Source organism: Hydra vulgaris, chromosome 06, assembly GCF_038396675.1.
Source record: "Hydra vulgaris chromosome 06, alternate assembly HydraT2T_AEP".
Taxonomy (NCBI): Eukaryota; Metazoa; Cnidaria; class Hydrozoa; order Anthoathecata; family Hydridae; genus Hydra; species Hydra vulgaris.
The window spans coordinates 56,840,756-56,912,844 of NC_088925.1; the positions used below are offsets into that span (position 1 = coordinate 56,840,756).

At 28.0% G+C, this 72,089-nt stretch overlaps 2 protein-coding genes and 3 long non-coding RNA genes across 7 annotated transcripts; 1 reads left to right on the forward strand and 4 right to left on the reverse strand.

Moving 5' to 3' along the window:
* Positions 1-1,939: 1,939 nt before the first annotated feature.
* LOC136081529 (uncharacterized) lies at positions 1,940-2,506 on the reverse strand. Its single transcript, XM_065798854.1, has one exon. It carries the CDS (start codon positions 2,504-2,506, stop codon positions 1,940-1,942), a length of 567 nt encoding a protein of 188 aa, XP_065654926.1.
* Positions 2,507-22,445: 19,939 nt separating this feature from the next.
* On the forward strand, positions 22,446-23,997 carry LOC136082001 (uncharacterized). Its single transcript, XR_010639327.1, has 4 exons — positions 22,446-22,847; positions 22,952-23,328; positions 23,531-23,627; positions 23,823-23,997. It is a non-coding gene; the product is annotated as an uncharacterized LOC136082001 (long non-coding RNA).
* An 872-nt stretch (positions 23,998-24,869) lies between these two features.
* LOC136082002 (uncharacterized) lies at positions 24,870-27,383 on the reverse strand. Its single transcript, XR_010639328.1, has 3 exons — positions 25,659-27,383; positions 25,364-25,460; positions 24,870-25,168 (listed from the first exon to the last, which is right to left on the reverse strand). It is a non-coding gene; the product is annotated as an uncharacterized LOC136082002 (long non-coding RNA).
* A 169-nt stretch (positions 27,384-27,552) lies between these two features.
* Positions 27,553-31,766, reverse strand: LOC136082003 (uncharacterized). Of its 3 annotated transcripts, XR_010639329.1 has the most exons (6): positions 30,651-31,766; positions 30,325-30,365; positions 29,956-30,052; positions 29,301-29,373; positions 28,551-28,607; positions 27,553-27,746 (listed from the first exon to the last, which is right to left on the reverse strand). It is a non-coding gene; the product is annotated as an uncharacterized LOC136082003 (long non-coding RNA). The 3 variants fall into 3 exon arrangements; XR_010639331.1 differs by lacking the exon at positions 29,301-29,373; XR_010639332.1 differs by lacking the exon at positions 29,301-29,373 and having other exon boundaries at positions 28,551-28,713.
* Positions 31,767-46,525: 14,759 nt separating this feature from the next.
* On the reverse strand, positions 46,526-47,830 carry LOC136081530 (uncharacterized). The gene is made up of 3 exons (XM_065798855.1): positions 47,746-47,830; positions 47,485-47,657; positions 46,526-47,164 (listed from the first exon to the last, which is right to left on the reverse strand). Exons 1-3 carry the CDS (start codon positions 47,828-47,830, stop codon positions 46,526-46,528), a joined length of 897 nt encoding a protein of 298 aa, XP_065654927.1.
* Between the last annotated feature and the right edge of the window lie 24,259 nt (positions 47,831-72,089).

The window sequence follows — 72,089 nt, forward strand, 5'->3', positions numbered from 1 at the left end:
CTACAGATGTTGTTGGACAGATGTAGTAATCTTTTATGAAAAAATGAATTCATAAAGTATTTGCATTATTTTTTTTTATTACAGGAATTTTTAATAATATATAAATAACAAATTGCAAATAATTACTAATTTTTTTTGTAAAGCATAAAGTTTTATTTTACAAGCATAAAATATTTTAAAATTTACTTTTTGTTTTATTTTATTTCAATTTTTAAAATAGATCAAAAAACCCATGGCAGACGACACAAGTTTCAAAGTGGAGATGCACAATCGTCAATTTCTAAAAAAAGTCCTCTATATCTAGAATTTTCAAAAAAAAAATGTACTACCACCTAAATGGATAAAAGTTTTACGTCTTTGTATCGTGTTATAATGTCGAGAAATCCCATGCAAAGGTGAAAATGGCAATTTATTTTTCTACTAGGATTGTTTTGATTTAACAAAATTTGTTGGACACGTTTTGTGGTCAAAGAAATTTTCTTTAATTTTTAATTATCTTTAAATTAAGAATTAGTAATTTGCTCAGTCCATTTTTCTCTTGCTATTGTAAAACCTGAAAATTTTGAATATTGTCAATTTTAGATATATTTTTCAAGTTTTTATTATTTCAAATGCATCTGCAATAAAAAATAGATAAATTTTTAGTCATAAGCAATCTGTGGCTGTTCCTAAGTGCTCCAAAAATGCTTACTCGTCTAGTTTTTTTCCTCGAACATCAGCTCGTTGGAGTTCGCTTCCTTCATCTTGTTTTCCTGATTCATATAATTTGCAATCCTTTAAGTCGCCCGTCAATCGTTATCTTGCTCTACAATCTTCATCTTTTCTCTTTCAGTAACTTCCAACTTTAATTAGTGGCTGCTTGCAGCCTTGTTGGAAGCTAAAACGTTTAAAAAAAAATTTTTTGTATTTATTCTTTAATAAAGTAGTCATCTTTTACTTATTATTTGTAGTGTTCACTGCCATTTGTTATATGTAAAACTTTTATCTAATTTATTTACTTAGTCCAATTAATATAAATCTTTATTTATATTAATTTTCATTTATATAGGAACACGAGGTTTCAATCCAGCTAAGAAATTATTGTTTGTCCAACAAAAACAGGAACCAAAACTCTGTAACCAGTAACTTCAGCTATGTAACATTTTTCAGTGGAAGGATCTTCGCTGAAAACTCACAGAGAAAAATAATGAAATTAAAAGGGTTGATTAAATTTAAATGGAGTTCCAGCAAAGAGAACTGGAATTATAAGCAAGGAGACCCAGCAAACATTGGTTTAGTGGTCTATTAAGTAACCGATGAGCAAAACTACAGTGGTCCTCTAAAAATGTCTACATTGGTCTGTTAAAATCTCACTATAGAATGTTTGCTGGGGAGTTCCAGATTGAGATTAATGACATGATAATGAGAGATGGTAGCATGATAATGAGATGGTAGAGATGGTAACATGATAATGAGAGATGGTAGAAAAACTGAAAAGGCAAAAATAAAAGATGTAGATGAAGATCAAAGATTTAAAAGGAATATTACTATTACTGTACAGCAAGTTAAAGAGTTTCAATTCACGACTCCAGGCCCGGTTCTAACAGTTTTCTATGTGTAGGCGAGATGCAAATTTGCCGCCGCAAAAATTAAAAATGCAATAATTTCCAATTTGAAGGAAAATAGAAAAACACTGAAAATCAAACTTTAATATATTTTTATTTTATTACGAAAAATTACACAAAAACAAAGTAAATAAAAAAACTGAATTTATACAAAAATAAAAAACAAAACAAATTCCATTCATGAAAAAATAAAAAACAAATCGTAATTAAAAGTGAATTTTCCTAGCTTTTAATTCTGCGAAATCTTTAACCAAATCTTCTATGTCCAAATGATCAGCAATTTCTTTCTCGATGGAAATCGTAGCTAGACCAACTAAACGATCTTGACAAATTTTTTATCTGAAATAGGATTTTATTATTTTCAGCTTTGAAAAGCTTCTTTCAGCACTAGCAACTGTGACTGGTAACGTTAGTAGTATGCGCAGTACTATCGAAAGGTTTGGGAATACTTCGACAACATTAGATGTGTAAATACATTTTAATACACTTTTTGGATCGCTATTGGAAGTATCAAGTCGTCTCCCAATAGCTTTAATTTCATACCAAAGTTCGACCCCGTTGATATCAGATTGGCCATCAGACATAAGCGCTAACTGCAAGTCCTTACAGTGTTTCAATAACTCATCATCCGTAAAGTGTTTGCTGCCGATATTGTAAAGAAACCCAAATAACTCGTTATACTCCGATAATTGCGTAAATCTTTCATTTATTGCTTGAATTGCGATGTCCAATATTCGATTGAAAAAAGATACTCTGAAGTTTTGTTCTGGTGATACTATCGGTTCATCACGACCTTCGTATAGGAATTGTCTACTCTTTCTGCGTACGCGTACGGGATCATCCACATCAAATCCTTCAAAAATTTCTAGTTCAACTGCCAAATTTTTTGCATTTTCAACCATTGCGGCAAATGCTTCATCACAGCGTTAATCGCATAGGAAAGATTTGGTAGCGTTTAAATGCTCTAGAGCAAGCGACAAGTCTAAAGCCTGTGATTGGAGCATTTTGCTGACAATATTAATTTGGAATAAAATGTCATACCACAATACCAAGGAGCAAACAAATTTGAAATTTGAAATATTTCTGGCTATTCCCTTAGCCTCTGCGCGACTCTTGACTTGTGGTGAAGTAGTTAATGTATTGTCTTCTGCGATTTCAATTAGTGCATCGTAAACTCCACTAATCTGAAATCGAAGTGCCCGTACGGCATCGACCCTGCTTTTCCAACGAGTGGCACTTAACGGTTTTATAGTCAGATCGCTTAGGTGGTTTAATAATATACTCCAACGGTGAGTTGATGCTGAGAAAAAGTTATAAATGCCTTGAATTAAATCAAAGAATGCGACAGCCTCCATACAACAATTAGCTGCATCGTTCAATACCAAGTTGAGCGAGTGGGCACTACAAGGCTTAAAAAAAGCTCGAGGATTTAGTTGACGAATTCTGGCTTGCACACCATTATATTTTCCGCGCATGTTGGCTCCATTATCGTACCCTTGTCCCCTCATGTCATCAAGATTTACGCCTAATTCCTGCAACTTATCAATAACAACTTTTGTCATATTTGCTCCCGTTGTGTCTTGTAATTCAAGAAAAGTTACGAAGTGTTCAGAAACTACGACTTCAGCTGGTTTTTCCGAAGATGATTCAGTTGCGCTGACAAACCTAAAAACAACTGTCATCTGCTCCATGTGGCTTAAATCGGGGGTACAGTCTAAAATAAGTGAGTAGTACTTTGCTCGCTCAAGTTTTGCTAAGATGTGATTTTTGATTTTATTAGCAAGCAATTCAACGATTTCATTTTGAATAGTTTTTCCGAGATAGGTGGTGTGAATTTCACTTGTTGTTATTCATTGAATATGTTTACTAGGATCATAATTTCTTATATAGATCATAATAGGATCATAATTTCTTACATATAGGATTTTAATTTAAAAAAATTTTTTTTTTTTGGGAAAACACAAAATAAATTAAGAAAATGCCGCTCTAGAAAAGTGCCGCCGTCGGCTGTCGCCGACGTCGCCTACGCTTAAAACCGGGCCTGCAAGACTCTGCGAAGAAAGAAATATATGAATGAGTTGAACAATTGAATGATAAAAAAATACAGATGTAGCTGAGAAAGTCATAACAAAAAGATGACTATGGAAATGTTTGATGTATCAAAGAAGTCAACATACAAGAAAGCACAGACAGACTTTGGGATTGAAAAGCAAGTTTGAAGATGCTTTAGACACGTTTAAAAGTTCCAAATCATGCAAAGAATGATTCTGATATAATGTGTCCAAATCAAATTAGTTTTAGAATTAACACCTTACGGGCAAATTAAAGCTACTTCTGCTGTTAGTGTTTGTTATAGAGTTGGTGTTAGACCCCAGGCTGTTTTGATTCCTGCTATCTGCAATAAAGCTGGTATTTATCTGTATAATATTAATTTATCAAGGTCTACTCTACACAAAAAAAGACATAAAATTATTAAAAAACTTGGTAATTATTACTCACTAAAGTCAATAAGTATATTTGTTTTACATCTTTATTATTTTGAATATATAACTTAATTGCATAAGGTGAAACACAACAACAAGACCTTGTTAGAGTTTTAAAAATAAAGAAACTTGTAGTCTATTTTGATGGGAAATTTGTTGAACAGCTGATGATGAAAATGATCTGACAATTACCTATGAGAGATTTGTAATTAGTATAACAAGTCCAGATTCAAAATGTATAGATGATTTCTTGCTTAGCATTGTATAGGCAGAAAACTCAACTGGGTCAGAGCAGTCTTATTTTGTCCTCAATCTCTTAGAATACTATGATATTGTCGACAATATTGTGGGTGTTTGCTGTGACACAACTGCATCCAAACTAGAAAATTTGCTGGAGCAGTTACAATTCTATCAACTACCCTTAATACTTGTCTCATCTGAGCATGCATTGTCACCATATTATTGAAGTACATATTAAATATTTGATGACTGAACTAACTGGTGCTAAGATTAAGTCACCAAGAAGAGAAATTTTTATGTGCTTACAGAAGACCAGGTCAAAGATCTTTAATAAGATTGATACTTCATCAGATAATCTGGTTAGGTTGAACTGGATTTCTTTAGAGGTTGGATCACTTAAACACAATATAGTCAGGGCAGCATTAAAGTTTTGGGAGACTGCACTAAATAAAAATGTTTTCAAGAGAGGAGACTATAAAAATCTTTGTCCACTTTATGTTTACTACCTTGGTTGACATGTTCCTACGGTAAAATTTCACCTGCAGGAGCTTGCCACTAAGCAAGGTTTATGACAAACGCACTTTATTTGCTTAGATTAGAAATGACAAAGGACATCTTAAGTATCATGAACAAAAGTGAAAAGAGGATGGTTCAGAAAGCTTCTTTATTAGTATAATGCGGTAGTGGTGTAGTGGTAAAGCGCTTGCTTCATAAGCGAGAGGTTCTGAGTTCGATCCCCACCACGTCCCTGGTGGTACCGCGCTCAACTTGTTTCTCCGCGCAGCGGCCTTGTTCGTCAAGGTTCGTGTTTCGGAGTTATAGAGTTGGGAGAGGGTTATAAACCACTATTAAGTAGCCTTCTCATCATATTTAAGTCAGGAAGATACTGTATAAACTCTTAGAGTTTCTAATTACCAAGGGGTTCATAATGGGCAAGCCTTATATGCCTGTAATCACACCGTCCCAGCAAGCAAGCTTGTGTTGGCCCAATGTACCAAATAACATTGGCAAAATAATCGGATTGGGCCAATGCTTAATAAATGCAGGAGTGTTAAGTTTTATTTTTAAATAAAATATGCCGACGCAAATGTACGAAACGGTTTTTTAATCCCACGCGATTTTGTCTAACGAACTTTTAGGTAAATAAGTTTTAAATAAAGTTTTTAATAGTTATTTGAAAATTTCTAGCAAGATTTCTTTTTTCAAATATAACAACAGTTAGACTTATTGCATTTTATTTAAATTACATTTATTTCATAATAGTATACAAAATTAAATATATATTAAAAAAAAATTATTTTTTTTTGAAGTTTACTATGGCAAAATTAATTTTTTCACGCAAAAAACGCCAATATTTAGCAATATTTCCGCTATATTTCAAGGGGGGGGGGGGGGGGGGGGGGGGGTACTGCTGCCAATATTTTTTTCCTAGAATAGCCCCTTATATATATAAAGCCTGAAATAAAAATATGTATTTAACATTCAAAAAATTATTTTAATGATTAGAGGAGGGAGTCATTTATTGTCAATGAAATAATAGTGGATCAGGGTTGTTTTCATTAGCATTTATACTGCTTTTACTATAAGTTTGTTATTGTTATCTAAAAAAATTTTCTAAAATTTTTTTAAAATTTTTATCTAAAGTTTTTGAAAATTTTCGATTTCATAATTTGAAACAATTATGAATGAAATTCCAATACACATTAAGTAATAAATTTTTTTTTTAATTTTATATTTTTTTGCAAAAATCACTAAAATATGTAATTTTTTTTTACATTTTTTATATGTTAAAAGTTCTATAAAATGGTATTTTAATAAAAATATTTTAACCTAAATAATTTTTAAAAGTATAACTTTATTTTTAAAATTCATTATAAAATTTTAAATTTTGTATAAATTAAATTAAATTTTCAGGAATAGTGTCAAAAGATTTATAAGTAATTCTAAGCAGGCTTGCTTCAATAGAAACGAAGCAGATCATGCATTCATAGATTTTGAATGCAATACTTAATGCAGTAATTCAGCATAAAAATTATGATTTGAAGGCAAAACCTTTCTCTTGCTTTTGTTTTTTGTCTTTGTTTGAAGGCAAAAACTTTTCTCTCGATCGCATACAAGAATTAATCGATTTTAAAAGAAATTAACACTTTCAAATTATTAGTGTGTCATTTGCATAATTTTTATATTGTATTTTTATACTTTTTTTTGATGTTATCTTTATTGAATGTTGTGATGTTCTTAAAAATTAACTTAAATTAGATAAAATTTGAAAAATATATAATTTAATTAGCAATAAAACAGCATTTTGAAATATTATATGTTTTTGGCTTTTAAATAGTTCAGTTTCTATATCTATATTGTTCTGAAACTAGCAATAACTAGAAATAAGCAATTAACATTAAGGTTAATTATATTAAATGTATCAAATAATTGTTAATCAAGGTTAATCTTGTTCAAATTGGAAGAATGAACATTTTAGACAACACACAGGTTATTGAAATGTCTTAAGTCATACACAATCATAATTCAACTTAACTTGGTATTTAACAACTGTGGGTATTATTTTGTTCATAAAAAAAATATAATATAGTTTATAAGAAAATGACATCGAGCTGTTGTTGTAATTTGTTTGGATTTTGGTCGTGACGCGAGTTAACTAAATTCCAACGATGTTTCAACGTTGGCATAACAGTGTTATTCTAACATTGTCTACCAAATGTTAGAACAACTTTGGAAAAATGTTATTATCTAACGTCTTAAATGTTAACATTAAAACAACGTTGGTTGTTTAACATTAAACCAACATTAGTCTGATTAACGTTAGAACAACTTTGCTTTATTTACATTTTTACTTTTGTCATCAAAGCAACGTTCGCATGCCAATGTAAACACAACTAAAAACAAAAAAAATTTGTATTTGTAAATAAAAGTATTTTTGTTTATTCAAAGATTAGTTTTTTATTTTTTGTAACTTGTTATAAAAAGCAAAAAAAAACAAGATAATAGAATTTGTATTGTTATCACTTTTGTATTTTTCTTAAACATTAAAAAGTGCTTTTAGTGAATTTATTAAGCTTTGTTAATTATAATAAAGATATTTTTTTTTAAATTTTTCGTTTTCATAGAATACATAGTTATATAATAAATAGTTATATAATTTAGTTAAACATAAGTTTTTAATTTTTTCGAAGTAAACTGATATAAATATATAAACAATTTAGAAGTAGCTTTTGTTGGTTAAATTCTGAAAAAAAATTTTTTTTTTTTTAGGTAACCTATCATGAATTGCTATTACATCTAATAGGTGTCATTTAAAGTGGCTTGAGCAAAACAAGATCTCCTTTGACACCATCTCTTGAGGTTGAGTCAAAGGGAAAGTTTTGAGATTGCCAAAGAAAGGAACTGAAAAAAAAGTTGAGTGATTTTTAAATTAAATTTACTATTAAAAACTTTATGATATGCTATTCTTATAATATTATAACTGATACTGACTATTTGTTTACATATTAGGTTATTTTTATTTATTTATTTTTTATTGATATTTACCTCCCCATGGCTGAGAGAGTCTCTACAGTTGAGGATGCTTAATTGTTGTTGCAACTAGGGGTGTGGAGTTGTAAAAAAAAGTACAAACTCCAACTGCAATTGTTGAAACTTTCAGAGTACGACTCCAACTCCGAATCCAAAGCGAAATTTGTGAAAAATTCTTTGAATTTTTAAAAGAATATTACGCAATAATATAAAAAATCTTTTTTTTGCCAAATATATAAAAAATTCTCTGAAGGTTAAATGTTTTGTACATGTACGTGCAATACCCAAAAGTTTTACTATTGGAGTCGGAGTCACGATTTTATTTACTCTAAAACCTAAAATTAAATCCGATTTTAGGAAAAGAAAACCATTTCCTACAGAAACAACAATAAAGTTATTTATTCCAAACATAAACTTTAATTTTAAAATAATATGTTAAGAATATCATTTAAAATATTAGGTCGGTGCTAAAGTAAATTTGCATAATTTCAAAGTCAAATATGATGCACATGTGTAGTGCAAATGCAAACAGTATATATATTAGTTGAAAGAGCAATCTTTTTTGCACATTTTAAATTATAAATTCTAATTTTTTAATAACATTGTATATATATAATTCTTTTATAGAAAATGTCCATAGAAAAAATACATTTTAGACATTGCATGTTGTACGTATTTCGGCAGGGTAAAAATGCAACAAAAGCTGCAGAAGTGATTTGTTCTGTTTACAGTGTGGATGCTCTAAATGTTCGTGTTTGCCAGAAGTGGTTTGCTAAGTTTCGCAGCGGAGATTTTGATCTTAAGGACAAAGAATGTTTAGGAAGGCCGCAGGAACTGGAAACAGACAATTTAAAGGAATTGCTCGAAGAAGACCCACGGCAATCGACTCGAGAATTAGCAGAATAATTTGGAGTTGATCATTCGACTGTTTTAAGACGATTACATGACATGGGAAAGGTTCAAAAGGTCGGAAAATGGGTCCCACATGACTTGACTGAAAACAACAAAATGCAACATTTGAGCACCTGTGTTTCTCATATGACTAAGTACAAAAAAAAGGACTTTTTGTGGAAAATTATAGCGGGTGATAAAAAGTGGGTTTATTATGACAATCCTTCCAACAAAAATCAGTGGTTGAGTCCTAGTCAATCAGCATCTGCCTCAATTAAACGCGATATTCATCGAAAAAAGGTAATGCTTAGCATATGGTGGGATATGAAATAATATTCTATGAACTGCTGAAACTATTAATGCTGTACTTGAAGCAAACTATTAATGCTGTACGCTACTCGCAACAATTGAGACGTTTGAATGAAAAAATCTTAGAAAAAAGGTTCGGACCGGGTCATGGAAACCGTAAAGTCATATTGCTGCACGACAATGCTCGGCCCCGTGTTGCTATGAGAACCAAGGAAACTATTTTAGAACTAGGCTGGGAAGTCTTGCTGCATCTTACATATTCACCAGACATGGCACTATCAGATTACCATTTGTTCCGTTCAATGGAACATTTTTTACGGGATAAATCATTCAAAGAAAATCAAGATTTACAAAATCAGCTAGATGCCTATTTCAAAGCAAAGCCCCATTCTTTCTACAGAAATGGAATTCGTCAGTTGGTCACAAAATGGCAAAAGGTCATAGATAGCCAAGAAAATTTTTTTGATGACAAATGACTTCTTAATTTTAACTATATTTAATAAATAGTAGTGAAAAAAAATACAAATTTACTTTAGCACCAACCTAATAATTTCCTCTCAGACTTTGAGTTTTTATTCAGTTTAGTTTTATTTTTATTATTTTAGAGTTTCAAATTATTAATTATTTTTATTTTCTCTTTAATTCATTGTTATATATGTTTTTTTATGTTTAGTTTAGCTTAATATTGTTCTGCAAATTTTTGAAATGTCCATAATTTCAAAAAATGCAAAAAGCTCTAGTCAAGTTGTCTTTAGAAAATGTTTTATGCATGGGTAGACAAGGCGTCTGCCTACAACATTAAAAATAAAGACTACCAAGCGAGAGTATGTATATATATATATATTTCACGGTTTGAAAATTTTGGGGCGAGTCATCAAGGAATACACCCAGAAAACCCTTTGAAGGGATGGTAGTACATACCCATAGGATATCATATCAAGTGATTTTAAAATCAACGATTACTGTCTGTGAGAGAAGTTACCATTTTTGTTCAATGCTGGCTAAGTTTTGAAACTATCTTTTAGTATTAAAAAGCTATTAATTCATCCAATTTTGAGTTTGTTTGTTTTTTCAAAAATGTGTATTTTTTAACAAAACAACTGAAAAAGCAAGAACAACCAAGCAAATTTCTGTAAAATTTCACCATTTGATTTTCCTAATATCATAATGGATTTAATCATATAGTTAAAACATCTGAATTCTAATAAAATCACGTTTTCCACTCTTATATGTTTTGATTTTGACTTCTATGCATGTTTGCTGTTGTAGTCTACAATACAGTTAAGTAATTGCAGTCCATGTTCTGGGTGAAGTGCATGTCTCTTGAATCATTGCCATTGAGGCTTGAAGTTTGCATGAAGAGCTTCAGTGACTTGTTCACTGTATATTCCAAAACTTTGATGACTCAGAGAGATGAACTGGGTCATGTGAATGAACCTTTGGAGTGATTGAGACTGGAAGAGCAAGGTATGCACTTTTAAAGTTCTCAATGTATTCTTGAAAATCTTTATCCAGATGGGTTTCAAAACATGCAGTAACTAACTTATCAAGTTGCCTAAATGCTTTAACATATGGAAATGCTGCACTTACAGCTGCTGCTTCAACTTTTTGATAAAGAATATCAGTATTTTTTAACAGCCTTTAACAATAATTTCTATGAAAATATTCTCCATGAAGGAGAATGTTCAAAATCTTTGGCCATTCTTTGACCACTGGCCAAATTTTGCTCAGACTCTTGAAAAGATGGTTGACCACACCCATCAGTAGGTGATGTTCCAGTGGTATTTCTTTTAGAATGAGTGTTTCATCTGAAATATTGAGCAAGGGTATATGGATGACATTTTCAAAACATTTAGCACCCTTTACATTACTTCCTTCAGCAACAAAAAAGTGACAGAAAAGTGATCTTTGAGCAACTTTCCTTGCTCTGCAAATTTCCTAGCAAAATATGGCTTAACAATTTTTTGTTGGCCTACAGAGTCAAGAGTTGAAGCAAGTTGTCTCATCTGGTTGTTGGACAAATAAGAGTTAAGTTGAACTGTCATAAGGCTTTCAGTTGGAAGAGGACCCTTAAACAGTTGTGTTGGAATAGCTTTGACTGAAATTTAAAACGGATTAATAGAATAAAATTTACCTAATGAAAAGCAATATGGTGGGCAAAAAGCATTGAAAAAACACTTACCAATTTTCAGTGGTAATTTAGGTCCCCCATTTGAATTGCTTAGTCGTTGCCATTTAAAGATGCATCTGGGTTCCCAAAACAGAAGATGCAAGAATTTTTTGCATCTGTTTTTGCAAGTGCAATCATGCAATCAGGTTTGTACTTCTAGTTCTAGAGGTGCACTTAAGGGATAAGCCCGGTCCAATCACAGTGAGGCATTTTGTGCATCTTTTTTCAACTTAAGATGATTTCTTTTGAGTAGTACTGCTGGACAAAGGAGATGAATTTTTGCCCTTTGACTTACCAATTTGGCAAATAATACAGTCACATGTAGGAGAATTTCTTGTTAATGGCTTCACAGCAATTGAACTGAAATCATACAATTTGGGAAATGGCTGTGATGTTTTTCCCTCATCAATTTTTTGCAAAATGAAATGACAATTTGTGCACATTCCATTTAGAAGATGATCATCATTAAAGTCTAATGGTTTTGGAAAGTGTTTTGCCAATCTGCTTATCAAGAAAGGTGTCCTACTTCGATCACATTTTGTCATACAGAGAATGCAAACAGTGTTTCGACACTCAGCATGAGGTTTAGCAGAATTTGGCATTTTAAATGTATTTTTTTAGTTCCTCTAACACAATTTTATTAATTTTAGTTTGAATACTAGAACAAAAATGATTAACTTAAAAAAATGTAGCGGATTAACAAGAAATCAAAACAAAACTGATGTTCAACATTAGAGATGTGGTGGGTTCTTGTTTTGTAGAAGAAAAAGCAATTTTTTTTGTTAGAGTTGGAATTTTTAAGAATGTTTGTTATTAATTATTCTATATTTACAATAAAAAATCATCTGAATCTTCAAATGCTATGCTAGACAGTTGGACATCTTCCAGCCCTATGCTCGACAATCAGATAGATGTTTTCAAAGTTCTCTGGAAAAGCTACTAACTGAAATCATGGATTTACTCCAAAAAAATTCTCCTCTTTTGTCAAAACACCAAAGTATATTGATCAAGGTCATTTGTGATGATATACTTTCGTACTTGTTTATAGTTTTTTCATATTACCTGCAATGTATTCTTTAACTTTTTCTACTTCTAAGCTACATTTTCTATTAAATCACTGCATCCTGATTATATGCAAGTGTATACTCTACATGCTTGTTTTACATATAATTTTTTAATATTTAGGATAAGATTGCTTTCTTTCTTTTTTTTACTGTAAATAATGATTTATTAATCTGACTTAATTATCTAGATGTATCGCTACAATGAATCCTAAAAAATGAAAATAAATCGAAAAAAAACTGTTTAAAAACAGTCGTACCTAACCCAAAAGTTTTGAGTTTTATAAACAAACTAGGGCTGTTTGAGTTGATGGAGCATCAATATATCGAAAGACGTTTTTTTATATTTATTATAACTAGTATAATATTATATAATATATTTAATAACTACTACAAAATAGTATAATTTGTCATTATTAAATCTTATTTGTTATCATAAATATTATTCAATATATAAAGTTTAATATATAATAACTGTTATAATATAATATAATTTGTTTATATTTATTATAACTATTATTACTATAATAATTGTTTCATCAACATATAAGGAATTCATCTGGAAAACGCGCTAAGTCCGAGTAAATTGAATTTGAGAAAACGAGTAAAAACTGAGCTACTCATTGTTGTGCATCAACAGAAATTGATATATTTTAGACTTATCACGTTTTGCATATAGTCTATAAGATTAAAATAGATTTTTTTTAATGTTTTGTAAGTGGCTAAAGTACTCAAAACTAGTGAGTTTTTATATGGTGTGTTTGATGTGTATTATATTATAATTTTTAATCATTTAAAATACGAGTAGTTTTTAAAAGCCGAATTACATTTTTATAACAACATAAATTCTATATTTTTTATTTTTTTTCTTTTTTTTCTAAGTAACTTTCTATTTGCTGAATTAAAAGAGTTTTTCCGTTAATTTGAACGGAAAAAATCAAATACGGTAAGCGTAAATTTTACGGAGAAAGTGCTGTCTCTTTGCTGCCTGGCTTTCTTTGTTAATTTGTGCGGAAAAAATGAATTACGGAAACCGTGATTTTTACGGAAAAAGTTCTGTATCTTTTTTAACAAACTTTTTCCGTTGATTTTTGCGAAAAATAGAAACATCAGAAACCGTTAATTTTTATGGAGAAAGTGCTGCCACTTTGCTGCCAAACATTCTCCGTTGAATCTACAACGAATTTTTTAACAGTGCAGAGCTTTTAAGAGATTTATAATTAGGTTTGTTTTTTTCCTAAACTCGCTGTCATTAGTGTCGATTCGGGGGGTTTGAGACCTACCTTAGCGTAATAAGTTTTGAAATTTTTTAACCTTGTTTATAATTTATAGCAAAACAATAAAATTTTCTCATTTTTATAGATATATTATATACGATTGCTCTATATACTGCCTGCGAATTCAATATATGTAAAGACGTTTACACTTACCGACAATTATTCATAACGTTATACAAATGGCAGCACTAAGAAGATCTTGGATCATTAAAAACTATAGACGCGGCCTTAGCTATAAAACGCTAATCTAAAAGTTAAGCCAAAAGAATTTCCGTCAGTTTGCTGCAAAAAAAAAACTTATACGTCAAGTTTGGTTTTACATTTTATGATTAATTTTATATTAAATTACTTTTGATTAATTTTATTTTTTGATTAATTTTATATTAATTTAATCTTGCATACAATTGCAAAAAATAAAATAAAACTGTTAGAATTTGTTTTTATTACAATAGTTTAGAATTTGTTTTTATTACAAATAGAATATATAGAATTTGTTTTTATTACAAAAATTTATAAATAGTTTTAAAAATAAAAGTGATTACTACATTTAGTCTTTATTAGAATAAATCCCATGAAAATATCTTTACAAATCGATGGCTCCGCGCAAAATTGGACTATATGCTATCTCCGCCTACAACAATATTGAATATATATCTGCTATCTCCGCCTATAACAATACTGATATCTGCTATCTCTGCGTACAACAATATTGAATATATATCTGCTAACTCCGTCTATAACAATATAGCTACAAGAAAATTGAGCTATCTGCAATTTCCGCGTTAAACAAAATTAGACTATTAGTTTTTTCCGCCAGCTTTATTTTTGAACTTTCTGCATTCTCTTTCCCACTTGATAATACTCGGCAGTAATGATATACTATCGACTGAAGGTACTACCCAAGGCGACAACCTTGCAATGTCTTTTTACGCACTTGAACTAAAACAATTAATAAACATTTCAAAAAAGAAAAACTAGAACTTGTAAAACAGATATGGTACACTGACGTTGCATTATGTGCTGGCAAACTTTCATCACTAAAAACATGGTGGAACACCATTGTTTCTGAAGGGGCAAAATATGGTTATTTTGTTAAAGAATCAAATTCATGGATTATTGTTAAGAATATAGCCAAACTTAACGAAGCTAAAGTTATATTGAAAACATCTGAAATCAATTTTACAACTGAAGAGAAAAAACATCTGGGAGGTGAATGGCTGCTTTAGGAAGTATGACATCTCTAGTTATAACTTCTACTTATTTTTTGGTTACTCATAAAGCTTTATCTAATTCATAGCATATTAGCATTATTTAGGTTCTTTCCGGTGCTCGGTAATAAGACCGTAAGAACTTCTGGGAGCACCTTAATAACTACATGAAAAAAGAAAAACAGTTATACCTAATTAAACAATCGGTTATGTATTTCATTAATTTTTTTTTTGTTTGTTTAGTCGATGCTTTTGATTTTCTTTCATACAGGGCCACCTCAAGCTGGCTCGTGGCCCTAGGACAAAATTATGTTGTGAAGCTCCAAAATCAAAATAAAAATTACATTGTAAATATGATTGTAAAGACTTTGATGTATATCAAGTATTTAAGGCAGTCCCTAAACTATTGAAGCCGTTCTCTTATATTGCTTTGCCCCGTTAACATTTAAATGGTATGATGTTAAACATAAAAGCTAAAATAAATTACTTTAATATTGACAATTAATATGACAATTAATTTCATAATAAATTATTAGTATATTTCGACTAAATCGACTTAGCCGATTTGTAAAATGCATTAGTCGATTTTAGTCGACTTTAGAGAATATATTAGTCGATTTAGTCGATAGTCAAATTATTTAATAGTAGTAACAACACTACAAAAAACTAAATAAATTTTATAAAGTACATAATATAAATTTACCAATTAGTATTTAACATGAGCACCCATGGCGCAGTTGTAGCGCACTTGCCTTACAACAAAAAAAGCATCCGTGGTTCAAACCATGGATGCTTTTTTTGTTGTAAGGCACCTCTGGGCAAATTTGCGACATAGGTTAGGAAGGAGGCGTAAATTTTCTATTAATTTGTTATCCGCAGTGCTCTGCAATATGACCGTAAGAACTTCTTAGAGCACCTTGATAAAATTAAATAAAAATAAAAACTCAACAATGTTATGATACATATGCTATGTTGTTATTAACAACAACATAAGTCATTTTTAGTTTATTCATCTTAACTAAACTACTTGATCACTCACAAACTCAATCAATTCATGATCAAGGATTTTTGAAGATAATATTATCTTGGCGATTATAATCGCTATTATTTAAACATTTGAAGAATTTTGTAAAAAAACTTCAAGTATTTAAAAAAACACCATCTCAAATTTATGCACCCGACAAACGCAGATAGTCTAAACGAGCACATTGAGTTGGGTCGTACAAAGAAGACACCAAGAACTATCGTAGTAAAACTACCAAGATAAAATTAAAATTTTAAGTTCACTTAAAAACCTTAAAGGAAGTGGAATATATATAAATGAAGACTTTGCTAAAGAGACGATGGAAGAGAGGAAAAAACTTTGGCAAGAAGTTAAAAATCTTCGAAACCAAGGTAATTACGCAACAAATAAATTTAATAAAGTTTTTTGTCGTGAATTTAGAAAATAAGAAAATTTTTGCGTATAATTAAGATAAAGTTTTACGTAAGTTTAAGCGATCGAAACTAAGTTAATTCTTTTAACTAATGGCTAAACAAACGATAGATTACGAAACGCGACACTTTAATGTTTTCAAATCGGCTAATAACTTTTTACTTAATAACTCTTACGATCCAGGTTTGCATTTTTTTAATAAAAATAATTTTAACTCGCGGTTTTTTGAATTAGGAACTTTTAAAAATGAATTAAAATCATTAAACAGTAACTTTACGGTGATGCACATAATATAAGAAGTATAATTAACAATATTGACAATAAATATAAGAAGTATAATTAACAATATTGACAAACTAAAACATTTTCTTATAGAATGTAACTATTTGTTTAGTATGATTTGCTTAACAGGAACTTGGTGTTCTGATGAATCATCCAAAATAAATAAAAATCTAATAATTCCGAACTACAAACTAATATCTTATGAGCGAAAAGCTCAAAAACGAGGAGGTGGAATTATAACATATATTCATAATGATCTGACTACTAAAATTAGAGACGATCTTTCGGTTTCTGATGCCGATGGTGAGGTCTTTACAATTGAAATAATAAACAAAAAATTAAAAAATATACTGGTGCCCACCTGTTACAGACCACCTGAAGGTGATATAAAAAACTTTTCAAATTACCTAAAACAAATATTTCTTAAAAATAACAAAGAGCACAAAATATTATTCCGTATTGGAGATATAAATATAAACTGTCTAAAGTACGATGAAGATGCCGTTACCAAAACTTTTTTTGACGATATGTTTCAACACTCCATCTTTCCTATAATAAACAAACCAACCCGGGTAACATTTAATTCAATCACTGCAATAGACAACATATTGACTAATTCATTATATGATCCTTCATTAAAAGCAGGTGTAATCAAAACGGATATATCCGATCACTTTCCGATTTACTTTTCCTTTTTTCAAGATACAAAAAATAATAACTCTAAAATCAAAGTCTATAAACGAAAAATTAATAACTTAACTATTCAACAGTTAAAAGACTCACTATCGGCAGTAAGGTGGGATAGGATTTACCAAGAATGTAACCTTGGGCATACCAACTCCGCTTATAATGAATTTATAGAAATATTCTTAAAGTACTATGATAATCACTTCCCAATTATAGAACAAAAAATTAAAATTATAAATAAAATACTTACAATGTTCATGGATTACCAGAGGTATAAAAAAATCTTCAAAAAAAAAAAAAAAACACTCTACATCAAATATTTAAAAAATAGAAATGAAAAAAATCTAAATACTTACAAACAATACAAAAATCTATTTGGAAAAATAAAAAAAAGCTCGAAGAAAAATTACTACTCAAACCAAATAAAAAATGCAACTGGTGACATTAAAAAAACATGGAATACTATAAAAGAAAGAATTGGAAGCAAAAAAGTAAAATCAAATAGTTTGTCTGCTCAAATAATCATAGATAATATAGAGTACAGTGACAAAAATACGATTGCTGAAAAAATCAACGAACTTTTTGTTAACATTGGCCCTAATCTTGCCTCAAAAATTAAGTCTTCTAACATCTCATTCAAATCATACCTAAGTGATACCCAGAGCGAAATAAAATACAAAGAACTAAACTACCAAGAACTTAATGTTGCTCTAAATTCCTTAAAAATAAATAAAACTCCAGGTATCGATGATAAATGTAGTAGCGTAGCGGCAAATGTCTTTACATCGATAAATAAACCAATATTTGAAATTTTTAGGTCATCGATTAGAACAGGAGTTGTACCAGACAAGCTTAAAGTAGCTAAAGTATTACCAATATTTAAAACAGGTGAAACATATTTAGTTAATAATTATAGACCTATCTCAGTACTCCCTACCTTTTCTAAGCTTCTCGAAAGAGTAATCTTTAACAGATTGTATGAGTATTTAATCCAAAATAAAATTATAAATAAAAAGCAGTTCGGTTTCCAAAAACAATATTCAACTGAACACGCAATTCTAGATCTAGTTAACAATATATGTGATTCTTTTAATAAAAACAGTTTGTTCTAGGCATCTTTATAGACCTTTCAAAAGCGTTCGATACTGTAGATCATGATATCTTACTTAAAAAAATGGAAAGCTATGGGATAAAAAACATAACCCTTGACTGGTTCAAAAACTATCTAAGCAACGTATTACGCGTATTGATGCATATATATATATATATATATATATATATATATATATATATATATATATATATATATATATATATATATATATATATATATATATATATTAAAAACCTTACTTAATTCCAACAATTATATTGACATGTATTAAACTTAGCAACAAAATTTATACTAAAATATTTATATGTATGACTGATTGTATACTGTTTAACCACTTCTGACTATATATAAATATAAAATAGACTTTATTTAACCACTTAAAGAGGTACTCGATGATAAGTCTTCTCAGACTTCTACGAGTTTTTCTTTACAACAACATGTTTTTATGATAAGAAACACTATTAGTTTACGTTATACTTAGTTATATTTGTTAAACCACTTTTTATTATGATACGTGGTAATATTATGTTATATATAATTTTATTTTTTACGTTGCATTATATTATGTTATGTAATTGTAACGTAACGATGTGTAAATATATTAAAGTTGTATAAAAAAAAAATGTGGCTGGCGAAAATGCAGATAGTCCAATTTTGTTTTACACGGAGATAGCATATACAGCAATTTTGTTTTCAGCGGAGATTGCAGATTTTGGGGATCAACAAACGGCATCGGCTTAATGTCAGCAAGCATACCGCAGAAAAACTTAATCTTTGAATATTTACAATTCGCAGGCCTAACGATAAAAAAAAAATACTAAACACGCGTATTAATGCATTTCAAATACTTTAGCATACGAAATACCCCTACACGAGCGGTATCTGAGATTTGAATTAGCAATACTAGTAACTAAAGTAGTAACTGAAAGCTTTGATCTTAAAATTAACTTTCTTTAACGCAAAGATTTTGTTACGACGTTAAATAACCTGGTTTTTATTGTAATTGCGTAGAATAATTGTTGTCAGGCCATTAATTATAAATCATTAACTTCATTTCTGATAAAATAAATAAATCCTAAAATAGATTTTCATTATAAAAATGAAAATAAAAAAGGTTCAATTTATTTTCGCTCTTACTATTTAAAAGCATTCTAAAATGTAACTGAAATAAAAAAATACATTTTAATTTGATGAGAACCGGTTTAAAGCTATCGTTATAGAAAAGTATTTAAGGCTAAAAAGTGTTATAATGGGTAGGGTGACCATTTTCTAGTTTTTAAGTAGGAAAGCGAGCGCTAAACTAGTTTTAACCCTTTCGCGACTGACTTAAAAACAACTATATGACTGCGCGTAAAATAACGATCTAGGATCATGATCAATTAAAAGAGTATAAAATAAAAAACACTAGTCAGAATTTTACAAATAAGACCTTGTTTTTTTTGTCAAAGAATTGGCTTTCAGGAAATTAAAAAACTAAAAAAATAAATTTATTATCTTAGTAACGTGATCAAAATATATCATGTTGAAATTAACAAAAATATATAGTTTCTCTATGTAACCTTTAACAAATAAAGAAGAAATACATAAACATACCGTTTTTGAATTTAAATAAATGATACATTTATTTTGGTGATTAAACAAAAAAAATCTTCACCACTATCACTGAAAAAAATATCAAGGATCTCATTCATGTTAGTATACTTTTTATCTGTTTTTGTCATTTTTTAAAATTAATTTTTGAGCGATCTATAAATGCAGTTAACAAACGGTTTGAAGCATTAACTTAAGAAATTATTCACATTTCAAAAATAAGTTTAAAGTTTTCCCCAATTGCTATAGATGATTTGAAATATTCAAAATTGTTTATGCACCGCCATGCGGGTCACACGTCATTTAGAAACAAATTTTATGAACCGCCATACGGGTCACTCGTCACGAAAGGGTTAATTAGTTTAAAGCTGCGCTTTCCTACGTAAAAACCCGTTCTATTGGTCATCTATCACGGTCGTTTAGATCTTGAAAAAGCGCTATGTTTAGGCACGCATGCGTCAGTTAATATTTAACGTTTTAAAATCCTTTTAAAATGGCCGCGGTTCGTAGTTACGATATAAATTTTAGATGGCAACTGTTGTTTTCTATTTTATTTTTGTAAATGTTTTTTCATGCTTTTAATTTAATTCAATCAATAAACATCCTAATTATACTATAAATTAAATGAAATAGAGAAAAAAAAACTTGTAATAACCTTAAATGTGTATTTTTGTTCAAGTTTTTTTTGCTGTAAAAAGATCATTTGTTTATTTCTTTGACATTAATTTTCTAAATTTCTGACTGTAGAAATTCAGTATTTTTTTTTTAAACTTCAGATAAATCTTTACTGTGTGTATGGTTTTTTTCTGGTCGTTGCTTCAACTTTTTTTATATGTAAATTATAGATTTTGATCTAACAACATTTTAGCATTAAAATTTGACTTGACAAATTTTAATGCTAAACTGTTGTTAGATCAAAATCAGGAATTTACAAATAAAAAATATATATATATTATATATATATATATATATATATATATATATATATATATATATATATATATATATATATATATATATATATATATATATATATATATATATATATATATATATATATATGGCTATTTCCACGATGAAAGAGATAAATTTCGTGTTTAAAAATTTCTTTTTTCAAAAGGTTTTATTTCTTTAATTATAGTTTAAACACCTTAAAATTATTGTGAAAATAAATTTTGAGTAGAAAATGTTTGAACCGAGTAGATAATTTTGATGAATGTTAGCAACTGTTTGTTCTTTTTATTATTCGAAAAAGTGAGTAAAATTTGAGGGCGAGTTATTGCAATATTTTAAACAAAACATATCCATATTTTTGTTTAGAAAGAATCTTTGAGATTACATATATGTCTTGAGTAAAAAAACTTTTACTCTTTAAAAATAATTCAAGTGTTTTTTTGTCACATACAAATCTGCAAAAATTACGTTGCGACACTGAACTAAAAGCTAAAAAAGTTTAATTATCGCAATGAAATTATGCTTTATGGCGAGGTTTTTTTAGAAATTATATATTTTAATGTAAACTTTTAATCATTACTAAAAAATTTAAAAGCTGTTGCGTCTCTGAATTCAGTCGGCATAACTAATATTGTAAATACTCGGAGTATTGATCACGTATAACATACCGCTATTGATACCAGAAAAATGCGCATTTAGTTTTAAGTTTCGAACTCGAGTTCAATACCACTTATTTATCAAAAATACGTATTTATAATATTTGATCAAAATTGGATATGATATCGAACCCAATTTTGATCAAATATTAACAAAAAATGGAAAAACGAAAATCTTTGCTTTTAAAGCGCATGCTTAATCTGAAATTGCGAAAACAAAATCTAAATTAAAAAGGTCTCTCTCGAGAAATTTAGTAAATTATCTCTAGTACAGTTACAGTGCTTTATTGCACTAAAAGAGTTACTAAAACTTTATCATAAAAATATTTATTACTACTTTTAAATTTATTAATTTAGTTTAATGAAGTCCTAAATTAATATAGTTCAAATATATTTTAAATCCTATCATTTCATACCTTGCTTATGTTGATTATTATTTTATTGACATTTCTGTTATGCTATTATCTTTTTTTGTTCTGTTTTAGAAAATTTAGAAAAATAAGTTAAAATTTTGAGCCAACACTGACATTTTAATTGTTGCTAAACGTTAAATTTTGTTATTAGGATTGCAGTTCTTTTATCTGTTTTTTTGTTCTTTATTCAATAAGTATTTGACTTAAATTAAATATGATATATTTTATTACGAGATATATGTCTTTATATATAAATTAATATGAATCTTTTTAGATTTTTTAATGTTATTTTTAAATTTTTTGTTCACGCAATTCAATTTATATATGTTTATAGTTGGCATATTTGTTTATATTATGTTCAAAATTAAAACGTTTTTGATAAATATATGTATGTGGTAATATGTGTTATATAATTGTTTTCTAAATGTATTTTTAAAGTAGTATAAAATGTATCTATTGTGTATATAAATATTATAAGAGGTGTTTATGTATGTTTCATAAATTTAAATAAATATATTGTGTTTAATAGTTCGTATATATGTTTATATTATGTTGTTTCCATGTTTTCAAAGTTTAAGTAAAGTCTTTGATTAGAAAAGATCACAATTTGTAAGATTCTTTTACATTCATTTATTCAGTTATAGTAATAGTAAGATTACTGGTAATATGTTTAATGGTAATAGTTAAATTGAAATAGATAGTATTAGGCTCAACGAAGTTATTAATGTAAATGCTTTTGCATTTACATTAATAACTTCGTTGAGCCTACTTGCAGGCAACTTGAAAATAGTAGTCAAATGAAAAAAAATAGATCTAGGCAGGATGAAATTAATAATTGTTGAAATGCTAGAAATGTTGCTCGGCTAGCAGAAAACTTGACAGAATTCAGTGTCAAGCAGTGTTAATGTCTGTTAATTTGGTTTTACTTTAGAACAAAGCAAAGTATGAGTTTAACTATTTATAGTATCAACTAACACTTTTAAATTTAAATAATTTTAATTTTTTTATAATTTTTAACATAGTTATGTTCTTTTTTTCATTTTTAGTTTGTCTTCCCTTTGTCGTACGACGATGTACCAACATGAATTGTTTTCTAAAAGCTAACATGAAATAACAATATTTAACAACTACTACTCTCTTATCATGACATCTTATCTCTATCTGATATTTTGATTTGCGATTCATATATGATGTTTTTCTTTATATTTACTTATCCATTACATTTTTTCATTTCAGATTTATCATATGATGGATTTATGCAATATAAAAGAACGAATATATGTAAATCTTTATGAATTTTTTAAAAACATCTTCTAATAATTAGTCCAGTCAACGTTCAAACTTCAATTTTGCATATGTCATCTTTAAGTAGTTTCTAGGCTTTTCTAAATGTGTTTCTTATTCACATGGTTTTGCAAGCAAGGTATGCAAGCAAATTTGAGCTGAAAATTTTTTTTTTTAGCCTTTAAGGAGAATTGGTGTTACACTTTTTTAAATTTAATTTGTTTAAATATAGTAGTTTTTTACAAATAAATGTTTGTTTGTTCTTTGTTTTTTTACTTATTTGTTTTCAGATTCTTAAGAACTTGGCAACTTATCTAAGTAAGTTTTTTTTTTCTTTTTAGTGCAATTGGAAAGAGCTGAAAGTTATTTTTTAGAGCAATTGAAAAGAACTGAAGTGTTTTTTAGTTACTTCACACGGTATAACTGATCCTGATTTGAGTAAGTTTACTATTTTTTTTTATTTTATATTGGATTTATTTGATATTTGATATATGTTATATTTGATATATATTTTATGTATTTAACATGGAAAACTGACTGTAATTTGTTGACACAAAAGTTTATAAACATAAATCTGCCTATATTTCAGTATATTTTATATTTCTCTGTATCTTTATAAATATTCTTTCTTAGAAAAAATAACAGACTGGAAAAAATAAATAAATTCGTTGAAAGTAGTTGAAAAAAATGATGATGTATTTCCATATTTCATTGTGTAAAGTGTAATACCACTTTTTAAAGGTATGTGAATAGATATATATAGGGTTGCCAGATGTCCCGATTTTACGAAGGAGAACTAAGTAAAAAAAATATTTTTACATATTTGGCGCAGAATTCTCCTTCGTAAAATCGGGACATCTGGCAACCCTAGACATATAGTGGAACATGGGGCAAGATGACAACTGTTTCGAAAAACGCCTGTATCTTAGTCTCTCCCAAAAATTAAAACTTACCTTTAGCTGGTGATGTAGCGATGTAATAAATCAAGTCAAACAAGGATAAAAAGTTTTTTTCTCAATGTCGGAAAAACTTTTTTAATACTTAGCTTTCGTCACAAAAATAATATTTAAAAAGAAACCATTTATAAATCTAGTAAAATTAATCTACTTCCCTTTCAGCTAAAATCAACTGTTATAATTAGTTTTGCTTAAGAGATAACTGTAGGTCGTCATCTTGTTCCATTCGTCATCTTGCCCCATTTGTCATTTTGCCCCATTCGTCATTTTACCCCATGTTTCCCTATATATATATATATATATATATATATATATATATATATATATATATATATATATATATATATATATATATATATATATATATATATATATATATATATATATATATATATATATATATATATATATATATATATATATATATATATATATATATATATATATATATATATATATATATATATATTTAAATAATTAATTTAGAGTAAAATATATTGATTGACATTGCTTCATTTTTTTATACAAGATTGTGCATTTATTATTTTTGTGCATTAAGGTAAAAATAATTTTGTGCATTTTAGTCTAGATTCTTTTTTAATTAAAAATCATTGATGTAAATTAATGTTGTTTAATATTTTTAATAAACGACTAATGTATGTAAACATATAAAAAGATATGGATTTCAATATCAATGGTTTTTTTTTAAATATTACTTTTGTGAAGAAAGCTAAGTATTAAAAAAGTTTTTCCGACATTGAAAAAAAAACTTTTTATCCTCGTTTGACTTGATTTATTACATCGCTACATCACCAGCTAAAGGTAAGTTTTATTTTTTGGGACAGACTAAGATAAAGGCATTTTTCGAAACAGCCGTCATCTTGCCCCATGTTCCCCTATATATCTATTCACATACCTTTAAAAAGTGGTATTACACTTTACACAATGAAATATGGAAATACATCATCATTTTTTTCAACTACTTTCAAAAAGAATTTATTTTTTTCTAGTCTGTTATTTTTTCTAAGAAAGAATATTTATAAAGATACAGAGAAATATAAAATAAACTGAAATATAGGCAGATTTATGTTTATAAACTTTTGTGTCAACAAATTACAGTCAGTTTTCCATGTTAAATACATAAAATATATATCTAATATAACATATATCAAATATCAAATAAATCCAATATCAAATAAAACAAAATAGTAAACTTACTCAAATCAGTATCAGTTATACTGTGTGAAGTAACAAAAAAACACTGTAGTTCTTTTCAATTGCTCTAAAAAATAACTTTCAGCTCTTTCCAATTGCACTAAAAAAAAAAAAAAACTTTCTTACATAAGTTGCCAAGTTCTTAAGAATCTGAAAACAAATAAGTAAAAAAACAAAGAACAAACAAACATTTATTTGTTGAAACTACTATATTTAAACAAATTAAATTTAAAAAAGTGTAATGCCAATTCTCCTTAAAGGCTAAAAAAAAATTTTCAGCTCAAATTTGCTTGCATACCTTGCTTGTAAAACCATGTGAATAAGAAACACATTTAGAAAAGCCTAGAAACTACTTAAAGATGACATATGCAAAATTGAAGTTTGAATGTTGACTGGACTAATTATTAGCAGATGTTTTTAAAAAATTCATAAAAATTTACATATATTCGTTCTTTTATATTGCATAAATACATCATATGATAAATCTGAAATAAAAAAATGTAATGGATAAGCAAATACAAAGAAAAACATCATATATGAATCGCAAATCAATATATCAGATAGAGATAAGATGTCATGATAAGAGAGTAGTAGTTGTTAAATATTGTTATTTCATGTTAGCTTTTAGAAAACAATTCATGTTGGTACGTCATGGTTCTAAAAATTCAAATTAAGATATAAACAAAATGTATATGTGGCAAAATGATTTTTCTTGAGTGGCTTTTAGTGAATGATTAAAAGCAGTGACTTTCAATAATAAAACCACTTATAATTTTTAACAATAGACACCAACATAAAGGTAAGCCAAATGTAACAACATTAGTAACATAAATAACAACTTTATGCAAAATCTTGCTCAACACGTTTGCCAAGTCACACACTTTGAAAACATGATCCATAAATATTATAAGAAGTGTTTATATATGTTATATAAATTTAAATAAATATATTGTGTTTTATAGTTAGTTTATATGTTTATATTATGATGTTTCTATGTCATGGAAACAACATAATACAAACATATATACTAACTATAAAACACAATATATTTATTTAAATTTATATAACATATATAAACACTTCTTATAATATTTATATACACAATAGATACATTTTATACTATTTTAAAAATACATTTATAAAACAATTATATAACACATATTACCACATACATATATTTATCAAAAACTTTTTAATTCTGAACATAATATAAACATATATGCAAACTATAGACATATATAACTTGAATTGCGTGAACAAAAAATTTTAAAATAACATGAAAAAATCTAAAAAGGTTCATATATATTTATATATAAAGACATATATCTCGTAATAAAATATCAAATTATAATCATATTTAATTTAAATCAAATACTTATTGAATAAAGAACAAAAAACAGATAAAAGAACTGCAATCCTAATAACAAAATTTAACGTTTAGCAACAAATAAAATGTCAGCGTTGGCTCAAAATTTTAACTTATTTTTCTAAATTTTCTAAAACAGAACAAAAAAAGGTAATAGTATAACAGAAATGTCAATAAAATAGTAATCAACGGAATAAAATAAGTAAGGTATGAAATGATAGGATTTAACGTATATTTGAATTATATTAATTTAGGACTTCATAAAACTAAATTAATAAATTTAAAAGTAGTAATAAATATTTTTATGATAAAGTTTTAGTAACTCTTTTAGTGCAAAAAAGTACTGTAACTGTACTGGAGATAATTTACTAAATTTCTCAAAGGAAACCTTTTTAATTTAAATTTTATTTTCGCTATATCAGTTTAAGCATGCGCTTTAAAAGCAAAGATTTTCGTTTTTCCTTTATTTGGCAATATTTGATCAAAATCGGGTTCGATATCATATCCGATTTTGATCAAATATTATAAATACGTATTTTTGATAAGTGGTATTGAACTCGAATTCGAAACTTAAAACTAAATGCGTATTTTTCTGGTATCAATGGCGGTATGTTATACGTGATCAATACTACGAGTATTTACAATACTAGATATGCCGACTGGGATCAGACTCGCATTTAAACACGTATAAAACACGATAACCAGAGAATATTCAATACAATTTTATTAACTAATATGAATTCATAACATAATGATAATGACTAGCAGTAAGCAATCCGTAATACGGGTTACGAGTTATTAAATCATTGATAACAATAAAAACACATTAATAACTTGATATATTATCTAAAATATTAAATACAAATTTATCTATAAATATTTTAACTTTGACTCCGTATCAGCAACGTCATTGCTTATAGGTAACGACATAAAGACCGCATTAACATCAGTTGAATTCTTTTTAAAATCTGTCACAACACAAGTACCAGAAAAGGAAAGTCAAGAAAAGCCTGCAAATACCTAAAAAAAGGACATGAAAAAAAATTACAATTTTTAATTACAAAAGAACTATTTGCATTTTATTGTTAGTAGAATTAGGATAATAATAACAGAAAATGTATGAACCTGTCATTTCGAAAAGGGCACAAGTCCATTTACTAAAACTTTTCAAAATCAACAAAAATATGATTTTTATTAAAATTATGTCTAGTTTGCTAAAGAAATTAAACATAGAAGTAGATAAATAAAGAACGTATATAATTTATGTATTTTTGATTTTTTATAAAAAAAACACAAATCATACAGAAATTTTTAATTCAAACTTATAAACTAACTGCTAAAAGTTGTGGACTTAAGTCCTTTTCAAAATGACAGGTTCATATATTCTGTCTACAGAATAATTAAAAAAGATTATAAAAAGGCTAGACAACACAATGTATGCATCGTTACTATAGTAACGCTGGTAAATAACACCACAACTTAATAAGATATTTTATCAACTTAAATACTTGGACTAAAAAGATTTTATTTATTACAATATTTGAAAAATCAAGGGACAATTATAGTTAAACAATTTGAGCAACTATACCATAAAATAGCAAGCAACTGGTAAAATATTTCTTATAAATGGTCATTATCATTTGTGGTATTAAGAAATACATAAGAGCTCAGTAATTACATAAGTTTTATTAAATCTCCCACTCATTTTAGAGAGAGAGAGAAAGAAAGTGTTTCCAAAGCAGCATGTTAACAAATGTAAAAAAGCACGGAATAAATACTAGTAACTGGTTTTATTATGTTACCAGTAAACAAAATTATTTTTACCTTGATTAAAAGCTAATGTCCAGCATTTCTTAATTAAGCTCCAGCTTCTCTCTAACTCTAAATGATTAATAGAGTTAATTTCATATCATACTAAATTTACAAAAATTAAAACCGTGTTTCAACAGCTAGCTAACTAATCAAAAGATGACAAAGGATAGACAAACTAAAAAAAAAAATGAAAAAAAGAACACAATTATGATAGAAACTATAAAAAAAAAAAATTATTTAGATTTAAAAGTGTTAATTGTTACTATATATAGTTAAACTCATACTTTGCTTTGTTCTGAAGTGTCTAAAGTAAAATCAAATTAACAGACATTAACACTGCTTGACACTGAATTCTGTCAAGTAAGTTTTCTGCACACCGAGTTACATTTCTTACATTTCAACAACGATTAATTTCATCCTGCCTAGATCTCTTTTTTTCATTTGACAACTATTTTAAAGTTGCCTATTAGCATTTTACATTAATAACTTTGTTGAGCCTAATACTATCTATTTCAATTTCACTGTTATCATATTACCAGTAATCTTACTATTGTTACAATTGAATAAATGAGCGTAAAAGAATCTTACAAATTGTGATCTTTTCTAATCAAAGACTTTATTTAAACTTAAGATTTATTGAAATCCATATCTTTTTATATGTTTACATACATAAGTCGTTTATCAAAAATATTAAACAATATTTATTTACATCAATTATTTTTAATTTAACAAAGAATCTACAATGCACAAAATTATTTTTACCTTAATGAACATAAATAATAAATGCACAATCTTGTATAAAATATTGAAGCAATGTCAGTCAGTATATTTTACTCTAAAGTAATTATATATATATATATATATATATATATATATATATATATATATATATATAAATATATAAATATATACATATATATATATACATATATATATATATACATATATATATATACATATATATATACATATATATATATATATACATATATATACATATATATATATACATATATATATATATATTTATATATATATATATATATATATATATATATATATATATATATATATATATATATTGAAAACTAAATAATTATTATATACTATATTATTTGCTCTACTAATTATATAACACGCTGTATTGAGCACTCTTACTGGAAATATTAACACAATTCCTATATATATATATATATATATATATATATATATATATATATATATATATATATATATATATATATATATATATATATATATATATATACTGAAATATAGGCAGATTTAAGTTTATAAACTTTCGTGTCAACAAATTACAGTCAGTTTTTCATGTTAAATACACAAAATATATATCTAATATAATATATATCAAATATAAAATAAATCCAATATAAATAAAACAAAATAGTAAACTTACTCAAACCAGTATCAGTTACACTGTGTGAAGTAACTAAAAAACACTTCAGTTCTTTTCAATTGCTCTAAAAAATAACTTTCAGCTCTTTCCAATAGCACTAAAAAATAAAACAAAACTTGCTTAGCTGAGTTGCCTAGTTTATAAGAATCTGAAAACAGATAAGTAAAAAACCAAGAACAAACAAACATTTACTTTTTAGAACTACTAGATTTAAACAAATTAAATAAAACAAAGAACAAAGCCAATTCTCCTTAAAAGCTAAAAAAAATTTTCAGCTCAAATTTGCTTGCAGACCTTGCTTGTAAAATAAAATGTGAATAAGAAACACATTTAGAAAAGCCTAGAAAAAATTTATAAAAATTTACATACATTTGTTCTTTTATATCGCATAAATCCATGATATGATAAATCTGAAATGAAAAAATGTAATTGATAAGTAAATACAAAGAAAAAAATCAAATATGAATCGAAAATCAATATATCTGATAGAGATAAGATGTCATGATAAGAGAGTAGTAGTTGTTAAATATTGTTATTTCATGTTAGCTTTTAGAAAACAAATCATGTTTGTACTTCATGGTTCTAAAAATTCAAATTGAGATATAAACAAAATGTATATACGGCAAAATGATTTTTCTTGAGTGGCTTTTAGTGAATGATTAAAAGCAGTGAGTTTCAATAATAAAACCACTTACAACTTTTAACAATAGACACCAATATTAAGGTAAGCCAAATGTAACAACATTAGTAACATAAATAACAATTTTACGCAAAATCTTGCTCAACATGTTTGCCAAGTCGCACACTTTGAAAACATGGAAACAACATAATATAAACATACATAATAACTATAAAACACAATACATTTATTCAACTTTATATAACATATACAAACACCTCATATAATATTTAGATACACAATAGATACATTTTATACTATTTTAATGACACATTTATGAAACAATTACATAACACATATTACATATAACAATTACATAACATATAACATATAACATATTACATAACACATATAACAATTACATAACACATATATTTATCAAAAACTTTTAACTTTGAACATAATATAAACATATATGCAAACTACAAACATATATAACTTAAATTGCGCAAACAAAAAATTTAAAAATAACATGAAAAAATCTAAAAAGATTCATATATATATTCATATATATGAATATATATATATAAAAACATATATCTTGTAATAAAATATCCAATTATAATTATATTTAAATTAAATCAAATACTTATTGAATAAAGAGCAAAAAACAGATAGAAGAACTGCAATCCTTATAACAAAATTTAACGTTTAGCAACAATAAAATGTCAGTGTTGGCTCGAAATTTTAATTTATTTTTCTAAATTTTTTAAAACAGTACGAAAAAAAGGTAATAGCATAACAGAAATGTTAATAAAATAATAATCAACATAATAAAATAAGCAAGGTATGAAATGATAACATTTATAATATATTTGAATTATATTAATTTAGGACTTAATAAATAAAATAAAGGTAATAAGAAAATAAGAATATAATAAAAAATAAGAATAAAACAAAATAAATTTAAAAGTAGCAATAAATATTTTTATGATAAAGTTTTAATAACTTTTTTAGTACAAAAAAGTACTGTAACTGTATTGGAGATATAAGATACTGCTTTAGCAGAACGATATCTCTTCATACAACTTTTCATGTATTCCTGACTATTTCTTTTCATTCCAGACAAACTTTTTACTAAATTTCTTAAATGAAAACTTTTTTATTTAAATTTTGCTTTCACAATTTCAGTTTAAGCATGCGCTTTAAAGCAAAGATTTTCGTTTTTCCGTTACATGTTGATATTTGATCAAATCGGGTACGATATCGTATCCGATTTTGATCAAATATTAAATAATACGTATTTTTGAAAAATAAGTGGTATTGAACTCGAATTCGAAACTTAAAACTAAATGCGTATTTTTCTGGTATCAACGGCGGTATGTTATACGCGATCAATACTCCGAGTATTTACAATACTAGATATGCCGACTGGGGCTATTAGTAAATATTAGTAAACTTTTGGATTTTTGTTAACATTTTCTTATAAAGTTGTAAATTTTTAAGAAATGGAATCACAATTAGAAGTAAAAAAAAAACGTTATGCAGAATACCAAGCTAATTATGTATCTCGGAATGCTGATAAAAAAAAAAGAAATGTCCAGAGTTAGATCTAAGAGATATCGAGAAAAATTGAAAGCCGATCCTAATAAAAAAGCAGCTAAAGCTGCTAAAGCAAAATTAAGAGTTTTAAAAAGTCGCGCTTTAAAAAGAAAACTTTTAAATCAATATCAAAGACCAAGCTCATCTTTTAAAAACGTTCAACAAAGAGGAAAAGCATTGAAAAAAGTTTTAAAAGCACTACCAACTTTAAAAGAGAAACAATCTGAAATTCTTTCTATTCTTTCAAATAGCTCTACTTGTAAAGATAATTCGGGTCTACCTCCAGCATGTTCAAAGCTGTATGGTCTTTCTGAAAACAATGTTTTAGCAGTTGTAAACTTTTATAATGAAGATGAAGTTTCCCAAATATCACCAAACAAAAAAGATGTCACTCGAATTCAATTATCTGACGGAAAAGCAAACAATATTCAGATACGTCATTTATATTATACGCTAAAAGAAGCTTTTGAGTTATTCAAGGAAAAGCATCTGCACATAAAAATTGGACTCAGCAAATTTTGCGACCTTCGTCCACGCAATGTAAAATCAGTTACAAAATTTCCGCATAATGTTTGTGTTTGTAGTTTGCATGAAAATATGCGATTTGCCTTAAATGCATTAACAAAATCAATTCAAGCGCCTTCAATCAAAGTTGGATCTGAAATGATAAATAACTTTGTTTGTGAACCGTACACATACGATTGCGTCTATGACAAATGCGTTGCATGCAAAGGTATGAAACAGTTCGATAAACACTTGAAAACTGTTAATACATTTGGTTTCGAAGTATCCTGGGATGAGTGGAGAAAGCCTGAAGCTAAAACATATGCAAACATTGAAAAAATTTCAAAAAAGTCTACTGTAACAGAACTCATCCAACACATATCAGCGATGCGTGATAAGTTCGTTAAACACGCATTTGTAAAGAAAAACCAATCAACAATTTTTAATAAACTGAAGGTGGTTTCGATGAGTGTTAATTCTGAAATTGCGGTAATCCAAGTTGACTGGGCTGAAAACGCTAGGTGTTTCTATCAAAATGAGCCACAAGCGGCTCATTTTGGTCAAAATCAAGTTTCTATCATGACCCTAGCAGTCTGGAAAATTGAGTTAAAAACATTTGCCATAGTTTCAGATTCAACTGTCTAAGTCTTCCGTTATACCGTACATTGACATAATCCTTCACTTTATTCCTGATCAAGTCAAAGAAGTACACATTTTCAGCGATAATGCCACTTCTCAGTTCAAAAACAAAAGCATTATGGCTGCAATGGTTGTGTTTGAAAAACGTTTTCATAAAAAATTCTTCTGGCATTTCTTTGCAGCGATGCACGGGAAAGGAGTAGTTGACGGAATAGGAGCTACTGTTAAACGTATCGCAGCCCTGAGAGTTAAAACTAGTCAATACGAAATCAGGTCAGCAGCAAATTTTGCGTTAGCATTACAAGATTTGCAAATATCTGTAATTCACATGTCAGAAAACGTCTCGTGTCACTAAACGTTGCGTCACTGAATTGATAGTTTTTTTTCTGTAAAATAAAACGATATGAAAACTTTATTGTTCGTGGCTTTTTTTATAACTACCTTATTGCCAAATGAATAAATTACAACAAAAAAATCTAATAAGTCAAGCAAGAATTAAAATTTCAGCGAAAACTCCATTTAAAAGTATGCTAATAAAAAAACACTTTTTTCCGCGTTGCGTCACTGAACTCATGTTTTAATTTTTGCTATGTAGCAGTGTTATGTTAATACAATTGTGTTTAGTTTATATTATAAAATTTTAATTCAAGATTGATTTAGAGTAATAAAAAATTATTTTTGAGTTATAGAAAAATTTCTATTAAAAAAAATCTCTCCGCATGATGCGTCACTGAACTATGGAATTGGCCATATATATACATATATATATATATATATATATATATATATATATATATATATATATATATATATATATATATATATATATATATATATATATATATATATATATATATATATATATATATATATATATACATATATATATATATATATATATATATATATATATATATATATATATATATATATATATATATATATATATATACATATATATATATATATATATATATATATATATATATATATATATATATATATATATATATATATATATATATATATATATATATATATATATATGTTTACTTTGAGTAATTCCACGTCAAAACAACCAATTTTTTTTTTAAATGCAACCCTATGTCCTTAGATTTTTTTTATATTTTTACTATAGTTAGTACATTATAAAATAAGATAAATCCCAAAATTTCAAGGTCTAACTCCCAACGGTTCGTGAGTAATGGTTGTTTTAATTTTGGCTACTATTATTGTTTTGGTCATTTTCCGCCATTTTTAAATTTACATTTCTCCTTATAAAACCAAGTCTATAAACATTTGAGTTCTAAAAATAAGTGACTTAGTTAATTTCTAGGTGAGGAATTTGAATATAAAAATAAAAAACCCATTTTATAATTAAAAAGTACCTAAATATCAATTATAAATGTTAAAATAATGGACACCTGCCCCAGTAAAACTTTTAGGTGTGCAGTATATTTTTTAAGCCTAAAATTTCAAAATAGATCATTGTATGTTTGTAGAACATTGCGTGAAAAAATCATTTATGCCAAATACATAGTTTAAAAATTAAATGAAAAATATTACAAAAAAAGCAAATATAGCATATTTCGCTTATCGTAGTATTCAAAATAAATAAAAATGATGCATACTTGAATTGATATACAATTTTTTATAATATATCCATTAAAAGTTATTGATTTACAAATATATACTTATTAATTTTGTTAAAATCTTTTTTTGAAAGTTCATATTTGTCTGATATTATTGTTGGTGCACTTATTAATGTTATTACATTGGTGATTGGTATCCAACAATAATCATTCTATTTCGGCCAGAAAAACTTTTCAGATGGACCGTGTGGATGCAGAAACTTTATTTTTATATAATTATATTCTTCATCTTTTTCATTAACTACTGCAATTCATCAAAACGAGTAATATGTACATGCGTAATATTTGTATTTCTGCATTAGCTCAAAATTTATTAAACTTAAATTTTGGTAACTTGATTTTTTAGTTATATTAATAGACTTTGGATTTATATTGTTACTAGTTTTTTTAAATAACATAGATGCTTTCGAAACTGGTATGCAATGGTGAAACCCTCGACTTCCTGGTATTGTTTTTCCCTTCTCAAATCGTTTATTTTATGTAGCTCTAACATTAACCATAGTTCCTTTATCAATTTTAAAGAACTTTATTGTGAGCGTTTTTTGAGTGCAAAATTCAAACATTGCATCGATTGTTAGTATTTGATTTTTCTTTGGACGTTTTTTTGGTGTTGTTCGTTTTACTGTATCACCTATTGCATCACAAGAAGATTTGCCATGACTGGTTGCAAAAAATATCCATTCAGCTTTCAATAAAAAATCTTCTGAGTGATGGCATAGATTTTGAAAATTTTTATACTGCCCTCCACATCCATCAGAAAAGTAATACAATTTGAGAATTAAAGAAGGGTTTCTTTGATATAATTACATAAAATATATTTTAAATCAAATTACCTTTCATTTTTTTTTATGCACTTTATAAACATTACAACAATTGCCATTTTTCTTTTCAAATCTTTTTCCAAAGTAGTGAAAATGGTGATTACAAATGCTGAATAGTTCTTCTCAAGCACGTAACTCAGATCTCCATAAAATGTTTTGACGAGTATCAGTGTCTAGGTCATGTAGTAAAAAAATCTCTTTATTTCTAGAATATGAGGTTTTATGGCATTCTGACTTCAAAACTTTACCAATATCACATGAAATCATTTTGATAATGAATTAAAAAATGTTATACTTGCAAATTTAAAAATGCACAAATATTAATTACAATATTTATGTAGAACTAATTGCAACATTTAAATTAGATGAATATGTCTGAATTCAGCAATTAAACTTATTTTTTCAGCAATTAAACTGATAATTGGAAAAGACAAGGAACCAAAGAACAAAAAGGAAACAAAAAATACATTAAAAAAACTTTCATAACTTGAGAACCACTTAGATTTATATTTAGGTAGGAATTATCATTTTTTCCTAAAGTACTTTGGCGAAAATTGAAAAAAAAATCTGAGAATTTAGGGTTGTATGGCCTGGTTGTTTTGAAATGGAACTACTCTTAGAAAAAGAAATAAAAATTGCACGTTTAATTCAGGAGCGGAGCCACGATTTTTTAGTGTTTAAGTTAAATAACTTCCAGGTAAGTTCTATATTCCAAACCTTTGAATGTTCATACTTATGTCATTTAAAGATGTTTTGCAAAAATTTGCGCTGCAAAGAACTTGGGAACAAAAATACCCTAAAAATTAGAAATCTTAAACGTGGGGGAAAATTAATTTTTTGAAATATGAATTCTAATATCCTAAACTAGGTAGAAATTTCTTTAAGGTAATAAAATTTCATTGAAAAATAATGATTTGTTTAGAAATCATACCTAATTAAACAACCCCCTCGTTTTGAGGGGGTTGTAAACTTTACATGGTTATACCTTCTGAATGCCAAATGATTTTTTGACAAAATTTTAAAAATATGTACAATTTTTAGTCTTATTAAAGTAAGTAATTTTTCTGTTTGGAAAAATCAATTCCCTTCACGTTTGGGCGGATGATTTCTACTTTTTAGGGTATTTTTGTTCCCAGGCTCTTCGCAGCGCAATTTTTTGCAAACATCCTTAAATGACATAAGTATGAACACTCAAAGGTTTGGAGTATAGAACTTAGCTGGAAGTTATTGAACTAAAACACCAAAAAATCGTGGTCCGCCCCTGCAATTATATATACATTTTTAGTACAAAAGTAAAATATTTACAAAACTATGTATTTGGCATAAATGATTTTTTCACACAATGTTCTTCAAACATATTATGACCTAATTTGAAATTTTAGGCTTAAAAAATTTACCGCACACCTAAAAATTTTACAGTGGCAGGTCTCCATTATTTTAACATTTATAATTGATATTTAGGTACTTTTTAATTATAAAATAAGTTTTTTATTTGTATATTTAAATTCCTCACCTTGAGATTAACTAAGTCACTTATTTTTAGAATTCACATGTTTAAAGGCTTGGTTTTATAAGGAGAAATGTAAAATTAAAAATGGCGGAAAATGACCAAATCAATAATAGTAGCTAAAATTAAAACAACCATTACTCACGAACCGTTGGGAGTTAGACCTTGAAATTTTGGGATTTATCTTATTTTATAATTTACTAACTATGATAAAAATATAAAAAAAATCCAAAGACATAGGGTTGCATGGCCTGGTTGTTTTGACATGGAATTACTCCTTTGTCTTTTCATTTTTCTTAAGTTCATTTTTATTATTATATTCGGTTGTTATATTTTATTTTTAGACTGTACTAATAAAATAGATTATGCTTTTCAATGTGGTGTATTTAAAATGGTATTTTTGGGTTTGTGTCAATGAATCAAAAATTAATTCATTATATTATTTTGGCCTACATAAAAATGTGCGGCTCAATCAGATAGAACATCGAGTTTGTTCTGTAAACCTATGGTTTAAATCCTGTTTTAACAATTTTTAAAAAGATAAAATGTTTTTAAAAATAACATTTTTATTAGCTTACCTTCTTATTCTTTTATGGTATTATCTACTCAAAACAAATATTAGTTTGACAGTTAAAGCATGCTAAAGAAATGTGTTACAGCAGATGCTTCATAACACCAAAAATATTTTAACCAAATAAAATATTGGGTGCCAAAAATTTCAGTAATTGACTTTAATGAATATTTTAGATTGTGTACGTACAAAAAGTCTATGGGTCCCCAGAAAAATATTTTTTTTTACTTTTCAAATTAAAATATATTGTTCTCAAAAAAATTTTAAAAATAAATTTTTATGTACTATTTTATATAACAGGGGTGTTTCTCATTCACCCTGCTGGATTCTGAAATGCATTTTATGTCTTACTTGAGTCGTCCGTTATGATAATACGTATTCTGGTAATCAAAAATAAAATTTGCTATTTTTAAGGAGATGGACGCGAGAAAGAGATGGATCACAATCATTGAATTGTTGAAAGCTGGAAAAACCAGCCCACAAATTGTTTCTATGACGGGTTATCTGTAGCGAATGGTTAACAGGACCATAAAACGATACAAAGAGTTTAGAAATGAGATGGACCGCCCTCAGAGCGGCTGCCCGCCAACTGCAGTCACTCCAGTCAACATCAACAAGGTCCATTGCAAGATCCCCTAAAACCCTTTGCGCTCGATGAGAAAGATGGGCGGAGACTTAGAAATTGATGAAAGAAGTGGGCGTACAATTATCCAAAAAAAGTTTGGATTGTGTAGTTATTGAATCAATTGGGCCCACTTCTTGAGTGATCAAGAGAAAGCAAACAGAAAGCTAAGTGCCAAGAAGATGTTGCGTCTGGTTGCTGGTGGTCGATTGAAGCGAGTGTTATTCACGGACGAGAAAATTTTTATGATTCAACCTATCCATAACTCCCAGAATCTTTGTCAACTTCTCAAGCGTGGTTTGAAGAACACTTTCGTGGCTAAATTGATGGTCAAAAGGCATTTCTTGAAGTCAGTGATGGTATGGACAGGCGTATGTGCTACCGGAAAGACCCCGCTAGTATTCATTGATCAAAATGTGAAAGTTAATGCCCAAGTTTATCAAAAAAGCATTCTGAGAGATGTGGTGGAGCTGTGGGGCTCAAATCACTTTGGTCAGGCTGACTTTAAGTTACATCAGGACTAAGCCCGGCCCATGGAGCCGCGTCAACAATCGCTCTCTGTAATCAACTCTTTCTGAGATTCTGGGGCAAGGATGTTTGGCCAAGTAGTTCACCAGACTCGAACCCCCTCGACTTCTCAATCTGGTTTGAACAGAATATCTAAGACAAAAGATACACAATAGTGGATGCCTTGAAGTCGGTTCTGAAGAAAGCTTGGGATGAAGTTACTGTCCAAGAGCTTGAGACCATCGTTGAGAGCTTCCGAAAGCATATGAAGAAGTGCATCGACGCTGATGGTAAAAACTTTGAACAGTTATTATAATTTTTTGGTTCTTTGAACTTAAATAAAAATGTTGTTACATTTTAATCTTTCTTGCAAAAGATTTTTCTATCAATTGGTTACCTTAAAAAGTGGGACAATATATATATATATATATATATATATATATATATATATATATATATATATATATATATATATATATATATATATATATATATATATATATATATATATATATATATATATATATATACTTATTTTCGTGCCTACATATAACAATATTTCCAAAAAATGCATACTATGTCTACAAGAAAAATTTGAAATAATTACACATGCAAATCAAGAATGCTTATTAAACAAAAGATCGGAATTAATTTCTAAATGTAGGCACGAAAATAAGTTTCTCCTAAAAAACTATAAAAATAAATGAGTTCAAATAATATTTACATTAACTGCCCTTTTTAAAAAAACATTTAAAAAAGTAGCATAAGTAATCATTTCTTAAGAACTCTTTTTATAATAGTTCTTTTTATAAAAGTTTTTTCCATTATTATAATAGTTTTTATAATAATGGAAAAAACTTTTGTTAAGTGATTTTCCACTAATATATATATATATATATATATATATATATATATATATATATATATATATATATATATATATATATATATATATATATATATATATATATATATATATATATATATATATATATATATATATATATATATATATATATGTTTAAAGATATATATGTTTAAAGATATATATATTGAAAGATATATTTTTTGGTTTATTCGACTTTTTCAAAAAGTCGAATAAACCAAAAAATAAAATAAAAGCATCTACCAAAAAAAATAAAATAAAATAAAAGCATCAACCAAAAAAATATTAGTAAAGGAGAACATCTTTATCTGAAGTTTAAAAAAAATATATTGAATTCCTTCAGTCAGATTTTTAGAAAATTAAATTTGAATAAATAAACAAATCTGTGTTTTGCACTAAAATTGAGTAAACTATAAATGAAGTTTAAGTTCGCTAAGACCATTTTAATTCTATTTCAATAATGTTATTACAAAATTAGATTTATTAGTATACAGATATGCGTCAAAAATAAGGATACAACATTAAATTTAAAAGAAAATATTTACAAATGAACGGTTGTCATATAAAATACACAATGTAGATAAGATCCGCAGCCATTTTAATAGTTCAAAGTTTTTCGAAATATTTAACGCATGCGTGCATAAACATAGCGCTTGTAAACGACCGTGCTATATAGGGGTTAATTTTTGTGAAAAAAGATAGTTAACATTATTTATTGTCACATAATATTAGCTATCTTTTTTTATTTTACATTTAAATATTCGCACAATCTCTCAATTATCTTCCATTGTAGATTTTAAAAAATCGTCGTTTTTAAATTTCCTAAATAATAAAAATTAGATTAAGGCCCTGCGAATCGATTGCTGCTTCGATTAGAGATTCAATTCGAAAAAAATGATTCGATTTTTCGAATCATTTCATTTTGTTGTTGTTGTTGTTTGTTTTCATTCCCACAGCGTTAAAAATATATGGAACCATAAATAGCGTGACCATAAAAAGCTACACGAAGAGGCGTCTAAAAAGCGTGCATCTTCTGCAGAAAAAAAAAATATATAGATTTCCGATAACATCATCGAAACATAATTTATTTAAACACAAAAATAAAAAATTGAAATACAAAGTTTTAAATACAAAAAAAAATTTCAATACAAAAACTTAAAATACATTTAAAATAAATTTTTAATTAAATTTTAAAATGAATTTTAAAATAAATTAAAAAAAAAATTTTAAAATAAATTTCAAAAAAAATTATAAAATAAATTTTAAAATAGATTTTAAAATAAATTTTAAAATAGATTTTAAAATAAATTTTAAAATAGATTTTAAAATAAATTTTAAAATAGGTTTCAAAAAAAATTTTAAAATAAATTTTAAAATAGATTTTAAAATAAATATAAAAAAAAATTTAAATACAAAAATTTAAATTGAAAAAAAAAAAAAAAAAAGAATAACATAATCGCAACACAGTCCCGATCATATAATCGAAAAATCCTCATTCTCTCCAATAAATTCACATTTTATTGGACCTCGAATTGATACAGTTACTAAAAAAAGTATGATCGTGCAGTGCTAAGATTTATATTGAAGAATGAAGATCATTTGAGACAGCTTCTGGATCTGGCTTCATCAATTTGATCGGCGTTTCAAGAGCATTACCATCCACCAAACCCAACCCCTTTATCTTGATTTTGGGTTATATGTTCAATAACCTATATAACAGCTTCTAAAAAAGTATAAAAAAGCAGTTTCTCCAAACCTAAGGTCGAGAATGGCGATAACTTTCTGGTTTCTACTTGTCACTATATTTCATCCTCGTTAGTTTTAGAACTATGCTGTTTATCTGTTGTAATCTTGAAATGATAAATGCTTGTGACAAAGTTACTTCTACTGAAGAAATTATAAGCAACGTGATGTCAAAATTTGACTTGACTTCAAATAATATTTTACAAGCTACAACTGAAATTGCTCCTAGTATGTCGCGCACACTTAAGCTTCTTAGAATTGATTGGCTAGGATGTTGTGCTCATAAATTCCAACTTTGTGTGAAATCAGCTATCCACAACCAACCAATTCTTGCGACATAAATTAGTAAAGCTCATAAAATAGTTGGATTTTTCACTGGTCGGACAAACAGCTCTCAAAAAGTATCAGACTATTGAAGGAAAACCTGAATCAAAGCCTCCATAGGACGAGGAAATGCGCTTTAACACAACTTCTAATTTATTGGAATTGATTTAAAAAAAATTTTAAATGCTGTATATAAAACCACTACTATATTAGGCGCAAAAAAAACCATGAGCATTAGTTTGGTTTATCCTTGCATTTCAAGTTTGAAAAATTGTCTTCGCTCAATAGATAAAAGAGGGATAAGTAAATTTGTTGATAATTTTATTTTGCAGTTGGAAATCAGGTTTGAATTAAGTGAAGACGTTTTTTCTTATCGCTACCTTCTTAAACGCTCAATTTAAATCAGTAATGTTTATTTTAGAAGAGATGCAAACTGTTGAATCTTACTTAATGGTTATTTGAAAAAAAGTATAATTTAAGTGCTTCTATGATTTCCTATGAAATTCAACTCGAAGGAACAAGTTTATCATCTGAAACAAATGGAATTTTAGGTAAAATATTTAAACATGCTTGTAAAAATTGTACCCTACGAGAGAGAAGAACTTTAGACCAGCAACTAAAATTTGAAATTTCTGCGTACACTGAAGAAAAAACGTTGGAACGTTCAGATTTTCCTATTCTTTACTGGAGAACAAAGATAACATTTACCCTTTATTATATAAAGTTGCACTTGATCTTCTTGCTGTATAAGCTACAAACTGTTCATTAGAAAGAGTAAAACTGGGAGGAGGAGTAAACACTTTTTATAGCCTTTTTATGCAAAACGCGTAACGGTATATTTGGGCTAAAGGAAACAAAAAGAGCTCATTCAAATAACATTCTAGTTGCATAATTATATATAGTGAAAAATATACAGATAAAAAAACTAAAATTCAGATTTGCTTAAAAATAGTAATTCGATTCAAGATTTGATTTGATTCTCAAATCAAGTGCTGCTTCGAATCAAAACTAAAAATGCTGATTCGCAGGGCCCTAATAGATATATATATATATATATATATATATATATATATATATATATATATATATATATATATATATATGTATAACATGTGGTTCCAAAAAATCTGGACAAACTTCCCGCCATTTTTTCTCCGCGTAAATTTGTCAACTTTGATTGGCTCGCACGCCATTTTGTAGACAATTAAATTCTCTACAAAAATCATTAATTTTATACTGAGCAACAAATTTGAAATGATGAAAAAAGTTACTTCAAAACAAGATGACGTAAGAAAGTGAGTGTACGAGTTTATTGAAATTAACCCAGAACTTTCCAAAAACGCAATTGTAAAACATTTTATGATGCAAAGTATTTCAAGATCTACGCTCAACAATATTCTAAAACGAAAAGACAACAACATATTACCCGTAATATGTTGTTGTCTTTTCGCGGTAGGAAAGCAGTTAAGATGACAAAAAAGAAGATCAAACAATTGGAAAAAAAAATCGACCATCAACATGGAATCAGTCAACGTTCTCTTGCTAAAAAATTCAATGTCAATCAATCATACATATGCAAAACGATAAAGCAGAAGACAATCATTCATTATCATAAAAAAATTAAGGCTCCAAAAAGAACTCCTGAACAACAATCTCTTGTTCGTTCAAGGTGCTCTAAATTGGTTGAAATTTTTCGAAAAAAACAGGTGATCATTGACGATGAATCATATTTTGGATTAAACAATTGTAATATTTCAGGAAACAGTGGATTTTATTTATCAGATGTTTCTACGACACCAAATGATGTTAAATTAAAAAGAAAATCAAAATTTGAACAAAAATTATTGTTTTGGGTTGCAATTTCTCCAAAGGGATTGTCAAAGCATTATCTTGCACCTTCCGGTCAAGCTGTCAATGAAAATGTGTACATAGACAAGTGTTTGAGATCATGCTTGTTCCCATTTATAGAGACTGTTCATAAAGATGATGAAATAGTTTTTTGGCCTGATCTTGCATCATCTCACTACTCAAAAAAAGTTCAAGAATTTTTGAGGTCCAAAAATGTCGAATAAGTGCCCAGAAGTCAAAATATTTCAAGCGTACCAGAATTGCGACCTAATAAAGATTTTTGGAATGAAATCAAGAGAGCAGTATATGCTAATTGTTGGGAAGCTAAAAATTTGATCCAACTGAGAAATCGTATCAACTACTGCTTCAAACATGTCGACATTGAGCGCGTACATCGACTTGGTAAGGAGAGTTTTACAAGAGTTGATACAGTTCGCAGACAAGGAATGGAAAATTTGTAATTTTTTGTGATATTACCCTATGAACATTGCTCTTTTTGAAACATCGTTCAAAACTTAAAAAATAAGTCATCTTTTTAAAAATATTTTAGAATTTAATTTGTTCAGATTTTTTAGAATCACATATATATATATATATATATATATATATATATATATATATATATATATATATATATATATACATATATATTGCCCAGAGGTGGGGTTGAACCAGGGATTCTTTGTTTTTGAAGCAAGTGCGCTATCACTGCGCCACGGCAGCTATATATATATATATATATATATATATATATATATATATATATATATATATATATATATATATATATATATATATATATATATATATATATATATATATATATACATACATATATATATATATATATATATATATATATATATATATATATATATATATATATATATATATATATATATATATATATATATATACATATATACAGAGCCGTCCTTAAGGGGGACAACCGGAGCAAACTGCCCCAAGCGCTACGGCCTAAGGGGCGGCGCAATAAAACATTTTTAGCAATCTTTATAACTTCATAAAAATATCTTTACTAATTAAAGACTTGGGCGCCCAACATTTTCAGCCATTGACATTAATGAATATTTCAGGTTGCGTTTGTACAAAGAGTCCTTAGGTACCGCGAAAGTGTTAATTTTTTACTTTTTAATCTTTTTTAAAAATGTTGCTTTTTAAAAATTTCTTTAAATGTATTATATATTTATTTACTTTTTTAGTCCATTTAAAAATGTTATTTTTATAAAGTTTTTTTTATATATTTTTTAACGATTTTTTTCATTTACACTAAACTAAAGTTTGTTTTGCGAAACTTATGTGCGAAACGATTTATTTTATTTACGCTAAAGTAATCTTTTTTTTTTCGCGTTGTTTGTTTAATTACTTTTTTAAATAATTTCGAATATTAACTCAAGTTTGTTTTGCGCGAACAAATAAATAAACCTGACAAAAAAGTATGCTCATAAAAACGTTGCGATAAAAAGGGTTGCAAACTATAATTAGTAGTGACCTTAAAGATGAGTTAAAAACTTTCACGGAGGATTTCTGTTTCCAGAAAAATAAAGTTTTACGCTGTTAATTTGAATTTGAATATTACTTAATTAAATTTAAAAAAAAAATTGTTTGCTGAGGCATGCATCCAAAGTTTAATTTATTTTTTGCATGTTTCATTTTATCTTTAAAAATTTTTTACTTTGTATTTAATTTTTTTAATAAAAGAGTTATAAATTCTTCAATAATTCTTAAACTAACGAAATTCTAATGCTCAAAGGAAAAAATTTGCCAAGCAATCTGAAGCACCTTATGAAATTGTTTTAAAGAAAAATTGCCAAAGCAAACACATTCTTTTCTTTCTCCAACTCCTTAAAAGCACCTGGTGGGACCTCCGCTTGGTGTCAATCTGACCGAGAAGAAGAAAATGTGAGTAACCCTCTGTTATGTAGTTCAACTTATTCAGCTAGTTTTGCCACATATTCATCAACTTTATCCTTGGACATCTGTAGCCAAAAATCTCACGAAGCATAAAAAAAAAACAAAGAACCTAAATGTAACCTAAAGTCTATAATAGTTGAAACAGAAGATAGAATCACAATTGTAATAGCTGTTTCGCATAGAACTGACACTTGCAGATACTTATCTAATGACTTGTTCACTAGGCCAAAACAGCTGGCTGTAAAAGAAAATACTGAAGACCTTTCCTGAAGAGCAATAAAGTATATCCTAAAACCAAAAAATGCCATTCATTCTCTAATGAATTTTGATACAGGGTAACAATAAATGGTGAATAAGTGAAGTAGAGATTGCTTATTTACTCTCCAGAAACTGAATCAGCTAATTTTCTACCTTTTCATCTGTTTGATCCAAATCCATAATCATATTCGGGAAAAAAAGGTTTCAACAAAAATTAAAAAAATTCACAGAGCAAGTCTAAATGCATGAGACATCTCTATCTCATTTTAGTTGTCCTGAGAAATGGATCAAGGCAACAAACAGGATAAAAAATGAAATAGCTGTCATTAGTAGTATAAAAAGGGCGTTCCGGCACATTTTTTTTTTCAACCATATCCTTAACCATAAACTTATATCATATTTCCACTATAAACATATCTATATTCTCATAAGACATTTCAATCATTTCAACTATTGTCTATAATTTCTGAGCCAAAATAATATATTAATATATTATGGTTACAAACTCAGAGCTATTTTTTGTAATTTTAAATCAATTTTTCAGACTTATCAATTCTTTATTATCAACCCATGAGTTAAACGACTCGGGATACCCATACCACTTTACTAATGATTTATTTTTGAGTTTACGAATAACTTTTTCAATCCTAAATATGTTTTGATCATATTTTTGCATTTCTTGTTCATAAAAAGTACCTTGAATTTCTTCACTATTATCGTCGGTTATTTTATACGTTGGTGGATCTGTGAACTGAACTTGTGACACTGTAAAAACTTCTTCAGTCCATCTCGGTGTGTATCCTTTTTCAGACGTTCCTTTCTTTTTAGTTATCCTAACTCTATCACTAATTGAAAACTTTGGTTTTACCGACTCTGATCGTACATTTCTATTTAGATTTAACCAAACAATATTATCATTCTTTTTATCGCTAGCTTCAACTAGTGTCATTTTAATTGAGGAATGCTTTGTGTTGTTGTATTTATTTACTATTTCATCTAAAACGTCAATATATTTCCTAGTAGAATTAGCTGAAAAGTACTTAAACATTTTATCTTTCATTGTTCTATTCCAACATTCAACTACACAACTTTTTTCTTCATTTTCAGTTGAATATAACTCAACCCCAAGCGTTTTAACACGCTTATTATAAAATTCTAAGCCTTTATCTACCTACATTTTTTGACACTTTCTTTCTTTAAAGATTTTATTTAAAGCATTAGCAACATCAACTCCAGTTTTACTTTTCAATAAAACAATCCATCCATACTTTAAAAAAACATCTATCACCATTAATAAGTATTTTATACCATCATTGAATTTTGAAAAAGATTTTATGTCAACTAAATCAGCAGCTCATACTTCACCGTATCCATTTACAATAACTTTTCTTTTTCTGAAATGTTTTACAACTGGTCTATGAAGTTCGTTTGCAAGTTTGTTGGTCCATATCAGACCTAAAAGAATTACTTCTTTATTCTCGTCTTTTTTACTGATCGTTTGTAGTTTTTTTGAGTAGTTTCAACACCCATTTCATATGGGTCTGAAAGACCTAATCCAAACTTTGCTTTAGATGATATAATAGGTTTTATAACACCTCTTTCAATTCTTTCACGTATTGTTGGATTTTTTATAGCATCCATTTCTTCGATCATAATTTTATCAGCTAAATTTTTTTTTTGCGGTATCATCAAAGTATTTATAAGCAAGATCGTGATTGTAAGCTGCATTATCAACTCTATCTATAGATTTACTCCATTCTTTATATGTGTCAGTAGAAGTTAATCGTTCATCTAAATTAGTACCAGGACCTGCAAAGTTCATTCCAGGTAAATGCATTTTGAAAACTTTGACCATGGAAGTTTTATTTTACTTGTTGCTGAATTAATCGAACTCACTAAATCTGCTCCTGTTTTTGATGATACAAATTGAGTTTTTGTTTTTCCGCAAATAGCGCAAGTTCCACGTTGCATATTTCTATTGTTTTTACTCACAACATTTTGCAAGTTTAGTGTATTTGTTTTGTTTCTACATTTAATGCAGTACATTTTTATACATGGAAAAAAATGATATATAGTTTTATATAAAAATGAAAATCTTAAATATATAAAAATGGATATTATAGATTTGTCAAGGAATGCGAATAACAATAAAAGAAATAATAATAAGTTGTTTCCTAAGAGTATAAGAGGCATTATTGCTGGAAAGTCCGGTTGTGGAAAAACGACTTTATTATTGAAGTTACTTTTGAGACCTGGTTGGTTAGACTTTAATAATTTACAAGTTTTTGGAAAATCTCTTTTTCAACCAGAATACAAAATATTAAAACAATCTTTTGAAAAAAAATTGCCAAAAGAAATTATTCTTAAACTATTTAAGTTACAAGACCAAATAGAAAAATTAAATGCAAACCCTGAGCTTATTATTGTAGATATTTCAAAAAATTTAAATGAGAAAGCAAATATGGAGTGCAAGTTTTTTGAAACAGCTGAAGATGTACCATATCCTCAAGATCTTGATATTCATAAGAATAATTTGATGATATTTGATGATTTACAATTAACAAAGCAAAATAAGTGTGAAAAATATTATATAAGAGGAAAACATAGTAATGTAGATTGTTTCTATCTTGCACAAAATTATTTATGTTACCTAGGCAAACTATACTAGAAAATACACATTTTATTTGCTTATTTCCACAAGATTTAAAGAATTTAAATCACATTTATAATGATCATGTTTCAAGTGATATGACAAAAGATTAGTTTAAAAATTTTTGTAAGAAAGCTTGGTCAGAGCCTCATGGATTTGTTATTATAGATCTATCTTCTAAAAAAGATTATAGAAAATATAGAAGTGGATTAAATTGTTTTTATATACCAACTTGTTAGTTTTAAAATTTTTTTTTAAAAAAATTAAAAAATTTTTTTATAATTTTTTTTCTTGTATATAGAAAACAAAAATGCCATATGTATCAGTGAGCGGAAATAGCAGTATAATAAAAACTAATTATAACCCTATTATTACACTTAGAGAAGACAGAGAATATGAAATGGCTCTAGTTAGTTTAGAGACATTACAGTTTTTCTAATATTAATTCTTCAAACAACAATTTTAGATATAGCGCAAATAATGGATCAACTTGGAAAGATAAAACATTCGAGATGGATGTTATAAAATTAATTATCTAAATAAATATATCCAATTGATTATGACAGGAAACGATGATGCAAGTTCAGGAGTTGCAAATATTACAATTGAAGTAAATAATAATACATTAGGATTAGCTTTAACTATTGCAGCTGGTTATAAAGTTGATTTTACAACTTCAAATTCATCAACTAATATAGTAAACATATTAAATGTTAATAGTATACGAGTAACAAGTGATATAATAGGATCCTCGTATGTAGATAGAAGAACTGATAACATTATATATTCATTTTTCCCAAGTGTAGGTCCTGGATATAAAATTGTTCAAGAGCCGTATAACTTAAAATATTTACCAGTAATACTAAAAGAAACATCAAGAATAGAAAATAAATTGCCCGATCAAGATGGAAATCTTTTGGATTTACGAGGAGAAAAATTAACTATTACATTTCATATAAGAGAAGTAAATAATTTTTTGTAACTTTTTTAAAATTATTATATATATATAAAATGAGTAAATATACTAATATTAAAATAAATGTTTCGCAAGGACAATTAGAAAAACTTAAAAAAGCAATTGAAGATGGTTATGGAGCTAGTCTTAAGTTATCACATTCAGATCTTATTGGTGAACATGTATTATCTGTGACAAATACACATCTGAATAGAATTAAAAGAGCATACGAAAAAGGTACGGGTGTAATAATTAATTTAAGTAAAACACAAATAGCTCACAATTCTCAAATAGAGGGCGGATTTATTGGTGCACTATTACCTTTTCTGGGTACAGCTGGAAAATTTTTATTATCAAGCGTTGCTCAAGCACTTGCAACAGATTTGTTAACAGGAGTAGGTTCAGCAGCTGGATCAGCTATGGTTGATAAAATTGCTGGAAGGGGTATTGTGTACTTAATAAAGAATGGAAAAGGAGTTAAAATGACAGCTGCAGGAAATGGTTTATATTTGAGACCATGGACTAAAGGAGATTCTGTAGGTGATGAATTGTACTTACGTAGTGGAAATGGATATACATCAACAAGATCAGGTTTATTATTAGGACCAAATTCATCATTTTCTAATATTCCATTTGTGAATATACTTCTATGATTTCTTGAAATTTTTTTTATATTGCATATAAAAAAAAAATGTCAAGAAGTAATCCGCCAATGCATAAATTTATAAAAAAAAAAACCAGATAAACTAGATGAACCAGATGAACCTCTAAAAACTTCTTCACAAAGATTTGGAGCACCCTTCAGTATTAATAACTGAGAAAGAATATGAAATATTTGCACAACACGACATTACAATAAAATCTCTTTGACATCAATATATTTTTTCAAAGTTTGGTATTGTAGTTAATGAAGGTGTTGCGTGAGTTTTATTAAAAGAAGAACTTAAATTAAAAATGTTAAGTTTACAAAACTCTGTAGTATCAGAAACTGTTGATGATGTTTTAAATAAATGTTGGTAATAATTCTGATTCTGATCTATTGATTAAAAAAGGAGATAATTTATGTTTTGTGAATTTATAGTAAATATTTTTTTAAAAATAACTTTAAAAAAAAATTATTTTTACTTATTAAAATGGAGTTTAATTTCAAAAAGCTGTGTAATAATATTTATTCGGATATACCGAATGCACAGAGTGCAAATGATAATAAAACTTTCAATAAAATATATCCAAATCTTCCAAGTGCACCTGATGAAGAAAATAAGATTATTAGTGAACATATTTATCGTCTAAACACAATTAGTAAGATTTAAAAAGAAATAGAGAGTGAAAAGAGAAAAGAGAAATATGTTAAGTAAAAAGTATCATAGAGCTGTAAAAATAACTTCAGCAATTGATAATTCATTACTAGCAAGCACTATGGTACTTGGAACTATTGGAATTGGTTTTTAGCAACAATAATTGCCGCACCAGTAGCTATCGCATGAGAAGGTGCAGCATTAGGAGCAGGTGTTTTATCATTAATAGGTGGGCAGTTTAATAAAAAATTAAATTTAAAAACAGAAAAGCATGAAAAGATTAAAGTACTTGCTGATTCAAAACTAAATACAATAAGTGACTATATTTCTAAAGCTTTAGTAGATGGAAGTATAGATAACAATGAATTTAAACTAATACTTAGTGGACTTGAAAAATTTAAAGCCATGCTTGAGCAAATTAGAACAAATTCAAAAGAGTTAAATAATGAACAAACTAAAGAATCAATAGTTAAACAAGGAAGAGATGAAACAAATAATATACTCAAAAACAGATTTAGTAAAAACGTAATCGTCAAAACATAAAATAGTGTATTAAAATAAAACATAAAACATAAAACATAATCGTTTTATGTTGTGTTTTTTTATCTTTATTTATAAAAAAGCAAAATTTCATTTCTAAAAATTGACGATCCTGAAAAAAGAGACACAATTGTTAAAGATTACTTAGAGACTTAAAAAAGAATACGGCAGAATAATTTATATGAAAAGATGGGTGAAACTAATTTACCGTCAGACTTAAAAAAATTGTACAAGCCATTAATTGATAGTCAAGATGGAATAAAAGAAAACATAAATAAGTTGCAAGATCAAGCTGATAAATTCGCACTCACTTTTTCAATTTCTTATCCTATAGCAAATAGAGAGATAATCATAACTGATACTAAAGAACTATTACCTTATCATGAAGAAAATAAAGGTATGAGGCTAGGAAAAATTGCAACAGATTATCTTAGGATGTTTGCTAATAGTAAAAAATCTACAGATACTACATTTGGAATACATATTAATGATAATGATATAACTATTGATGATGAAACATATTATGGTACTCCTGGTCTTTGGGAGTTGATAGTAAAGTTTAATTCTGAAAAGAATTTATATACTGAAGATGATCTTAAAAAATATCGAGATATATTAATACAAACAGATGCAATTACTTCTGATGCAAACCCATACAAACCAAAGTCGTAGTGGAAAATAAAGAGAAATAATAGCTCCTATTTGGAGAGATATAAATTAGAAGCGTAAATCAAAAGGAAATGGAATTGGAAGAAAAACAAGAATGAAAACTGTAATTCTTCCAAGCGACCCTGATGAATTAATTGAAATGCATGATTTGCGTATAGCTGCATTTGAAGCAGGTAACACTGGAGCAAGAAATGAAGCTGTTGCAATTTGTGATACATTATTAGATAACGGTATAATAGATCGTGAAGAGTATAAAGCAATACAAAATATTTTATACTATATATTAGTGCATATAAAAAAATATATAGTACATAAAAATGCTAATTGTTCATAATAAGAGATATATAAAGAAACACGCTATTGGAGGAAGTGGTATATTCAAAAGTATAAGAATTTATTTAAACGAATAAAAGCGTCAAATGTAACAAGAGTATCATCAGATATGTGGAAGAAGATGGCTGCTACTGATTTAGGAAAAACTGCAATAACTGCTGCTAAATCAGCAGAAAAAAAACAATTAACATCAGCGATAGAAGCTGCTAGAAATGCTGCAGTTGAAAAAAGAAAACAAATAATTGATGAAGCATCTTCAAAAATAGTTTCACAACCTGCTATTAGTGAAAAAATTAAAGAAATACTTTCAAATTTGATTAGATCATGATCTGATTAATAATGAATATAAAAAAAATAATGTAGATGAGGTAACAACAAATATAAATAAATTAATGATGGGTTCTGCAATAAGATCAGAAAAAAAAGTGTCAAATGAAAATGCTATAAGAATAGAAGATCTAGTTAAAAAAGGACGCGGCCTTCGACTGGCGTAGATTTAATTTGTTAAATCAATGAGCTACGCGTATACTTGCTAAATTTTTTATATAGTTTTTTAAGAATTGTCAATCAAAAAAAAAATTTTTTATATCGTATATAAAAAAACAAAATGACGACTTCTGAAATATTAAATTTTACAGAAATGCCAATTGTAGATAATGGAATTGAAAAACTTAAATTCCATGAATATGAACCAGTGAATGGTATAAATCTAAATGCTGGAGAAATAAGAATCAACATTGAGCAACAAGATTTATTCACATTTCCATCTTAGGCTTTTCTGTTATTTGAAGGACAACTTGTTAAAGCTGATGGAACAGTTTATGCTAATGCAGATGCAGTGACGCTTACAATAATGGTCTTATGCATTTATTCAGACAAATAACATACGAAATGTCAAACCAAAATATAGAAACTGTTTATTATCCAGGTCAAGCAACTACAATGTTAGGAATGCTTAAATACCCGAATGACTTTCAAGTAGCGCAAGGATTAAATCAACTGTGGTATAAAGATAGTGCAACAACAGCAGTACTTGCTGATAACCCAGGGTTTGCAATAATTCAATTATACATAATTCAGAAATCAACGACAAAAGGAACATTTTCATTTTGTGTACCTTTAAGACACATTTTTGGATTCTGTGATGATTACGACAAAGTTATTTATGGGCTTAAACATACAATAACTCTTGAAAGACAAAGTGATAATGGCGCAATTTTTAAGCTTGCTGCTGCAGCTGATGGAAAAGTTAATCTTAATAAAATGTCATTGTTTATGCCACATGTGATCCCATCAGATGCAGAAAGGTTTTAACTTTACAAGCAAATCGAATCAAAAGTGACACTTCCAGTAAGTTTTCAAGCGCGTCAGTGTGATACTATAGCTGTTCCACAAGCTACTACATTTTCTAGGAGGTTGAGCGTAAAGTCATCTCTTGAAAATCCAAGATACATTATTGTTGAATTTCAAACAAGTAAGATTGGGGACCAAAATGCTAATCCTTCAATATTTGATCATTGAGACATGAAAAATATGTACATTATACTTAATCAAGACAGATATCCTGCTGTTGATTATAATTTGTCATTCCCAAATCAGCAATTTTCAAGAGCTTATTGAGAAGCAGCTGTATTTAATGAAAAATTTTATAAAATGAATGAATTGATCACACACAGTAATATAGCTCCTTCTGACTATAAGGATTTATACCCAATATTTGTTTTTGATGTTAGCAACAATCAGAAAGATTAAAATCATCAACAATAGATGCACAAATTAAAGCAACATTTAATACAGTTGTTCCAGCAAGTACTCAGACATATGCTGTTGTAATATCTGATAGAATGATAGAATTTCAATCAGACGGGAATAAAATGAATGTTGTGTATTAAATTTTTGTAGATTAAATTTTTTTGAAAATTGATTTAAATTTTTTTTCTTTATATAATAAAAGAATGAAATATACAAAGAAAAGTTCAAAAAATTTATTAGAAGAAAATAATATTTCAAAAACATCTAACAATTCATTGCTAATGATTGCTATAGATAATGGGTAATTAGATAAAGAATCTATTATGGCTGAAGTGAAGGAAGTAAATGAGAAAAGAGCAGTTGGTAGACCTAGAATATATCCAGTGAAGAAAGAAAATTAGAAAAGACCAGTTTGAAGATAAATCTAAAAATAATCCTATAAAAGATATAAATCTATAAAAAGTCCTATAACAGATATAAATCTATAAAAAATCCTATAAAAAGATATAAATCTATAAAAAATCCTTCAAAAAATCGTGAAAAAGAAGAAAAAGAAATAGATCCAAAATATGAAAGATTAAGAACAATAAAGAAAAAACCAGTCACTGTTAAATTAACTAACATGGAAACAGGAGAAATTAAAATATATAAATCATTATATAGTGCTATGCGTGAAACTAAGTATGGATGGAGATATCTCAATTTACGTGATGGAAAAGTTGAGAATGGATTTAAGATTGAAATATTAGTATCTACTAGATGAACCTATTCCAAATATAACATCTTCAGAAATTTTAACCCCTGCACCTTTTATATATAGAACATTGATAATTGCAGGAGATTGCAAAATATCAAAATATTACTTATTATTGTAGAATACGAGGATGGGGATGTATTTAAAAATCAGAATAAATATAAAAAATATTTACATGTGCTTTGTAAATTTTTTTTAATAATAAAAATACGGCAAGATTTTTTTATTTTGAAAAATCATTTAAAGAAAATGAAAATAAATAAAAAATACCTTGCTATATAAAAATGGAAAATAAAAAAGTCGCAGAATTAAAACAAATTGCTAAAGGGCGAAATATTAAATATTATTATAGAATGAAAAAAAGGGAATTATTAGAAGCGTTAGCGCACACACCTGTTGAGCGCACACAAACGCAATCTACATCAGTCGAACATAGAAATACATTCGATGATCCCATTCCAGATATATCATATTCAATTTTAACTACTACACCTTTTATTGCAACTAATAAATCAATATATCGAAAAGAATCAAATAATAATTTTGTTGCAAATTGGATTATGTCTTTTGTTCCTGATAAAATTAAAAAAACAGCTAATAAAAAGATTGAAGCATTAAAATCTAAAGTTGTAGAGTTGTATAAAAAGTTTTACAAAAACCCAATAGAATTTAAATTAAAGAAATCATCTGTTAAAAATGTGACGAAACAATTTACAGTTAAAGGGATAGAAAGTTACGATGCTTTATCCTTCATAAATGCTGCTAAAAACAACGCTATTAAAGTACTAAACGAAAATAGAAATTCAAAGGTTTATATAGTTCTCTATTGTGAAATGGAGCTTACTGATATTAAAACAGGAGAAATTATAATCACATCTGCTCCATTTAGAACGAGTAATCAAGTTGTATTAGAAACAACAGATTTAGACGAGTTTTATGAAATATCAAAGCAGAAAATTTTAGAATCATTATCATTATATCAACAAGCAGGATCAGGTTGGAGATTCGTTTCTGTTGAAAAGATGGATATAAATATTATTGAGTATAATTCTATTATACTCAATAATATTTAGATCAAACATTCCACTTGATAAAAATTTAGCAACTAAAAAAGCAATAATTGATATAAAGAATGAAGATAATCAATGTTTTAAGTGGTGCGTCACAAGAGCATGAAATCCAACAGATAATAATCCTCAAAGAGTAGATAAAGAGTTTAAAGATCAAGCTTAAAAAATAAACTGGGATAAAATAGAATTTCCAGTATCATTAAATCAAATTACACAATTTAAGAAGAACAATCAAGACATCAGTGTCAATGTATATGGTTATGAAAACTCAGAAGTTCATATATTGCATGTATCAAAGAATAATGATCGCAAACATTTAATAGATTTACTATTAATCTCAAATGACAAAACTAATTCTTATGGATCCGAAGGATCTAATCATTACTGTTTAATAAAAAATTTAAGCAGATTACTTTGATCACAAACATCTAATGAATCTTATACTAAACAATATCAAAAACAAATTCCAAGTTCATTCTGTTATTATATTAAATGTTTTGATGAAAGTTTTTATCAAAGCAGTCCAGTCACATTTACTGCAAGTAGTGAAACAGATGATGTTGCACAAAAATTTGTTGATAGTTTACAAGAAGATATCATAAAAATTTGTGATATGATTAAATTTCCAAAAAAAAAGAAGATATTTACTCCTGAAAACAAGCATGATTTTAATAAAGCAACATAATGTCATATTTGTGGAAAAGATCTTGAAAAAGATAAAGTACGTGACCATTGTCATATTACTGGAAAATATAGAAGTGCTGCTCATCAAAATTGTAATTTAAGTTATAAAATTCCAAAATTCTTTCCAGTACTATTTCACAATTTATTTGCTTATGATTCTCACTTATTTATAAAGAAATTAACAGGAGGAAAATTGAGTTGTATACCAAACAATGAAAAAAAGTATATTAGCTTTTCTAGAGAAATTAAAATTGATGAGTATGTTAAAGAAGGTAAGAAAGTTGAAGTTAAACGTGAACTTCGTTTCTTAGATAGCTATAGATTTATGTCTTCTAGTTTAGATGCTTTATCAAAGAATTTAGCAAAAGATCAGTGCAAAAATATCAGAAAATTATATTCAGGTAAAAATTTAGATTTGTTACTAAGAAAAGGTGTATACCCATATGATTGGGTTGATTCTCTTAATAGATTTAATGAGACACAATTACCACTAAAAGAATCATTCGTTTCAAAATTAAACGATGAAGATATAAGTGATGATGATTACTCACATGCACAAAATGTATGGAATGAGTTTAATTGCAAAACATTTAGAGATTATCATGACTTGTACAATGTTTCAGATGTGCTTTTACTAGCTGACGTCTTTGAAAGTTTTAGAGATGTTAGTATGAATTGTTATAAATTAGATCCTACTTGGTATTATACATCACCAGGATTAGCATGGGATGCAGCATTGAAGAAAACAAAAATAAAATTAGAATTGCTTAGTGATTACGATATGATATTAATGATAAAGACAGGTATAAGAGATGGAATTAGTATGATATCAAATAGGTTAGGAAATTCTAATAATAAGTACATAGATGATGAGCATGATCAAAGCAAACAATCAACATTCATCCAATATTTAGATGCTAATAATTTATATGGAATAGTTTTAAATGGATGGATGAAAATGAAATAGAAAACTGGAAATCAATTCCATGTATACTAAAACTAGATTTAGATTACCCTGAATATCTACATGATGAACATAATGATTATCCACTTGCACCTGAAAGATTAAATATTGATAAAGTTAAAAAATTAGTGCCCAACTTGAATAATAAAAAAAAGTATGTAGTACATTATCAAAATCTTAAATTGTATAAAAGATTAGGATTAAAGATTACTAAAATTCATAGAGGCATAAAATTTGAAGAAAGAGCATGGCTAAATGAATACATTGAACTAAATACAAACCTTAGAACAAAAGCAACGAATGATTTTGAAAAAGACTTTTTTAAACTCATGAACAATTCAGTATTTGGAAAAACAATGGAGAATGTTGAAAACAGAGTTGATATTAGATTAGTAACAGACAGAAATGAAGCTATTAAATTAGCTTCAAAACCAAACTTTGAAAGTAGAACAATATTTGATGAAAACTTAATAGCAATCTATATGAAAAGAACAAAATTAAAATATGCTAAACCAATTTACTTAGGAATTTGTATATTAGATTTGAGCAAAACTCTAATGTATGAATTTCATTATGATAACATAAAGAAAAAATGTGCTGATCGAGAAAAACTATTATTCACAGATGCAGGTTCTTTAGCATACGAAATTAAAACAGAAGACTTTTATTCCGATATTTCTAAAGATATTGAAAGCAAATTTGATACAAGTGAGTTTAACCCATAGCACCTAGCAATTCCCCACCACGTCCCTAGTAGTACCGCGCTCAACTTGTTTCTCCGCGCAGCGGCCTTGTTCGTCAAGGTTCGTGTTTCGGAGTTATAGAGTTGAGAGAGGGTTATAACCACTATTAAGTAACCTCCTCGTCTGTAGTGGCCTTCTCAGCCTTGAGGAGGTTAATAAAAAAAAAAAAAAAAAAAAAAAAAAAAAATTAATAATGTAGGCTTTAAAGTTGGTGTTAATAAGAAAGTAATAGGAATGTTTAAAGATGAGACTGGAGGAGCACAAATTGAAGAATTTGTAGGACTCAGATCAAAGTTGTATTCTTATAAAGTACACGGAAAAGATAACAAAAAATGCAAAGGAGTAAAGAAAAATGTTGTTAAAAAGTATATAACACACAAAGATCACAAAGATTGTTTATTACGTAAGAGGGATCATATTAGGAAAATGAATGTAATAAGATCATATTCACATGAAATCTACACAGAAGAGGTCAATAAAATAGCACTAAGCGCAGAAGACGATAAAAGAGTTATTTTAAAAGATAGCATACACACATTAGCATATGGACACTACAAACTAAAAGTAAATAATTTATAGGTCAATTAGGCAAAGAGATCAATTAGGCAAAGAAGCTAAAGAGCACAAATAGGTCAAAGAGCCAAAATAGGTTAATTAGGCAAAGATGTCAAAGAGCCCAAAAATATAAATATATATAAATAAAAATGGAAAATAACAATTATAAATTTATTAATGTTGAAGGAATAATTTTACCAAATTAACCACTAACAAATTTTCAATTGATCAAAGAAGCAAAAAAATTAAAAATAAAACATTTTAGAGGCGTATTTGTAAGAGATGAATTAACTAAAAATACACAAAGAAAAGAATGTGGAGTATTAAATACAGGAGATTCTAGTACGCAGGGATTTCACTGGATTTGCTGGTACAAAGACGGAGATAAAAAACTAAGTTTTGACTCTTATGGACTTCCACCTCCCGTTGAATTTGTTTATTATACCTTTTTATTATAATAGTGAAAGAGTTCAATTTGGAAATACCTCATTCTGTGGACATTTGTGTTTATATGTTTTAAAAAAACTAGATGAGGGACATGATTTTCAAATTATTATTAATAATCTATGGTAATTTTTTCAAAAAAAGTTAAAAAAATTATTCTTTTTTTTATATTTTATATAAAAAGATAATGCCTGTTGATATATTCGGTCACGATACTACTTCATCTGTGGCTGTAGATGGTTTAACAATATCTCAAGCTACTAACTTGTTCATTAGGAAAGATGGACAAAATAATGCAGCTAGTCATATTAATATGAATTCTAATAAATTAATAAATGTAGCAGGACCTACTAGTTTACATGATGCTGCTACAAAAAATTATGTTAATAATTTATGATAAAACACTTAATCTTAATGAATTAGGTATAATACCAAATTCAAGTTTAACATGTCTCGGATTAAAAGAACTGACTATTCCACCAAATACAGGTGCTAATGCAACAACAGTTTTTGTACAATCTTCTGGTCTTGGTATTCTCAGAAAACTATGGTTAGCATTAGAAGGATTAGATCCTAATCATAATGTTCCAGGTAATGTATTTCTTAGAACATACGCAGATCATTCAATTTGCATAGGAGATTATTCTACTTCTACAGATAGTGTTGTAGATAATAATATTCCCTTAGCCTGTAATTTTTTATTTACACCTCTAGGTGGACTATTTTATGCAAACTCTTTACAAGGTTGTAATGCGCATACAGCTAATGCAATGGGAAGATACTTTACACTAGATTTACCATTTACTACTAGTCTAGTAATTCAATTATACAATAAAACTAGTCAAAACGTTACATATTGGATAGAACCTCATATTACAAGAACTACTTCAATATCTTAATCATTGTCACCTGTTAAATTATACTCAGAAACAGTTAGATTTGTAAACACAACTTATGGTAAAGAATATATATTATTAGACACTACAGACAATGCTGGTCTAGGTGTTTATCTTAAATATATTAGAATGCATGTTATTGAAGTGTCTGGAAATTGGTGGGAATCTAGAGTACGCATGTATGATGCATACAATTCTCCAGTAAATACTAACTCCGTTATACAACCTTGGACACCATATAACGGACAGGGTTATACAGTGTTTCAAGGATTTTATCAGAATAGTGTATGCATATACGCCTCATCTGGTTAAGAAGATTTTTATCTTTCTTTGTGGAACGGTGCTAATATTAATTCATTTAATAATGAATCATCTGGACTATTGTATCAATCAAGTGCAATAATTGGTTCTACAACTACTATCTCATTTTACAGAAATTTTACTGACTCCATGCCTAGTGTTCCTACTGGAAGAAGATTAGTAGTTACATTAAACTGTGGAGATGCACAAGTTGAACAATCTGGAAGTTTTCATGTAATAGGATATGCTTTATTTTACGCGTAGAGCCTCGATGAGCTTAGATCAGTTATGCAATTATAACTTAACTCGAAAAATTGATTTAAAATTACAAAAAATAGATCAAAGCTGTATACCACATATAATAGGAAGATAGAGAAAGACGTTCACAAAAGCTAAGTTTCAATATTAAAAACGAAGTCATTAATCTCTAAGCTTCGCTTGTTAAAGAAGCTATTGTGAACAAGGTAAAGTTTGGGATGTATTTTTTAGTTATTATGGATTGCACTCCGGACCATCGTGAAAAAGACCACACTTCTTTAAGCATCTGCTATTTTCATAAAGAAAATGAAGCAATAGTCATCGTCCAAGAAAGCTTTACTGGATATGCAGTGCGTAAAGAGTCGACTGATGAAGCTTATTCTAACCTTCTAATTGAAGAAATAAAGTCTAGTAGGCTAGATCTAAACAACTGTAGAAGTCAAGGCTATGACCAATCAAGTATGATTGCAATTCGGTGTTTAAGCTCAATTCCAGCAGAATACCTACAAGCCTCATTTACACCCAGTGGTTGCCACAGCTTAAACGTAGTTAAATCATACGGAGCTAAGGCATTTGTGATGTCTATATTGCTGTTTGGAGTTATTTAGAGAATCACTACAAAACTTTCAAAAATGATGTTTTTCCTAATTGACACAATTGAATCATCTTTAAAAACAGAATGGACAAGTTCTCCAAATAGGAGTTAAAGTGGGGGTTTCTACTTGACTTGAAAAAACTACCACCAAAAGGTAAACTTATAAAGGATTATAAAGTATTACAAAAACACCTGGTATTGAAAAACATTTTATATTAAATGGGGAAGAACTGTACAATGAACTTCTACACGTCAGTTTGATTACTACTGATTTTGAAAAATGGTGTGAGCAGAAGCAGAAGGCGGCAAACAAAACACTATCACCATTAGAAGCACTCAATATAATCAAAAACACCGACAGAAAAGACCTTTCCACAAATCTGTGGAAAGCACTGCGCATATTACTGACAATTCCAGTGACATTGGCCAGCAGTGAGCATAGTTTTAGCAAGTCGAAGTTAATTAAAACATACCTACGCACATTGATGGCGCAAAAAAGATTGACGTCGCTTGCGATACTCTTAATTAAAAAAGAGGAGGCGAAAAAACTCAACCTAAGAAAAATTATTGTACAATTTTCGGAGAAAATCTTGGAGTATATCGTTATAAATTTACCCATTTGTCAGTAATTTAAGTTTTTATTTAGAATTACATTGTTTGAACTATTTACTTAACTATTACTATTCTTGATTATATATATATATATATATATATATATATATATACTGTTATAATAAGTCAGGGACTCAAAGAAGGTAAAGATGATGTGTTTATCATCACAACCTCAAGTAAAGGTCAAGGTTGTTAAGGTATCAAAGCTTTTACAGAAACTAGCGAAATTGATTTTGTTCTATACAAAAGTAAAGACTTTTTTGTGCAATTAATTAATTTGGAAATGAAAACTGGTGTAATAAGATTTTACCTTGTTTAAATACATTTTATTTTCAGTTTATGACTAAAAAAATATTTGAAAGGATGCAAAAGTATGTAAAAATTGTTATAAGAAATTAATACTTTCTTTTATTCTTCAATATATTCTTTGTTAGAAAATACATAAAATAATAAATTTTTAGTTTTAGTTGCTAAAGCATTTAGATGCACAACATGTAAAATTCCCACTTCCTTTTTTGTTTTTTGTATTTTAGTTAAACTACATCGTTTGGTGCCCTTGTTTTTATCTTTTCTTCGAAGCCTTATTGAAGATTATTATTAAACTCCAATGGTATAGCTTTTAAAATTTGAACTAAAAAATTAAAAAGGGTGGGAATAAAATACACCTATTAGTACAATATCAGTTCTTTTAATGTTTGACATTTTACTTAACTTATTGTTGTCTACTTCCGCGTACATACAAATACCATAATGCATTGTATTTAAGAGGAAAGACGAATTAGAGGATAACTCGTTTTTATTATGCCCCACTTTATTGGATCCAAGTTATAAATTTTTTAAATGCTTTGAAAAGTATGAGAAAAAAAATATATTTAAAATGCGTAAATGAAGCGGGGCTAATTAAACAACTTTTACTAAGTCTAACAGATCTTTTGAGCGGTGCGTAATATTTACAGAATATTTTTTTTATTAGAAACATAATTTAACCGGGAAATTTTTTTGTAAAAAAGTAATTTTTTAAATCAATTATTTTAACATCAAAAAATGCATCAACAAATAATTTCCTTGCTGTTTGATAATTATTAATCACCGCTTTAAAACATAAAGAAACAATGCACCAGTAAAATGACCAGTTATTTTAATAATTGTTATGGCAACTCTTTGCATTTTTTACATTCTAGCATTTGTTCTATAAAAACTACGCGTAAAATTACAGAAGGAGTCATTCATAAAAGACCTTATGCAAAAAAGGGAAAGGGGTTTGAGATAAAAGGAACACGCGTGAGGAAGGTTTGTCAGAAAAAGGCGTCACTCTATAGCTTTTTTTAATTTTAGTAACACGGAATAAAGTAAATCTGTGTTTTTATGAAACTATCTTTAAAGAATAGGGTAAAAGTGGGTAGAATGAAATAGAGGATAGAATGAAATAGTTATGAAAATCGTCATTCCTTTTTTCAAAATTAATTGTAATATTTCCTTTAAAAAGTTATGAGTTAAAAATGGATACGCTTGACGGTTGAATGAAATACGGCATTTATTCGCTTGGTAAATAGGGCTTTTATTAAATAATTATGTCTGAGCTTTTGTCATCTTAACCACCAGAATCTATGCCAATGCCACCACTATCAGTACCACTAGTAGGGGAACACGGGGCAAGATGACGAACATTTCGAAAAACGCCTGTCCCAAAAATTAAAACTTGATTTAAAAGTGATAAAAAATCATTCCACGTCACTGATGTATCAAAAAACCACACTAAAAGTAGAAAATAGCTCAGGAAAAACTCATTAAACGATGTTAACTAAAAATCGTCATCTTGCCCCGCATACGGGGCAAGATGACGATTTGAGTTAACAAAGTTTAAGACTTAATAAAAATAAAATACTATGAAGCTAAACGCCTCAAAAACCATCATCAAAAATTCTTTTTTATTAAAAAAGTTATACAAATAAAGGTGTAATTTTTAAAACTAATAAATTATACATTTATATCGGACAATGCAAAAAAAATCAGTAACAACCTAGTTAACTATTGTCAAACAAATATTGTATTTCGTAATAAAATAATGACTGAACAATACAAGAATAGCAAACACTACAAGTAAACTTCCGTTTAATATAGATTACGGACAAGCCATCTTGCCATCAGTCATCTTGCCCCAGGGTAATAGAATCTTTAAAAAGAATCAGAACTACACATAATCAAATTATCATAGACTAATACTTCTTGTATGGCTTCCAGTTTAATCAAACTAAATGGAAATTTCTCGCTTACCTTTAGCTGGTGATGTAGTGATGTAATAAATCTAGTCAAACAAGAAAAAAAAGTTTTTTTCTCAATGTTGGAAAAACTTTTTTAATACTTAACTTTCGTCACAAAAATAATATTTAAAAAGAAACCATTGATAAATCTAGTAAAACTAATCTGCTTCCTTTTCAGCTAAATTCAACTGTTATATTTAGTTTTGCTTAAGAGATAACTGTAGGTCGTCATCTTGCCCCATTCGTCATCTTACCCCATGTTCCCCTACAACATCTCAGCCACTGCCTTCTGAATCTAAACCAACAACTTTTAGCATCAGCATACGCAGTATAGCTCCAGCTCCGAAGTCGAATCCACTGTCAACTTGCCTGCAACCAACATTCAATATAACTATAAGAAGTTGAAAAACAATTGAAATTGACCCAATCGCTTGCCGCAGCTTTGCAGCAAATGTTTCCTATCCAAAAAGTTGACTCAAAAAAAATAAATAAAAAAAAAATGTAGACGTGCCAACATGAAAAGAGGTGTTTCTCAATAAATATGAAATATTCAAAATATTGAAAGTTGCTGCCAGCAGAAAAGCAGCTAAGCAAGCTAGGAAGCAGTGTAAGCTTAACTATGATGATGAGCAGAAAATCAACTAACAACAGTGACTCCAAAACAACAATGGTGACAAGCCAAGTGTAAAAATCGCCGTATTGCCGTATTGTTTTGAGCGAAGCTAAAACAATACGGCAATTTATATATATATATATATATATATATATATATATATATATATATATATATATATATATATATATATATATATATATATATATATATATATACTGCAGGCCAAAAGTTTCCGGACACTTGGATTTTGTTTAATTTTTTAATTAAAACTCCCATAATTATTTCAAAAAAATTCTTATGTCATATTTATTTTATAAAAGATACATATAGTTACTATTTAAGAAAAAAAAAAAGAAAAAAAATACTAACAACACTTTTATTATTAAACTGTCTTTTCGTCAAAAAATAACCCACGAGTTTTTATCACTTTTTTTGCGATCCGTGGCATCCTATTTATTAATTTATCTATTATTTCGGGTGTAATTGATAACCAGGATTCTTTTAATATCTGCCACAGGTGCACTTTAGATGTTGGGCATTTTTGTCTGACCTTTCTGTTCAATTCTTCCCACAGTAACTCTATTGGGTTTAAATCTGGTGATTGGGCCGGCCAGGTCATGTTTTTGAGGACACCATTATCCTCTTGTTCCTTTATGTAGTTCTTACATAATTTTTAGGTGTGTTTAGGGTCATTGTCCTGCATAAAAACAAAACTACGACCAATAGTTCTTAAGCCAGAAGGTATAGCATTGTTTTCTAGAATTGTTTTATATTGTTCTTTTTTCATAATACCCTCAATTTTAACTAGGTCACCAACACCAGCTGAAGAAAAACATCCCCATACCATAACTGACCCACCACCATGCTTGATTGTCGGCACTAAACACTCTGGGATCATTTTTTCTTTTGTTGTTCTTCTGATGTAAATTCTACGTCTTTGCCCAAACAGTTCAAATTTGGACTCGTCGGTCCATAGTACTTTTCCCCAGTCTCCTTCTGTCCAATTTTGGTGGTCTATAGCCCATTGTAACCTTTTCTTTTTATTTCCAATCCATAGCAACGGTTTCCTGACCGCTATACGGCCAGAAAGTCCTGCTTGTCTAAGACGTCGTTTCGTAGTGGTTAATGAATTTAAAGCCTGAAGTTATTTCCGGGGCCGTAAGTCTTCGATTCCTTTTACTCATCAATATTATACTATTATCTTCTGCTTTTGTTGTTTTCCGTGGTCTACCAGATCTTTTTTTGTCTTCAAAAATGCCTGTTTCTTTCCATCGTTTGATGGTATCTTGTACAGTACTTCTGGCAACTTTTAATTTTTTGCAAATTTTACGAACTGAATAACTTTCTTTATGTAATGTAATTATTTCAGAACGTTTTGCAACCGTTAAAGAAAGTTTCTTACCCATATTTTTAGTTAAATAGTCGAATTATAAAATTTTAAAATTTTTTTCAAGATTTTTTAATGTAACCATCATTAATACCAAATGAAAACTAAACAAAACTAAATATTCTTAATCATTTTAGTCGGCTATCATTATATTATAAATATTTACTTCATGTTTCAACAAATAAATAACTTTAATGTAATGTAACGCTATATATCAAGTTAAAATAAACAATTAAAAAAAAAACTTACTTATTCAAGTTTGAGGTCAGTAATACCCAATTACTGACCTCAAACTTACATAAACACTTAAAATTAGTAAGTTTAAGTGTTATAAATTAATTTTATTGGTTAATTTAATGATACAGGATAGATTTTGGCTTTTTATATAAAAATATCAAGTGTCCGGAAACTTTTGGCCTGCAGTGTATATACATTTTCTTCTGCTGCATTGTAAGAGCGAGACAGATTTATCGAACGTGTTTAGAGCGAGACAGATATATCAAACCAAAATCGTCACCAAATGTGTTTTTAATTATTCTAAAATAAATTATAAAGTTTTTAATTATTCTAAGAATATATGCCAGATTTTGCAGTTAGTTAAACAGAGCATTCAATTAAATTTTTTTAATAGTGTCAGCCATATTTAAATAACTAATTAAGTTTGTTTAAAACTAAAATAAATTTTTATCACCAATAAAAATATGTTATTTTGCAAAAAATAAACTGAATAATAACTTTTTTCTAACAAAAAGCAAAAAAGTGCATCAAAAAGTAAGTGAAAAGCCATAAAAAAAATTATCTGCTTCATAAAGCGATTGCGGCTATTTAATAAAATATTTATTTATACAACAGTTAGGTACTTTTCAATACATTTCGTATTGTTAACATTATTTAAACTAGCCACTTCAGTCCATTATATGATCTCGTAATATAATTAAGCTAAAATGTTAATTTTAATTTTATTGCATTCAAAATGTTAATCTTGTTTTAGAATGGGTTTTACGCAATAGAATGTAATTCTATCGAATATTTATTAAAAATAAATTTAAAAGCAATTATTCGGTTTCATTTGAGTTTTAAATTTTGGAGTTTTTTTTAACAGTTTTTAAAGTTGAAAGTTTTTAAGTGCGTTAAAGTTTGGATTTTTAATTTCAAAGTTTTGTATTTATATTATTCCAGGTAAGCTTCTATTCAAGTTTTATCGTTAATTAAAATTATATTATTAATATTATTAAATCAATATTAATTGTTTAGCGTATTCAAATATTTACATGTTTAATTAGATGGCTATGGAACGAGTTGGTCGTGGACGTCCAAGTGCCCCTTCGACTATTGTTGGAGTTAATGAAATCCTTTCTGAACAGGTTGTGTTAGATGAAAATTGGCGTTTAAATATATATATTGGCGTTTATATATATATATATATATATATATATATATATATATATATATATATATATATATATATATATATATATATATACATATATATATATATTATTATTATTATTATTATTATTATTATTATTACATATTTTAAATAAGGTAAGATAAATAAAAATATAATTTATTATATTTCCTTTCAATAAAAAACTGCATGATTCTTTTAAACAATGTAAAAGTCAAAGACTAAAGTTCACTTTTATTTTCTTTTGTTTTTTAGTCTCCGCGAACGAGAGCGCAAAAAGCAATTTAATATATTTATTTTACGCCGCTTAACTGCAGATTTACCCAGTTTTTCGGGGTTTGTTGGTTCAATTTTCTTTTTTTACCCTTCGTTTTATTTTTTTCACTTGATATGCATAATTCACAACTAGTTTCCGAAATAGGCGGTTTAAAGAGCATCAGCTTATATATATCTTCTTTTATCGTTTTTTTTTAACGATTTAAATTTACAACAATTTTAATTTTGTTGTACAAGCTCAAATTATTTTCAGTTACTGAAAACAAATTGGAAAATCGGCTTCTGAAATTCGGGCACACCATTTTCAAAGATTTATCACTCAAGCATAGATACCAATCATATAATTATTTATTATTCATTATGATAAGGCTAATTTTATACAAATACTGTATTATACAATTAAATTGTTATATTGTTTTTGCAAATTAGTTACCGAAATAACTTTTGATACAATATTAAGACGGACTGAAAAGAAGAAGAGGATGGGATTTAGCTAGTTTTAACTTAAATTTAAAAATTAAGCTGAATACCCGAATATTAGCAAAAACTTAGTTTTTTTAAAGTTATTTTAGACCAACTTATTCATCACAAAACCAAAATAAATAAAAAAAAAAATAGAAACAAAGAAAAATAGTTATATATTATTTTAAAGGATGCTAAAAAGGTATATTATTTTAAAGGATGATTAAAACCGCTCCTACAGCCAGATAAACTGATATTGAAAATTCTAGCAAATATTTTATGAAAGAGTAATCATTTAACTTTTCGTAAAACGTTTTACTATGGCATAATAGATTAAAAAAATCGGTCTAAATTTAATCTGGAAAAGTCTTCTTTATATATAAAAAACTTCGTAAATTTTGTCTACGGAAATTGTCACGTGGCTGAAGTGCCTAATTCAACGTTTTAAACTACCGACATTACGTTTTAAAATGCGGATATCAAGCTATCTTTGTAAATTTTCCAAGTCTCGCTTATCGACAAACACTTCTAGTCTGAAAGCAATAAATATGTTCACATAATAGTCTATTAACAGTTACATTCTGCGTTTATGGACAGGGCAATAAATATTCGCATATTGGGGTATTATAATTGGGTTCGAAGCGAGCACAGAGCATATTCGCGCCACTGGTAGGGAATGGTGATAGAACTTCCTATTAAAATGCTTCTCCGCAGTGCTCTGCGACTAGACCGTTAGGTCTTCTTGGGGCAACTCAAAACAAAAAAATTAAAAAAAAAAGTTTTTTAGTTAGACTAAAAAATCAGTCGACTAATTAGTTGCAGTTAGATTAAAAAGTTAGTTGAATAATATTAGTTAATTAAAAAGTTAGTCAACTAATTTTAGTCAGACTAAAAAGTTAGTCTACTAAATTTAGTCGGACTAAAAAGTATGTTGGCTAGTTTTAGTTAGACTAAAACTAACCTTTACTCCACCCCTAGAAAAGATTTATTTTTTAATAAACATAATAAATGAATATAATTGTTACTATTTTAATAAAGAGTTAAAATTGAAATGAAAGATGACATTTAAAAGATAATTGTTATTAAAGAACTATTAAATTGGATATTTTCTGTTTAAAAAATGTTTTGTGTAAAATATCTTGAGGATAATTATTTAGAGATAATCATATCATCGAACTCTGTTTAGTTTTTAGTAAATTTTATTTAAAACAAATTTAGTTTTTGTCCTGATTATTTCTTAGTGTATTCATCATAAACAAGAACGGTTGTGGTCAACAATCTATACCACACAAAAAAAAAAGTTTTAAAAGAAGATCTGAAAAAGCTGTTTGATGATACTAGTACTACTAGCATCATCAAACTGCACTGCCTCTTTACAAATAAAGTTGATCAGAATTTTTACTTTGCACGACGGACGCCAGAAAAAGAGGGAATAATAAAATAATTTGAAAAGATCTTTTTTGAAAAAAAAAAACTGATCCTGATTATAGAAAAAGTTTGGAAGAAAGGGGACAAAAGGTTGCTGAAAAAGAGACCTCTATATCTTATACAACATTTTGTATTCTTCTATTATATAGGATATAAAGGTTATATGCACAATGTGTGGGAATTATTCAAAAGGTTACTTTATGATTAAAAAGTTGAAGTAAATGATTAAAATTAATGTTACGCTAGATTTAACTGGAGCAAACAAACTATTTGAGAAATTTATACAGATATTATCTAATGAGCCCAAATATATTTAATGAACTTTATGAACTATTGACTGTTAGTATATTTTTTATTATTATTGTTTTTAGTAATAATAATATATAATTTTTTTTACCAACTTTTTAAATTATCTTTACTTTTAATATTTTTTCAAATGCTGTATGTGTATAATATACAGTATAAGACAAAACGAGTGCAACCAAATAATGCTAATTTAGTTTCTTTATTTAAAAGTGCTGCATTTTTTCAATTTAGAGAAATAACTATGTAGCTGTTTAGAGACAAAGTTCTTCAAGTTTTATTCATCACAAAGTTCATTATTTGTACACGAAAATTAATAAATTAATCAAAAGTATTAAAAAAAGTTGATTTCCTTCTGGACAAAACAAGTGCAACTCGACAAAATGTTGACCAAGCTGTATTCAAGATTTCGTGGCGAATCCTTTGTTGTCGATCACAACCTTGCATCTTCGAGGCATAGGTTCGATCAGGTGATCAATGAAACTTTGTGGAATCGCTGCCCAGGCCTTTTGGATTTGTTCAAACAGTTGATCCTTATTACGAACACCTTCACGATTAATTCTGCGGTTGACGATCTCCCACAGGTTCTCGATAGGGTTGAGATCCGGAGATTGAGGCGGCCAATCCATCACCGATAGGTGGTTGTCTTGGAACCACTGCTTGACTACTTTTGCAGTGTGTTTCGGATCTTTGTCTTGCTGAAAAACCCATTTTATTGGCATATTCCATTCAGCATGAGGTAACATAACATCTTTCAGGATATTTTTATACATGAAACGGTCCATTATTCCATCGTTTCGATGTATTGGACCTAGACCGTTAGCAGAAATATACCCCTAGACCATTGCATTGCCTCCACCATGCTTTACGGTCTTATGGCAGTAACGTAAATCGAGGCGTTTTCCGGCCGGTCGATGTACACGGCAAATGCTATCGCTCCCAATGATGTTGAACTTCGAATCATCACTGAAAAGGACAGTTCGCCATTTCTGCAGATTCCAGTCAACATGAGATGTAGCAAACAAGAGTCTTTTCTTCTGGTTATTTAGTGAAATCAGCGGTTTCTTTGCAGGGCGTCGAGAAAACAATCCGGCTTCAACAGCACGTCGTCTGATTGTTCGGTCCGATACAGGCAGCTCTAATTGCTTTTGTATTTCGACTGATGATATACAGGGATCTTTCTTGACGGATCTAACGATCATAGAATCCTCTCTAGATGTGGTGGAACGCGGTCTTCCACCTTTGTTATCTGCTGTCAACTTCCCCGTAGAACGATATTTGGAACATAGTCTTGATACGGTCCATTTTTTCACGCGATATTTCTCTCGCGATATTATCAAATACTTTTTTGTGACATTCCACTTACGTAATCGCCAATAATTTTCTTTCTTAGTTCCAATCCAAGACTGTCGGGAGCCATTTTTGTACTTGAAGTCATAAAAATAATAAAAATAAATAATCACGCTTCTCAAGGCTTACCGTGTTACATTTACCTTGTGATGAAACAATAATGCTCTGTGGAACACAACGTCTTGGTTGGATGTGGACTGTATTGATGTAATGAAACACTTGTTGTATTTCACTACTTGTATTGATGTTCTTTGATAAAACACTTTGATAAAACTCACTTCGATAAACTGTCTTGACAATACTGACTGATTGAATTCCATATACTGACTGAATTACATGTCGATTTACATGTCTCTTATATAGTAAAATGAACCTGTGTGAACCTGTTCTGGAAGATTCGAGATGCTTCTTTTCGATGCTTCTGGAAGCTTCTGGATGCTTCTGAATGTTTCTGGATATTTCTGGATGCTTCCAGATGCTTCTTCTGGAAACTTCTGGAAGCTTCTGCATGCTTCTGGAAACTTCTGGATACT

Excerpts from the sequence above, each read along its gene's own strand:
- LOC136081530 (XM_065798855.1), bottom strand. The coding sequence starts at position 47,830 with ATGCATTTACCTGGAATGAACTTTGCAGGTCCTGGTACTAATTTAGAT. Across the intron at positions 47,658-47,745 it reads TGACACATATAAAGAATGGA|CTGATAAAATTATGATCGAA; the intron begins GTAAATCTATAG and ends AAAAAAATTTAG. Across the intron at positions 47,165-47,484 it reads AAAAAAACTACAAACGATCA|GTAGATAAAGGCTTAGAATT; the intron begins GTAAAAAAGACG and ends CAAAAAATGTAG.
- LOC136081529 (XM_065798854.1), bottom strand. The coding sequence starts at position 2,506 with ATGGTTGAAAATGCAAAAAATTTGGCAGTTGAACTAGAAATTTTTGAA.